This window comes from Diadema antillarum, unplaced genomic scaffold (genome assembly GCF_040938485.1).
Source record: "Diadema antillarum isolate AM-2024a unplaced genomic scaffold, OU_Dant_1.0 seq00001441_RagTag, whole genome shotgun sequence".
NCBI classification, from domain to species: Eukaryota; Metazoa; Echinodermata; class Echinoidea; order Diadematoida; family Diadematidae; genus Diadema; species Diadema antillarum.
In genome coordinates, this window is record NW_027272190.1 from 1 (window position 1) to 60,132 (window position 60,132).

The 60,132-nt window shown below is 41.3% G+C and overlaps 2 protein-coding genes and 1 long non-coding RNA gene across 3 annotated transcripts; 2 read left to right on the forward strand and 1 right to left on the reverse strand.

The window, feature by feature from the left end:
• Positions 1–1,993: 1,993 nt before the first annotated feature.
• On the forward strand, positions 1,994–5,987 carry LOC139709529 (uncharacterized). Its single transcript, XR_011709404.1, has 3 exons — positions 1,994–2,029; positions 3,160–3,319; positions 5,835–5,987. It is a non-coding gene; the product is annotated as an uncharacterized lncRNA (long non-coding RNA).
• Positions 5,988–6,816: 829 nt separating this feature from the next.
• On the forward strand, positions 6,817–29,086 carry LOC139709535 (uncharacterized). The gene is made up of 12 exons (XM_071621493.1): positions 6,817–6,901; positions 7,355–7,593; positions 14,831–14,971; positions 16,804–16,951; positions 17,670–17,833; positions 19,018–19,239; positions 19,620–19,852; positions 20,622–20,684; positions 21,798–21,943; positions 22,533–26,419; positions 27,156–27,284; positions 28,131–29,086. The coding sequence occupies exons 1-12, from the start codon at positions 6,817–6,819 to the stop codon at positions 28,389–28,391; spliced, it is 5,718 nt and encodes a 1,905-aa protein (XP_071477594.1). The 3' UTR covers positions 28,392–29,086.
• Positions 29,087–37,855: 8,769 nt separating this feature from the next.
• On the reverse strand, positions 37,856–59,550 carry LOC139709530 (cysteine and glycine-rich protein 1-like). Its single transcript, XM_071621488.1, has 6 exons — positions 59,313–59,550; positions 41,433–41,550; positions 40,676–40,853; positions 39,549–39,678; positions 38,696–38,789; positions 37,856–38,033 (listed from the first exon to the last, which is right to left on the reverse strand). Exons 2-6 carry the CDS (start codon positions 41,539–41,541, stop codon positions 37,960–37,962), a joined length of 585 nt encoding a protein of 194 aa, XP_071477589.1. The 5' UTR covers positions 41,542–41,550; positions 59,313–59,550; the 3' UTR covers positions 37,856–37,959.
• Between the last annotated feature and the right edge of the window lie 582 nt (positions 59,551–60,132).

A 60,132-nucleotide genomic window follows, 5' to 3' on the forward strand; every position in this document is an offset into this window, starting at 1 on the left:
TTGGGTTTTTTTTTTTTTTTTTTTTGGGGGGGGGGGGGGGGGGAGGGTGGGGGAGTGGCAAGACAAGTTTCCCACGGACTAAAAAGGCGCAAACTATACTTGGAGAGTTTTCAACAAGAGAGGGCGTTTACACTTTGCGAGAAACCCGCATTCAGTGCAGCAGCTGCATGTCTGCACCGATTTGCTTTACCGGTAATTTACGGGGTTTTATTTCAGTTACTTGGGCCGGCGGAAGGGGGGGGGGGGGGGGGGGGGGCGGAGGGGATGTTGCTCAGGCCCCACTTTTTTCACAATACATAAAAAAAGTGAAGGGGTTGCTAATGTAGGCCTATATTACTTTGGCATATCTATTGTGTTGAAAGTAATATTGATAGTAATGATAAGTTACAGGTCTGAGAAAATGATCATGTATATAAAAAGCACGAGAAAGCGATATACGAAACTGTGGCAACATCCCTATGCACTCTCTTCCATGTAATCCCTTTTCAGATTTTATTTCATTTATTTAAGCCCCGTATGGCATCATTTAACGTTTTTTTTTTTGAAATCAGTATAATTAAACATAGGCCTAATTTATGATACTCAATATAGCTAGTATACAATTTCAACAATTTTGATTACACAAACATCTGTGACTTAGTTATACCATACACGTGTTAGGAATTACCGTACAGAACGGTCGCCAATAATAAGCTACAAGCTTGACCCTTTGGCAACCGACAATAAGAGAGGGGGGTCCAACATGATGCTCGTGGATAAGGGGGATAATAGGAGAGACAGATTCATAACGTTATATGAATTCTATAGTAAGTAAAAAGCGGAACATGGTGAATATTTCATCAAAAGTGTATGGGGAAGTAAGTAAAACAAATGATACACAACTATACAGCCTAGAAACTATTGATAGGGCCTACCAATCTGGCCAATCTGGCGAATCATTTTTTCTCAGGACAATTTGATTTTCCCTCATTACTGCGAGCTCCGGGAAAATACATTCTTCGGTAAAACATCCCCGCGGGTGTTAAGTGTTACTGTATACACCTAGCAGTGTCTAGAAGGCAATCCATTTAGCCTATCTGTATAATAAACAATAATGTACAAGTATGCCGTGCAACTTTTTGCTGCCACTTCCGGGTCTCATCAGCTATCCAGAAAAAAAAAAAAAAAAAAAAAAAAGGGGGGAAAAAAATCTTTTGCCACATCCGGGGTAAAAAAAAGAGAAAAAAAAAATTGTGGTTAGTGTGAACTTACACCCTTTAAGTATTCCTATGGCTTTTTGTGCAAATAAGTGGGGGGGGGGGGGCGAGCCCCCGAGCCCCCCTCCCCCGGTTCTGCCGGCCCTTAACAATAATATATCACGTAAATATATTATAGGCCCTACAGAGGGAGAGAGAAGTGGATATGAGATGGGAAGAGAAGACGATAGAGATCATTGTGTATAGAGCCAACATGAATATCATGTCACATGTGATATATTTTTTTTCTATTTTCCTTATCTGAGGTACTTTATTTTTCCACATAACTTCGCATATTTCCAATCACTTTACCTGCAAGTATCCAAAAGGCGTTCAACATAATCATTATGACAGGGGAAAAAAATGTGATATATAAAAGTAAACATATCTCATCTACTTTTTTTTACAGACAGACGATTGACAGATCATGCAGATAAACGGGTCTGAGAGAGCTCAGTGCAAAATTGTCGAGTATGGTCACAAACTTTTCTAGGAAGGAGAGACGAAATCTAAGTGGAATACCATGATCATGAGTATCTTTATGATGACTGATAGTAACTGTTCGACGCGAGTGAGTCTTGCTTATCATGTATCATGTAAAATGAAGAAATGCAATTTGAATGGTGTACGTTTTATCTTTGGATTTCTTGTTTCATCACGCGCTGTGGGTGTGTTGAAGAATAACAGAGAGCGGACTTCAGTCTACTTTGCGCTGGCTTGCAATGCATGATGGGATATCTTCTGGCAATGGAAAATATGGCGACGCTTACGGTGCTGTGAGAAGTCAACCATCGGTATGATCGTTTTTTGATGATTCTATCACGATTACTTCATTTAAACTCTTTTAAGATGGTTCCATCTTGTCGATCCTTCCGTGTCCTACGGATAATGATATATTATGTAGGGAATGGGGGAATATGTGCGTTGTTCTGGGTTTGTTAAGATAATTTAGCTGATCAACTCAACTGACTGCACAGCCACAGACACGACAGTGCAGTGACAGTCGTCGCAGCGCAGTCGCAGCTCGTCCGTCTATCACTGAATGTAGTGTTGAGATATTTGCCGGTGAATTTCGCGAGTAGGGCCTAATACTAATTCAGACCAGTCGTGCACAGAAGAACAAACAACTGTGACATAGGCCTAAGTGCATGCAGCACACAGTCACATACTGTGTTAACACTACTAACAGTTATGCCTTGGCCTCAAATGAGGCTTTGAATATGAGATTTCTACGACTACATGACTGCTCTGGACATAGTTTCACAAACTTTAATTCCTCTTTCCTTCAAGCAAGCTCAAATTTAAATTGCAGAATCCCCTCCCATGTCTGACAGGAACGGTTAGACAGAAAGATCCGTCTGTCCGGACGAGTCTTTTATCTTTTTTGACGTTATCGCTCTCCTTCAGAGACATACAGGAGATCCGTGAAGCCAGACGCAGTCTCCGCGGAACATCCCCGATGGCCAGATATTTTACAGACCGATCTTTCTGTCAAACCTGGATTCTGGAGCTGTCAGACACCACACTTGGACACTTATTTGCACACTGCACTGACACAGAGTTCTAATATTACGCACAATTATATTTACCGGTACAAAAAAGTGGAAGATGAATAATTGAATGAGGTTGTGTCAATTCAATTAGGCAGCTGGGGATTGCATAGTATAGCGGGATAGCCATACAATAGATTCTAGAATCTATAGGACATCTATAGGAATGTGTAACGGTTAACCATGTTAGAATGTGATGGCTGATGTGAAACCATGGTTCAGTCTAACCGCAACAGCGAACCAACACGTACGTTCCCGCAACACGGTTACTTGTAGACTCTAGTCTAACGTCAGTCATGATCTTTATTTTCCCTCTTTTTTTTTTTGCCACTGGTCATTCTATTAATTCGTTGTAACCTCTATTGTGTCTGCAGGCCCATACTTCGTGTAGCTAGCTGCAAGGTATGGCTGACTGTGTGCGAAGTGGAGGACCTTTTGCCATTGATTTTTCGTTCTACACCCAAACCCCTGCAAACCAACATGGTGCTTTGTATGATGTAAATGTGAGGAAATATCTTGCCAATGAAATGGAGGGTAAGTTAAATGTATACCTATCTAGAACCCTACGCTATACACCCATTATTGTGAAACTGTTAATATGTTTGTGTGTCATGTTTCATTGCAGTAATTGATGCAAGGATAGTTTTAAGTTTTTTCTTTATGAATTAGCAATTTAATACAAGCAAAGAGATTACAAAATGTTTTCTGTTGTAGTTTGACCAGTACAGTATGGACCATGCAAGGAAGACTGTCTGATATAGTCTGAATTATGCACTTGTCAATGTAATGACTCACCCCACTACCCCCGGACATGGGTGCGTCATTTCCTCGTTTGGTCCGTCAAATTTGTGACCCAGGTGTTCGTCATTTTACCAGCTTTGTCCGTCAGATTTTTGACCGAGGGGTGCGTCAAAATCCCATCATTGTCGGTCAAAATTTTGACCGAGGGGTGCGTCATGGTACGTCACTTGGCTAAGGAAAATAACACGCATTATTTTGAACCGAGGGGTGCGTCATGGTACGTTACTTGGCTATGGAAAACTGCACGCATTTTTGCACGCTACCGGTCCCGCCGGATACACGTACCGCGAGTGAAATTACAGTGAGCGCTTTCCCGCGGCAAGTGAAAATCAAAGTCGGGAAGCGTTTTGGAATAAGAGGAAAAAATGCTTGCCAGAATCTGGCAAGCAAAGAATTTAAAAGCCACCCTTTCTCCTTACATTTTCCCTCCAACAAACCCATGAAATCATGCATACTCAATCTCAAACCAGGGACTGTTCAGCGATGTAACAACTTAGTTCAATCTTTCCTGTCGAAACGGCAGCAGAAGAACTGCCTGCCGCATGCTATTTTCTGCTCGCGGGATAGCCCGACCAGCTGGCCAGACGCGCGCGCGACGCTGTTAGCTGTGCGAATCTCTACGTACCGCGACTAGGCTGTAGTTACGCAGTACTCGAGCGGGAATATGAATGCCGTGGCGTGGTGTGTACCTACCTGCGCTGCAGCAGTATGCATCCACTGCACTAGCAATGGCCGCGCACACACAGCGCATTCTGCACACCCTGATTGTCATAATATGGATTGCATGCACAGAATACATACTACATGTACTGTTCGGAATATCGTAGCAGCAGCGTGATCAGGTGATGTACGGTGAATGACAATACGGTGCTTACATGGTAAGGGAAACTTGCCGAAACTTTTACAAATTATGTGTACGAACCAAAAGAAAATGAAATTGCTTGAATAAAACGATGCAAAAATCGTTTCGTCATTTACGGGGGTGCGTCAAATGTACCGAGGATGTCCGTCACAAAAGTGACCGAGGTGTGCGTCACTTTCAACGTGTTGTCCGTCAAAAAAGTGACTGTGGTGTTCGTCACTTGCAGCGTTATGTCCGTCAAAAAAGTGACTGTGGTGTCCGTCAAAAACCCCGTGTGGTCAGTCAAAAAATGACCATGACGCACCCATGTCCGGGGGTAGTGGGGTGCGTCATTACATTGACAAGTGCATTACAATGTACGTTATGAAAGAATTGTCATAATACACACCAACGGCATCTTAACCCTAAAAAGACTGGGGAGGGGGGGGGGCCTAAAAGGCCCCCCCCCTCAACATTTCGCGCGATTACTCAGCAACACGCAATGCTCTCGCCGCGATGCTCTATGACTTTTTTCTTTCGAGTTTCCCGCACATTTTGACACCAAATTTGTGACGCCCGGGGGTACGGTTCTGAAGTTACATAACTTTTTGTACATGCACGTGAGACCGAAAATGGCTCAAAAATGTGATTTTGTGTACAAAGTCAATACAAATTGAGTTTTATCACATGGTTCATATAAATATGCTTATTTTTACTCTCAATGGCTAAAATCAATTTGTTTTAGTAGTATTATGCTTCAAAAAGGGTCTGCCACAAATTTTGCTGAAAAAAACAACAAAAACAAAAGGTCAAAAAAACAAGGGAATACATAAGAAATTCATAAAACAATAAAATAAATAAGAAATTAATTTTGATACCGAATTTTTTTTCAAGTACATTTGCTAAGAATGCTACAAAGAATATCTAGACCAAAAATGAGCACTTCTGGAGCTTTATTTACTGATTTAGATAAAAAAGTCTGATTTTTCGCATAAATTAGCATAATCAATCAAAATAAAATAAAAGAAGACGATTTTGGAAAATTTAAATATACGATCTTGTAGATTACATCGCACACTACCATTGTGCAAATTTCCGCGGCAATCGCGCGATCCACGGCCGAGATCTTAAGGGGGGGGCCCTTTAGGCCCCCCCCCCCCCCCAGTCTTTCGAGCTACCAAAATAGCCCAGTCTTTTTAGGGTTAAGCACCTTACTGTGTACACATGACTCTTTAGTGTCCAGCATGATTTATTATTTTTTTAAAGTATTTGTGACATGTAAGGTGCATGTGTATAAATCATATTTGTAATTAGAATTTCTTTGAATTTGTTGTGCACATTTCTTTTATAATATGCGAAGGGATTTGATGCACTTTAGCTTATTAGATTTTATTTTTCTCCTCACAGCTCATGGGAGTGTTGACCCTTCTCCGAACAGCAAAGATGCTACAATGAATCAGAGTGCAGAGCCACACAATGAAGATATCCGAAAAGACGAGGAAGAGGACGATGAGGATGAGGAGGACGTAGTGTGGGAGACCTGCAGTGAACTTGGAAGTGACGAAGGTATGGAAGCTAGCATATTATTAGTATTACCCATATCAGGCATCTGAGCTGTGGTTCTACGAGATTTTATTTCCCCTTGCAGGGATCGCACCTTACTTTTTTTTTTAACTAGCCAGGCGGACTACTTAGAATCAATTTTGACACTGAAGCAATATTTTGGCTAGCCAGACGGACTAGTAACTTCAGAATTTTATGATTTTTAGCTAGTCCAACGTGATTTTGGGTGGCCAATGGCCAGCGGACCATCGCCAATTTCGAACCCTGCCTTGTCTTAGTGCGGGATTGCGCGCCAGCAGGGAGAAGAGGGGTGAATTTCTCATATTCCCCTCTTTGGCAAACGCCTAGATGGGATTTACGTGTAAAAAACGAGAGGAATATAGCATCTGGGCACTTTAGCTCCCAGTGAGGAAATTTTACTGTTGATGACAGTTTCTCGCGGAGTCGTTTCGCTATGAAGGGCAAAGTCCCATAGGTTAACACATAAAAATGAAGGACGATCCCTACACCTGTGTGAGTTGACTTTTATACGCGTTCAGCGTACTTGAGCTGTGTGTAGGGATATAGTGCGCAGTGTGGTGTAGAGCTTGAGCTGGTGCCAAGAGAAATACCGTGAATTGACTATCTGGTATGCTTATTTGGGGCAGAGTTTGTCCTGATCGTTCTTTTACAATCAACCATTAGAGGCTGCTTGCAATCATTTGAGCGTTGAACATATATTTACAGTTGAACAATTGCAAAGATATTGTACTATAATTGGGAAGACAAATATAGTCCGCAGAAAAGGGGACCTGCCATTGTGATTTAGACAGACCTTGAACAGTTTATGGCTTATCTCTTGTCTCTAAAAACAGAGTATATCACAGAAGATGACGATGAAGAAATGGAGGAAGGAGATGAAGACGATGAAGGTGAGTTTTCTTTTCTTCCCTCAATCAGTGTAAGATGTCTTATCTGTTGCCATTTTCAGGAGAATTTACCCCACATAGCTGGATGTGGTAAATGCAGAAGTAGTAATAGTGCACATCAGTGAAGTTCAAGGAAAATCGGCATGTCTTTTCAAAATTTATGAATTTGTAAAGTTTTTGATTAAATCCATGGTTTGCATGGGTTGTATTGCAGTTTTGTTTTGTTTTGTTTTGTTTTGTTTTTTTTTTGAGGGGGGAACCTTATTGAACAAGCTGTGCTTTTTCAAGGTTTCACATAACATCCCGTGTATGCATCAATCTGGTTCAGTTTTTGTAATATATAAAACAATATACATGTCCCCACGAGGGCTTTGTGTTACATGTGAATGATTTGTGAAAATGAATTGAAATTGAAATGGAAATGGAAAATTAATGCATTGTTTGATGGCATCACAGGAGAAGAAGAAGAGGAGGAGGAAGATGAGGAGGAGGAAGATGCTGCGGAAGTAGATGAAGAAGATGGAGAGGAGGTGGAGGAGGATGCGGGGGACGACGTGAGTGATGCAGGGGCATCTGGCGGAGAGGAGAGCGAGAAGTGTCCAATCTGCCTCTGCATGTTCGACGACCAGGAGGTGGGCACGCCAGAGAGCTGCGACCACACCTTTTGCCTGGAGTGCATCCAAGAATGGTCGAAGGTACGAGACGAGAGATGGACGCCACCACATGCCCTTAAACCAAGGCCATTTCCTTGATTGTGAATGGAGCAAAGTTATGTTTAGAGCCCCAGGATGATACTGTTCCCTCTCCATATAGCTCACAATGATTTGTAGGCTGTTAGCGATTGGATTAAAACAAAATTAATGTTCTTATTGTTAGTATCATAGTCATCGTTACATGTTCAACCAGTTGTCAAATGTGTACACAACATCTCCAAGTAAGGACATGATTTTTTCGTAAATTGTCCAGAAGTTGATAGGCTCTTTCCCCACATACAGCAGAAGTTCAAGAGCTCTGCTCGTGAAAAATTATTCACCAGTGAAACTTTGATTCAATTCAATTCAATTCAATCATAGTTTATTTCCAATCATCGAAAATCAAAAAACATAGTACAAAGTATACATGTGATGAAATATTGTTCAAACGTTTGCATAAGATACGAGACATATTATAGAACAACATATAACATGTACAATATTTAGGAAAACACTGTATAAATACTTCGTGGGCGAGCGGAAAATAAATTCGATTATGGAAAATAGTGATCCACTAAAAAGCATAGCTTGTCGGACGTGGATCGCTAGACAAATAATGAGTAAATTATATACTATTCTATAACAATATACATGTAATTATTTTGAGATACACCGGTTGGGAAAAAATATAGAATACCAATGCTAGTGCCCGGACACTGCTCACTGAACCACGTGTACCGGGAAAATATGACAAGGACAACACGTTCGTACACACATTCGATTACCCACACGTATGGACTGTAAGACGCGAGACAGTACCGAGAGAGGAGAAAAGACGGTAACAATACAAGTCTACGAAGAACAAGAGACAGGAAAGGAAGAGGAGAGAAGAAAGAAGAGAAGTCTGCACACAGCACACGCCAAGTGCTGCGACATCAGGACAAGTGAAGGCTCAAGCATGAATCAAAACAATTTAAATTATCTAAGATTATAAGTAGAAAGTAAATATTTTTTGAGTTTGTATTTAAATGTAACAAATTTGGGGGAATCTTTTAAACTATTATCTAAATTATTCCAAAGTCTGGGTCCGGTATAAAGAAATGTATTTTGGGCATGTGCGGTTCTCATTAATGGAAGATGAAATTCGTCGGATCGTCGCGTGGGATAGTTATGAACATGACTATTTCGATGAAATGAATCATGGAATATTTTAGGTAAAAAGTTACTGTTGTAATTAAACATAAACTGGCCAAGTTGAAACACATACAAATCATTTACTTTTAATATTTTATGGTCAGAAAACAAAGCATCTGTATGTTCTCGGGTATGTAAATTAAAAACAATTCTAAGCGCTTTCTTTTGCAGTAAAAGAAGTTTATCAAGTAACATCTGACATGTATTACCCCAAGCAAGAATCCCGTAGTTTAAATAAGGTAGTATCAAACTAAAATAAAGAGTTAATAATGCAGATGAAGGAAGATAATATTTTAATCTATTCATTACGCCAATGTTACGTGATATAATTTTACATATGTTATCAATATGATTCCTCCATGAAAGCTTGTTATCGACGCAAACACCAAGAAATTTAAAGGAAGATTGCAAAGATTATTAGGTGACCTGTAGTAACAAGTGAATGATTTGAATGTTATTGCAGCTGAAATGTAGCTGTCAAATCTATCCATGGCTTGATATGGATGTATTGATCAGTAATATGACAGATTTCACATTACCAACGAGGAAAGGTATCAAATACTGAAATATGGTGGATATTGGATTGATCCTGATGAACAAAGTCGTCAATATAGGACACATAGTCTACAAAATCTTGAGGCTAGAACTAGTACAGTGGACTCCCGTTATAACGAAGTCATTGGGACCAGCGGTTTTCTTTCGTTATATCGAAACTTTGTTATAACCGAACAAATAAACAATAAAAATACAGAGTGGATAATCTTGGGGCCTGAATTTTTATTTTGTTATAACCAGAATTTTGTTATAACCGTGTTCGTTATAACGGGAGTACACTGTAGAAGGAAACATTCTTCTTAAAATCAGCATGATATGTCAATGATATAACTTTAAATGCTTTATTTCATATCGTAATTTCGTGAGAGATTACGTCATATATGAGAGATCCCGCTAGTGCGCGCGCCACTCAATTCGTTAGTCGCCGCCATCTTGCTAACACGCGAATTTCTGTGCTCGGAAAATTCGCCGGAATTGCACTTGAATATTCAAGTTTTCGTTCGAGTTGGATCGACGTAATAGCGAAAGTTACCTCAACGGGAGGTTTTGCCAGGTTTTTTCTGGTTTTAACGATCATTCTTCAGCTGAACAGCAACGGAATTTATGTCTTCGACCAACGTTCCAAACGTGGGCGGCGCAGCCGCACCACCGCTGCTGACAGCAGTCGCGTCCCCGGCAGCCACCGGCGGGGGTCGCGGAGACCAGCACGCACAAGAGTGCAAGCAGAAAACTGCGACAGCCAAAGGTAAAACGCCTACTAGAGCCGGCAAGGCAGGTACTAGTAATAGTACTACTACAACAAGCAGTGCTAACCCTAGCGGTAGTACCGGTGCAAACAAAACAGTGAAACCACCTGCCAAACTGGCCTCTAAAGTTTCAACTTTGGAAGATAGACTCGGCAAGCTTGAAGGCCAATTAGCTGTGGTTGTTCAATTTGTGGAGGCACAGTCGGCAAAGCAGACACCAGCCCGTGAAGGCGGTGGCAATGGAAAGAGTATCAGGACTCGTTCTGAATACTCCCCTTCAGACTCGGCAGATACTGACTGCCATTATGAGGATGAATATGCGGCACCATTTCTGGGCCGAGATATGGATGAAAACTCTGTGATTATCCAACCAGGTCAAGGGGATAGTCGTGATGACAAATTTGATATTGAAGAAGGCGAAGTTCCCCCTTCTGTAGTGGAGAAAGTGCCAAACATTGCAGCCAAATTTGCTGTGGCTGAGGAAGTTGGTCCCCCCATTGACCCAGAAATTGCTAAGTCTACAGCCTACCTTCTGACCCACCAGCTCGAGCCCAAAGTGGTAGATGAAACGATCACTAAATACCCCATTCCCAGCAACTGTGAGCTGGTGGATGTGCCGAAAGTCAACCAAAGAATCTGGAATGGGCTACCTGCCTTTTCAAAGACACGAGACCTCAAATTTCAGAGACTCCAAAAGAATCTCACGAGAGGCATCAATGCCTACATACATACAGTGTCGGCACAGGATATCACTGAACAGCAACAAGATGCACTAGCACTTCTGTGCAGTGCGAATTTCGAGCTAAATTCCTTGCGTAAGGAATTCATGAAACCAGACATTGGTTATCAATTCCAGCATCTCTGCAAGCCCTCTACCCCGGTCTCCAAATTCCTTTTTGGTGACGACCTGGGAAGGCAAATGAAAGACATAAGAGATGAACAAAAAGCAACTGAGGGTGTCCTCAGGAGTGAGCATAGCAGACAATACAAAAAGCAGCGTTTCAGCCCATATGACTATGGCAGGAGTGCATAATATGGCAAGGGCAGGAGCAAGATTACATCAGGAAGCTCAAATTTGCCCCAACAGTACCGCGACGCGGGCTGGACTACTTCTCGTGCAAGTACAAGTGATGTCACTAGGCCTACAGGTGCAAAAGGACCGTGGACTGGAGCTACCAGCCATGCTTTTTTAGGCCAGCGCCCCAAGGGGAGGGGGAAGCCGTCGGCTCCCCACACCCTCACACATCCCAGCCAGCACCAACCGCACTGCGGCAGCAAGCAGGGCTCAGGGATGAAGAGAGCACGATAACCTCCAGTTCAACTGACGAGGTAAACATGACATCTGATTCTAGTGATTATGCAAAGCTATGTCATAATAATGTAGAACCTATGGTAGGAGGTCGACTGAAGCAATTCCTCCCAAAGTGGCGCAAAATTACTTCAGACCCACATGTGCTAAATGCTGTAAGTGGCTACAGGCTTGAATTCAGTAAAGAGATGGGTGCACCATCTAGAACTAAACCCCCTTACCTTTTTCGGTGTGATAAAGCCGAAGAGGCTGATATTGATCTTGAAATTTCTAAACTCCATGACAAGGGAGTAATCGAACCGTGCCAGATGGAAACTGGAGAATTCGTGTCTAATATTTTTACACGGCCTAAAAAAGACGGGGGTACACGCGTTATCCTAGACCTGTCTGATCTCAACAAATATCTCCAGTACCAGCATTTTAAGATGGAAAATATCCATACTGCTATTGAACTCATTTCAGAAAATAGCTTCTTAGCTTCAGTCGACCTTCGGGACGCGTACTATACAGTACCTGTGCACCCAACACACAGGAAGTTCTTAAAGTTCTCCTGGAAAAATCAACTTTGGCAATTCAAAGTACTGCCTAATGGCCTGAGCACGGCGCCAAGGTTATTCACTAAACTACTGAAACCTGTATTTACATTACTGAGAGAGCAAGGGCATGTAGTAATTGGATACCTTGACGATGTACTCATTATTGGAGAAAGTGAGAATCAAACATTGCAAACGGTTTTTGAAACCACTAGCATCCTTGCACAACTTGGGTTCTTGGTACACCCAGAAAAATCAGTACTATGCCCCACTCAAGAAATACAATTTCTTGGTTTCATTCTCAATACTCAGGCCATGACAATTCGACTGCCTGATAACAAATCAGAGGAAATACAGTCCTTGTGCAATGAACTTATGCAAATGGCAAACCCCAGTATCAGGCAGGTGGCTAGAATTATCGGGAAAATGGTAGCATCATTTCCCGCAGTCCAGTATGGACAGCTCTATTACAGGGCTTTAGAAAGGGACAAAATCAAAGCACTCAAAATGAATAAGGGGCATTTTGACAGAAAAATGAGCCTATCTTTGGAAGCAAAACAAGAGCTGCAATGGTGGACAGACAATGTGCAGTCTACTTTCTCACCCTTACGACACCCTAAACCTATGCTCGAATTGTGCACGGATGCCAGTGGCAAAGGCTGGGGGCATCTGATCATACCACCCATACAGGGGGTAGATGGAATGAAGACGAGCTGCAAAAAGCCAGGGAGAATAAGATTAATTATCTGGAGACCCTGGCTGCTGGCATGGGACTCAAGTCCTTCTGTTCTAATTCACAAAACATTCATGTTTTGTTACGGCTAGATAACAGTACTGCTGTTGCGTACATTAACAACATGGGAGGCATTAAATCCCTTGACTGTGATCGGGCAGCCCGAGAGATTTGGCAGTGGTGCGAAACTCGTAAAATTTGGGTCACTGCAGCACACTTGCCAGGAAAGCCGAATGTGGAGGCAGACCGCATGTCTAGAATTTTCAATGACCGCACAGAATGGATGCTTGACCGCACAGTTTTCCAAGAAATAACTTCACGTTTTGGGACACCAGAAATAGACCTATTTGCCTCCAGACTTAACAAGCAGGTAGAGAACTATGTCACATGGTTGCCCGACCCACATGCCAAGGCTGTTGATGCCTTTACTCTCGATTGGGGAAAGTGGTACTTTTACGCATTTCCTCCTTTCTGCTTAGTTGCTAAGTGCATTCAAAAAATCAAATCTGATAATGCAACTGGGATACTAGTAGTCCCAAAATGGCCAAGCCAGCCATGGTTTCCTCTCCTAAACAGGATGATGAATGAGGAACCACTTGTTATTCATAGGAGTGAATCCTTACTAACATTGCCAGTTTCTAACACTCCTCACCCACTAAACACTCAGATTGATCTTCTTGCTTGCAGGTTCTGTGCAAGCCCTTCAGAGATGCGGGATTGAATGCACGGATAACTGCTGTAATGGCCTCCTCTTGGAGAAAAGGGACTAAAAAACAGTATGCAGTGTACATAAACAAATGGAAAGCATTTTGTGACAAAAAATGCAGCAACTACTTGTACTCGGATGTTCAAGCTATCCTGGAATTCCTGAGTGACATTTTCTTCGATAAAGGGGCAGGTTACAGTGTCATAAACTTAGCACGGAGTGCTCTATCTTCATTTGTGATTCTTCGAGATACTATGTTTACAGTTGGAAACCATCCCTTTATCCAGAGGTTTATGAAGGGAGTCTTTCAGCTACGCCCACCCAAGCCTAGATACATGGAAATGTGGGACGTTAACCTTGTTTTCAATTTTCTTCGTTCTTGGTCCCCAGCGCACATTTGGACCTGAAAAAATTGACGCTTAAATTGTGTGTGATTATTGCATTAATCTCAGCACAAAGGATTCAATCATTACACTATCTAAGCTTGGATGGTATGGTGTTAAGAGATAATGCAGTCACCTTTCACCTTCATGATCTCCTAAAACAGAGCAAGCCTGGAAATTACTCACACAGTGTCAAGCTCCAGGCATACCCGCCAGACAGGAGACTTTGTGTAGTCAGGTACTTGCAGGAATACATCAGCAGGACCTGCAGAATCAGAGCTAGTGAACGGTACCTTTTTGTTAGCTACAAGAAACCGTATCACAGGGTATCATCTCAAACAATCGCTCGCTGGATTAAGGAGGTTTTGGAGGCTGCGGGTATTGATACAGAGATCTACAAGGCGCACTCTACTCGGGCAGCGTCTACCTCCGCAGCCAATAAGGGAAATTTCCCAGTATCTAAAATACTTGCGCAAGCCGGTTGGGCCAACGAAAGAACCTTTCGCAAGTACTACAACAAGCCCTGTCCTGCTGAGAAAACCTTTGTAGAAACAATTATCAAAAAATAGACTGTGAAGCCCTAAGATTTGGGCAGACATGTCTTGAACTGCCTGAACTTGTGAACTCTTGGAGACACAATATCTCTGCAGCATTCAACCTGAATGAGATTTGCAATGGAACCTCTTGTAAGGTATGCTTCCTACCCCTTTTCGGGGGGGTTGCCTCGAGAATGTAACCACTGGCTTTGAAATCTCATATATGACGTAATCTCTCACGAAATTACGATATGAAATGGAAGATTAAACGAGAACTTACCGTTTGAAGTTTAATATTAATTTTATGAGTAATTGGAGGGTGAGATTACGTCCCACCTCACCCTCCCCCAAATTTCAAACGGTAACTTAATCTCTCGTTATCTTCCTACATCAGTGGTCACATTCTTGCTTCTAATATTGAGTGGCGCGCGCACTAGCGGGATCTCTCATATATGACGTAATCTCACCCTCCAATTACTCATAAAATTAATATTAAACTTCAAACGGTAAGTTCTCGTTTAATCTTCCATTTTCTTTTTTTACAGAATGTGACCACCTGCCCAGTTGACCGGAGTGTCTTCTCACTCATTCTGGTCAGACACTCACTGCAGGGAGAGGTCATCCGGCAGGTCAAGGTCAAGGCACACGAGGTCGAGATCCTGGATGATGATCCCACTTACTGTGAGGTAAGAATAGGAGCAGTGGTATATTATATCATCGTGCATATGGCAGATTGTCGTTAACGCGCTTCCCTGAGCATGGCAGATTGTCGTTAGGGTGTGGGAGTGTGCATACGGTTAACAACATTCTGCCATGCACAGGGAAGCGTGTTAATGACAATCGGCCATGCGCAGGGAAGCACGTTAATGACCATCTGCCATGTGCATGACAATATTATTTATTTCACAGGGTCTTTGTTTTCATGATCCGGGTACTATTTGTGAATTGTACAAGATGCCAAAGTATTCAATTTGTTCCTGATATGAATGCGACGTGCATGCATATGGTTTTCCATCTACAGTTAAACTCGCCTAAGTCGACGTCGCATATGTCGAATAATCGCGCAAGTCGAAGATTTTAAAAAGTCCCGATTTTTCCCCATTGACTTACGTGTATTAATTCACTCACAAGTCGAATTTTTAAAGTCGAATACTCGCCTAAGTCGATGAAATTCCAAGAACACTTTCACGGAAAAACCATTGAATTCACTGTGCCTAAGTCGAATAAGATTTTATTCTGTAATAAATCACTGTCAAAATCAGGAGACGCCGGTTTTTGTTTACATACAGTATATACCAAAAGAAACTTTGCGTTAATAAACATTAACGTTTTATTAACGCAAGCGGTTTCACCTGAATCATTATTATAATGCAAACTAACGATCGGGAAAATTAACGTTTGTAGTAACGATGAGTAACGATCCCAAGCGCAAATTAACGATGTTTCGTTGACATTAACGATAGGTAACGCAAGAACTCACGCGAGATTTGGGTTTCCGTTACACAGACCTGGGGGGGGCGTTTCATCAACGAGTTCGTCGGAGGTTTTCACCGACAAATTTGCTATCAGCCAATCAGATGCAAGGATTTCAGTAGCTTTTAACAGTTGTCAGTGTAAATCACTGACAAAAAGTTTCATGAAACGGTCCCCTGGTGAAAGGACGACGTATCGCCCCTGCCGAGTGTAGCGATCTATGCCTTCTTAGCGGAGTCTTTTCGCGAATCGAATTACGATTTCGAGAATGCTTAATAACATTATGTGACCGGGGTCACCAAAAACGCACGCCGGGCCACCAAAAAAAAAAAAAAAAAGCCGGATGTTTGCCTTCAGTTTTGGAAATGAACAGCGGTAACAATCGGCTCCATAAGATGCTAGAATAAATGTCAGATTTTTGCTCTTAATTTTGGAAATGAATAACGGTAATATTCAATGTGTATAAAGTGTCTAGCTGAAGGGCCAATATCGGGCACACCGCTCCAGCTCTCGGCTCCAGAGAAGACAACATTCATGTACATTATACATGTATACGCGTGGTGTAACTGTAAGTCGATTTTTTTTCGACTAACGCACAAGTCGAAACTCGCCTAAGTCGATGTGTTTTGCTCAGTCCCGAGAAGATCGACTTATGCGAGTTTAACTGTATTTACCATCCTCCATGATCATGGATTCAACCACTCGCGAAATTGTGCGGCAGTCCCAATGTGCAAAATAGTAGACTCGCCAAACATATATTTTACTTCTCTAAGCATGGCTATTGTACATTTTCCTTCTGTGCGTGTGTATTAACATGGTGGTGGTTGTAGTAGTAGTAGGAGTAATAGTTGTAGGAGAAGAGTAAAAGTAGTTTGTATCTAAAGTAGCTGTAAGAGGAGGAGTAGCAACAGTAACAGCTGATGTATGTAAATTTCAACATTCGTTTTCTTGCATTTGATTTGTTGTTTTGTTTTTATCATTTGTTTGTGCATTCATTTCGCTGACAAAAGACACTTAAGTCTATCTGTTCACTGGACTTTTCTAGGTTTGTGGTGAGTGCAACCGGGAAGACCGGCTCCTGCTGTGCGACGGGTGTGACGCTGGCTACCACTGTGAGTGCCTGACCCCTCCATTGGATGAGATCCCCATTGAAGAATGGTTCTGCCCAAACTGCATCACCAGGGAACAGGATGGTGAGACAGCTGCTGGGATGCACACAGCCCAGAAAAAAAAGAAAAAAAAATCATGAAGGGTCATAACATTTCTATTTGGGGAGATGGGAAAGGAGTGTAGAAGGGAGGGGAGGGTTGTAGTGGCATAAATCTTGAAAGCAGGGTATAGGAGATGGGGAAAAGGAGAGGCTTCTAAGTTGTCTCTAGTTGATTTACACTTCTTTAGTTTGGGTTAAAATGTGCCTTTCTTGTATTTAGATTGAATGTGAATGCAGCCTCGTAGTCTTTATTTGCTAACTCTTTGTAGAGGACACCATATCCTGCAAATTGGTACTGTCTCATGAATATGCAAATTACCACTCTGTGAAGGCTGGTCTTTTATCATGAATGTTTTCGGCTATACATGATGGACATTAGTTTTTCATGTGTCTCGCCACCTATCCTTTTGAAAGCATTTGAATTCAACAGACAATTGCTTAAAAATGCTGTATATATTTGATGTTCCCCATTTGCCTTTTTTATCCCATTATACACGAACAATTTGGAATAAGATCTGTGACCATAAAAACTAATGAAAATCAACAACAAAATAACAATGAAGCAATAATCAAATAGTGTGTCTTGATTAAATCATGATATTTTGTAGCAATATTTAAATCTACTTTCTTGTTGCCCTAAAGTGTTAGCACAAGTGTATTCACAGGCGGTAATATCAGGGTTAAACTCTTTCAACATACAGATGAGAGTAGTGAGGACGAGTACGTCGCGACTGTACGCCGCCGCCACTCCAGGAGGATGCGAGAGTACGCCACGAGGGCCATTGCGCGCACGCAGATTGCCGAACGGGTGCTGGCCCGGGTCATCCGAGCGAGGGCGGAGAGAGAAGTTGAGGAGCAGGAGAGGGTGAGTGAATATGGTCTGGATATCCCAATGGCTTTGAAGCCACTGCACCGCCATCTTACCATGCACATCTCCCATACGTGTATGTACAGAGTTCATGACATCATTTGACCTTTGTGACAGTCTCAGCTGGAAAATGTGTGCATTGCCCCATAGAGTGTGCCTGGTAAAATGGCGGCACGGCACGGTGGCTTCACTTGTTTGCACAGCGTGAATAGGCCTAAGAGATATCTAGATACCTCCCACAGAGATCGGAGGTTGGCCCAGAGCAGGCCCCGAACGGGATCAACCCTGGGACACACACTTCCTCTCACTTATGTTCTGTGTGTACGGATCTCGATGATTTCGGATCGGTACAGGGGAACCTTTTATAATGAAGACACAAAAACCATGACAATTATCTTGTTATATCAGGTTACAAAAATAAAGAAAGATAAAGGGCTGGAACTTGTGAAAACACCTTGTTATAAAAGGGTTTTGTTATATCTGACTGCTTGACAGCTAGGTTCCATTGTATGGGTTTTCTGTTTTTGAACAAGTAGCTGCCTTACCTTGTCAACCAACTGGGCACACATTTCCACCTCCTGTTTGTTCTGTGTCAGCTATTTTAATTATGATATCTGATGAATGCAGCTTGTATTGCTCTCTGTAAACATGCACCCTTCTTGATATTTTAACTGATCAATGCTGAAAGATGTATATGAACACAGGACTTCAAAACCTTGTGCATTATGCCCTGTTATGTATATTTTATGCCAAGTCCACGCATTAATGGGGCCCCAAGCTGAGAATGAAAACTATATTTTGACGACAACTTTTGTCTGATCTTGTAATATCAACTAACAATAAACTGTGTTGATTGATTTTTTGTATTATAGACAACTTTGGAATTTATCATGTCCATATGAATGACACATCTGTAACTTAGGACATCATTCTGACATTTGATATTTAACACAATAAGAATATTGTTGGTGCATATGTTTACCAAATGTTTTATAAATTCACAAAGTCCATGACAGTAATGTTTGTGAGTGACATAATGCCACTTTTTATAGGGAGGTGATGTTTTATATGCTATCTGTGTTTTTGAATCAGCTCTACTTCAGCATTTCGATTCAAGATGAAAGCTGCAGAAGAGTGAATAGACTGATTTTTTTCCTTCCTAAAAATGTCACCACTTTCAGGCTGGTACTTCCAGTGCAACAACCGTGCGACGTCCACGGACAACCAAGCCACGCAAAAAGACGACCCGCAAGCGTAAGACCACCACGCGAAGGCGCAAGACCACGAAGCGCCGCAAGACTGGAACAAAACGCAAGACCACTGCCAAGAGCAAGAGCAAGAGCACTAAGAGGAAAACGGGTACCAAGCGGAAGGGTCGCCGAAAGGTCAGGCGCAAGCGTAAAGTGAGTAGCGAAATTGTGTCTTATCGAAGCATGATAGAATAAGCCGAATGAGGCGGCTGTTGGAAATAAGTACCTGGATATAAGAAAAATGCAAGGCCATAAAAGAGAATTTTTGAGAGATTTATAATCAAAACAAAGAGCATCATAATGTTTTTAATTTTTCACTTATGGGAATGTTATTTATGCAAAGTTAAATGTAAAACGGTCATTTTGATTATTACATTTGAGATTACATTGCAAGGGTTCTCCAAAGGTGTTAGCCAAACTAGGACTTTTGAGTTATTTTGCAAACACACCAGACAAACCAATGTCGGCAAAATCATGACCTCTTTGGCACAGGTAGAAATGGTCTTGTGTTTATGTTTTGTTTTGTGATGCAGGTTCGGAGGACGACTGGAGGTTCAGGCACAGCCGGGGCTCGAACGGCTCGGCCGCAGGGTGCAACCACGATTCGCCGCCGCATCGCCGGCAAGCTACACCTGGTGAAGCCCAAGGTTGGGTCCATCATGCCCGACATGAAGGTCAAAGGTGAACAGAGCCTGCTCTTCAAGCGGTACGAGATCGGCGCCGCCTCCCTGTCCCTCACTGGCGACGATCACCTCTTCGATCCGAGGTACGTTGACACCATGCAACTTTCATCTTTTTTTGTGTGTGTGGCACAGTATTATGCGTGGTAGATTCCACCTACTGACTGTTGCACCTCATCCCGAGCAAACCACAAGGGGGCAGTATTTGTCTTGTGCCTCATTAGGAGGGTCCCAACTCTCTGCATTTGCGGACTCAGAAAAGTGCCCAAGCTCTTGCTTTGCAGAATGCACCGTTTGTGGTCTTTATCCTTGAGTAGGCCGATCGTGCTTCACTTGATTGGTTAATTAAGATGTACACTTGTGCTTCAAATTACAAATAAGGCAAAATATGTTTATTCTGAGTTTGGGTCCAGAAGACACCTTTAGGCTCACCAGATTCTGATGTTATTTTGAGTTATTGAATTTTTGCTCCTTTTGATGTCTATTACTAATGTTCATTTGCATTTTATTTTATTTTTTTCTGAAATATTTTTGACAACGCTAATTTATTACCGCAAAGGATACTACCTGTAATTTGCTACAAATATGAGAAATATAAATGGGAAAAAAAACCCATTATTTGTGTTTTTCCGATGCTTACCAATTGTAGAGGAGAATAAATGCATGATATCAATTAGATGCATGTGATGGTATCAGAGAATGATGTATTTAAATATCCAAGTATCATAAGAATGCAAGCTCCAGAATGTTTTATGAATGATATGTGTGATATATTCCTGTGCAATGTGTGTTGTTCATTCTGTCTTCATCTGTTGAATTCTGTCTATGTTTTGTCTTCTCCTCTTTTTTTTTCAGTGGCTACGATGACACAGTTGTCACAAGAGGACCGGGTGCCCAAAGTGCCCCAACAGAGGCAAGGTGAGGCAGTACAAATATTTATATTGTATTGGATGGCAATGAATGGGAAACCAGGGAATATTGCATGAGTAAGGGCATTGAAGATGAGTGCAATATATCATCCAATATAATTATTATGGTCTATATTCAGTGTAAACTTCACAAAAGTGCTGTACCTCTACTAGTCTTAGAGGATGACTTGCGCTTGTTCGTTGCTAGCTACAGTCTTTCACGTACGCAGTTGCGTATGTAGCAAATAACAAGACATTTGCATGCTTGAGAATTGTAACAAGAGTTTGTGCAATTACTGTATTAGTTCTGTAGAAAATGCAGCAAGCTCTTGCGCAACAGACAAGACAAAATACAGTGTATTATTGCATGACCATTATCAACGGTAGCCAGAAGGGAATTAATGCATTGGCCAATGCGTCTTGTTTAATACGATTGCACGTTGAAAATCGGGTGGACAAGAATATGCCCTTTTCCTTTGCTGCTAAAACGTTCCATAAAGATGATTATCACAGATATAAATAATATCCTAGTTTGAGACCTGCTGTTCAAACAATGTTGACGTTTATTTGTTTCAATGAAATCAATTTTTTAATTACTTTATTGTATTCTCTGCTTGAAGTAGTTTATGCAGTTGCAGACTGGTGAACCCTTGTCTTTTTTGTATATATAGATGAAGAATTTCAAATTAATGAACCTTATTTCTTGTTTGATAAATGAAGCTTGCTTGATTTTAGGATTTTCAAAACTTGTTTCATCTTATGATTGAAAAAGCTTAGCGTATTTTTGGTATAACAAACATTTGGAATAATGAATCTAAGCAATTACAGTTGGTAACCTTTAATTTTTTCTAACTAAAGAACCTTATTTAATTTTCATATCAACAAAATTTACTTTGTTAATGGAATTACATAGTGGTTTGCTTATTTAAACATCAATTTTTCATTGTATTTTTTTATAGTTTCATGTAGCAAAGCAGGCAGTTGGCTCCAATTCGCGCAAGTTTCATGCCACAAATATTTCTGGTTTTACAATATGTATTGAAAATTGAATTGAACCCCTTTCCATTTCCGTATTAATGAACCTCTTTTCATTTTCGGATTAATGAACTCGTCATTTCTCCAGGAGGCCGAGTGCCCCCTCCACCTCTACAAGCGGTGGTCCCCTTGACCTCCTGAGCAGCATTCTGGCCGACCAAGACATGCTACACATGAGGAGCAAGGACATCACCATCCATCAAGATGGCACCCTCTCAACCAAGAAGAAAGGAGGTTGGTAGAAATTGTTGCTCTCCCTCCCCCCCCCCCCCCCCCCCTACCATAGGACAATTGCCCCTGACTAAATACTTGTTAGTGATAAGGTTAGAGTAAAGATTAGGGTTAGGTTTAGGTTAAGGGTTAGAGTTTGGGTTAGGGCTAGGATTAGGTTCAGTCTTAGGGTTAGGGTCAGGGGAAGGGTCTGGGGTAATTGCCCAGGGGGTAATTGCTCTAGACCTATGTAACAGAGCTATTGATGATTTGAAAAACTTTGTTCGTTGCGTAGCTTTCTACATACATATTATATGTAGATGGGCATGTTTGTGTAGTAATGTTAAACTCAATTGATTTGATTTGTCTGTAGGCTCATTCAAGTTTACTGCATTATCCATTATCATATAACAATGTTACACTTTTGACAGATCATATACCATAACTTCTAGATGCTGTTGATAATTTATTCTTTCCTCGCATTTTTGGTGCAGTTTTGTTTGTTTGATGATTGTGCGAGATGTACATTATATAGTTGTGTGGTAATGATACTCTTTGACTGCACATTAGATCACTATTGTGTTTTGGTCCGTGTTCTTGTATTTTTTTTTAGATGAGACGTCAACATCAAAACCAGTTCGTCGCGACTCCCAGAGCCGGCAGCGCAGCATGGACAGGACTTCGCCTCGCAAGTCTGCCAGTGGTGACTCAAGAAAGGAACATACTGACCGACTCTCACACATTCCATCCAGCAGAGCTGTCGCCACTGCTGTGCCAGGATGCAAAGAGGGAATAAGGAGGTGTGATGGGGATGATAGAAGCGACGGCAATTACCAGGAGAGTGGTGGTGATGATGGTTACCATGGAGATGAGGACGACCTGGAAGGAGATGCAGGGGAGGAGGAGAACGAGCAGGACAATGGGAGCCAGGATGATGCTGGCAACATGAACAACAACAATAATGGAGATGATAATGGTGATGAGGAAGAGGGGGACGAAGGTGGTAATGATGGTGGTGGAGATGATGGTGATGGAGATGAAGATGATGATCATCAGGCAGAAGAGGAAGAGGAGGAAGATGTTGAGGAGGAGGAGGAGGAAGTGGAGGAAGAACAGGAGGAAGAAGGTGCTGCAGTAGAGGATCACGATCTGCAAATTGTAGAGGAGGAGGAAACACCAGCGAATCACGAACAAGATGAGGAGGTTTATGAAGTGGAGGAAAGTGAAGATAGAGATGTTAATGAGGAGAACGAGCAGGAAGAGCAGGAAGAGGAAGAAGAGATCGTAGAAGTGATTGAGGAAGATGACTCAAGACATCATTTTGAGGTGGAGGAAGAAGAAGAAGAGCAAGAAGGTGGAGAACAGGAAAATTATGTTGAGGGGCAGGAAGTGGAAGATGTGGCAGAGGACTCCCATGAGCGTGAGCCTTCAGAGGCCCAGGAAGCAGAAGTTGAAGAGGAGGAAGAGGTGGAAGAGGTAGAAGAGGAGGAGGAGGTGGTAGAGGTAGAGGAGGAGGAGGAGGAGGAGGAGGAGGAGGAGAAAGAGCAGGAGGAGGTTGGTGAGAGTTTGCAGCAGGAGGTAGCGCACAAAGAAGGAGAGGAGGCAGCAGAAGAGGAGGTTGAAGTGGAGGAAGGAGAGGAGGATGAGGAGGAGGCTTCAAATCGCGAAGAAAGTGAAGAGCAAGCAGTGGAAGCCCTGGAAGGTGATAAGAGAGGAGGTGGCAAGGTGGTCAAACCAAAGATCGGTATCAGTGACTTGGAGTGTGAGGACATTTCAGATGAGGATATTGTCCCTGAGGAAGAGGATCCTAATAGCCACACCCTCCCCAAAGAAGAGGGCGGGCATAAGAACGACACTTTTTCAGATGCTGAGGAGGGCATGATTATAGAAGGTGTTGATGGACGTAGCGTTGTTGTGAGAATGGAACCACCAGACAGGAACAAGATAAAATCTGAGGGTGATGTAGCGGAACACCCTGTGAAAGAAGGGAATAGAACCAAAGACTCTGAGACCAAGCACGGTGCGTCATCTGCAGAGGAAGGGGAAGTAAAAACTGACGATGAATCGAAAAAGGGAAAGAAAGGGCGGGGAAAGCGTAAAAGGAAACCTAAGTCAAAGCGAAACCGTGACAAGCGGAATGTCGTTGTAGATCCAAGGAAGTCTATATCACTGCATCCACAACTGCCAGCTGACCTCTCACGATTGCCAAAGAGAGCGGATGAAGGGGTCGGGCGACGGGAAGGGAGCAGGGAAGGTTACGGTGACTTGAGGCAGGTGATACAGGTGAAGAGGGACACACCGTACACCGCGGAGGAGCTACGCCGCTACCATGAGGAGTACTGGGATGAGTACAACCGCAGGAGGGATGAGCGGAGGGTGGAACGAGTGGGGGCGTGGGATCAGTACGCGTATGATCAGTTTGCTTATTACGAGGCTTGGAGGACGATGGGCGGAGAGTATAGTAGGCAGTGGGAGCTCCATATGCGCGACCGCTCCCCGATCTACGACCGCAGGAAAAACGGCAGTGAACAGCACGTCTTGGGCGCCAGATTCGAGGTGCAGCGGCAAGCCAGAAAGGAGCTCGAGAGGAGTCGGGAGAAAGAGACTGCGAGGAAGTCTAGCGAGAAGAAGATTGCTGTGGAAACAGAGGTTGTGCGGAAAGAGCATTCAAAGAGGAAAGATGCTGACAAACCACAGAAGGAACGTGATAGTAGGTCTAGCAAGGACAAAAGTCACAATAAAGGGCATGTGCACGAAAATTCCGCCCGTGATAAAAATGGGAGGGAGCATGAAGCGGCTGCCGAGAAAGACAAAAAGCATCGCGAGAAAGAGAAGGAAAGGCACAGTCATGACAAGGACAAGGAACGAAGCAGGCATCGGGACAGAGAGAGGAGTCGCGACAAGGACCGCAGCAGTCGCAGGGACAAAGATCACAAGAGCAGAGAGAGGGAACGCAGTCGTGAGCGGGAGCGGAGTCGCGACAGGGCCAGGGAGCGCAGCAGAGACAAGAGTCACAAGCGGAATCGCGATAGAGAGGGAGATCGCAGTCGCAGCAGGGACACCGACCACCATCGCAGCCGGCATCGGTCTGCGAGCCACGACCGTGATCGCAGCAGAAGAATGGAACGCAGTGATGACAGCGAGCGCTTGCCAGCAAAGGACCGAAGAAAGGAAAAGCGAGATAAATCCCATCACAAGAATAGCGACCGGGAGGAGGATAGGGTGGTACATCAAATCGAGAAACCGAAAGAAAAGTTCAAAGCCAAGGACAAGGTGAAAATGAAAAAGAAGCCTGAGGAGCCCAAGCCAGCTGTCGTTGAAGATGTTGTTGTAAAAGCAGATAAAGGAAAGGTGACAGTCAATGCATCGGGATTGAGGAAGGTAGAATTGCCCGTTCCCGTTAAGGTCAAGGAGGTCAAGAAGGCCACTGAGAAGCCAGTGATCACCAAAGCAGAGAAGGTCAAGACCAAGAAAGAGAAGGTCAAGAAAGACAAAGCTGCAGTCGAAGGGAAGGCAGAGAAGAAGACCAAGAAAACCAAAGCAGGAAAAGAAAAGAAATTGACAAAAGGCAAGAAAAAGAAAGTTGCAGCCAAGCGGCCGCTGTCCTTTGACGTGGAAGAAATCACTGTGACAACGAAAAAAGTGAAAGTGGCTCCCACGGCTGAGCCCCCAACTCAAGCCGCTGAAGCTCTGTCGATTCTCAAACCTCCCAGTCCGCTCAAGTTTAATGACGAGGAAGACATGCTTCCAGCTCCCTCGACAACTCACAGCCTGGTGTCTCACAGTCCAGATCTCTACAAGGACATGATCGTCAGCGATGGCGATCTGTCCAGGACAGTGAGTGAGTCTCCGCAACAAGCCCCAAAGGCGGCAAAGTCGCCAGCCGATGTGGTGGTCGCAGACAGCAGTCACCTTGAAGCAGAGACCGACATGTACGACCCATTCAACCCAACAGCATCCCCTCCACCTGTCATCAAGTCCCCATCCCCTATCCAGTCTGAGGCTTTCCACGACCACGACAATGCCGCCTCCTCTTCCTCGGGAGACGTCGCCCCCAAGCGGGTGCCAAGCCCACCGCCAGAGATCCCCCCGAACCCGACCTCCACCACGGACGTCTCCAGCTCAGACATGTCCACCATCCCGTCGGGGTCGTCGGCGATGACCAACGAGGACCGCCTGATGCTCGCCTCGCAGGCCAGCCAGCAGATCACGAAGATCCTCAACCAGCTGGCCTCGGTGCCCGTCGCCAAGCCCAAGATAGCCACGCCCACCGAGCCGCCAGATGCCCCCCTCTCACCAACCCTCTCCCCTGCCATGTCGACAGGCTCGCTGGGCATCCCCACCAAGCACATTGATTCCAGCATGTCGGTGAGCTCCATGGGTTCCGACAAGAACTATGGAGTGGAGCCGATGATGGCGGACGACAACATCGGAGACGTGAAGGAGGAAGACATTGAGATGTCAGCCGTTGATCTTTACAACAAGAACAGCAGAGATAGGGTAAGGGACTAATGAGATGCTTCCACCTTAAAACCTGGAGGACATGAACTCTATGCATATTATACATAGAGATAATATCGTCCTGTTTGTCCAGTTTCACTTAAGTCACTTATCTACTAGAAGTATTACTGTCGTGACAGGACTTAAATGCATTGAATGTTATTTTGATTTAAAAAAAAAAAATTTGTGGTACATTGAAGTCCAATTTGCGTGGAAACTGCATTCATTTGCAATGTCCTCTGCTAAAAGAAGTTTTAACAGAATAGACTACAAGTATTGGCAGTTTAGTGTACTCACTTTACTGGGGGGGGGGGGGGGGGGGGGGGGGTGGGGGTTGGCATTCCAGCCAGTCTGCCACTTAACACAAGAATACACTCAACCTCATGTGTGCCAGGGACTTTGTAAAGTGAAGTTAAAGACTGGTCTCGAGTAATGTAAAACCAGAAACATTCGTAGCATGAAAATTTTGCGAATTGGAGCCGATGGCCTTTTTTACAGCATGAAACTCGTTCCCATTGCCACTGGCATTTAATGCATCGTCTAGACAAACAGTTTCATGTGCATTTTACTTTCACAAATCTTGGCCCCTTGCGACATTCATAAAAGATCTGTGCATGCGAGAATGGCTGGTTTTACAGTATGCTTGGGCAGATGTCTTTTGGAAATGCATGGTATAGCCTGTCCTCGTTGTGTTAATAATTCCTGCTGAATTGTGTTTTTCTTCTTGCCTTTGCAGTATCTGAAGAAGCTGTACCACCAGGAGAGGGTTGTGGAGGAGGTCAAGCTTGCCATCAAACCTCATTACCAGCGACGGGAGATCAACAAGGAAGACTACAAGGAGATCCTCAGAAAGTCTGTTAATCAGGTATGCCAGAAACCTTCTCTCTTATCTCCTCCCCCCCCCCACCCCTCATACCCCCAAGGTCAGAACCAACATCTTCCTCCAGCAGTAGCAGTGGTAGAAATGAGAACTCACAGTAAGTGGTATGATGTAGACTAGAAAACACTCGGGAGAGTGCAGACCTCCACCAAGCAGCTCATTTCCACCCATATACACACACAATATGCTGAAAATGACCTCGTTTCCCAGTGATAAAATCCTTTCTAGTGTCTCTACCTTATCTTCGTGCTTTGCCTAGAGTGCACACTCAGTGCATGTGTGTGCACTTGAAATACTCACAGCTTGAATTCCCTCGTTTCTTAGCACTTCATAAATTAAAAAAAAAAAAAAAAATCCCAGATCCAGACGGTGATCTGTATTAGTTCCTTATGCCATTATCAACTTTTCCTGTAAAGTTAATCCAAATCTGTTCCCAACTTTTTTAGTTATTTTGCAGACAGACAAACAAACCAATGCCTGCAAAAACATATTAACCTCCTTTACTGAGGTGATAATGCTAACTCCCACTAAGTCCTGGGGTCCTTTTGCTGCATAAGTAATCTTTGTGGCTTGCAAAAAATGAAAGGCGATATTTTACTCTATCGTGTAAGATGACGCTAACAGTTTGTGCTGCAAAGGATAATCAACTTGCAGCTTAAAACTACAAAAATGTGGCTTCTCATAACTGGAGTTCTGTAAATGTCTTGATATATGATATCTGCTGTCTAGCACCCAAATTGTCTCAGTAGGCTTTTCGAACACAAACGTCTAGTTCATGTTCTAGAGTCTTTCATCAGCATTTTTTTTGTATTAATGTTGCATGGATGATAGATTTGCCACAGCAAGACGGGAGAGATCAACCCGGTCAAGATCCGACGTCTGATCGACGGCTACGTCAAAAAGTGCCAGTATAGGAACAAGAAGCCCGGTGGGCAGGACGGGCACAAGTCATCGTCGGGGAAACCCGGCGGGGGCTCGTCTGGAAAGTCCATCTTCAAGTCGTCGAGCAAAGGGGCGACCAAGGGGAGCAAGGAGCCGGCGAGCGCCTCCAAGCTGATCGAAAAGAGCCGGAGCCTTGGGCTGAAGTCGTAGCGAAACAAGGACCAGAAGAATACCCAGCTGTTTTTGTGCATCCACGCCAAATTTCTGCTGCCTCGCTGATCGGAGAACGCCACAGGAATCCCGAAGTATGTCATTTGCTGCATCTGTGGACGAGGCTTGAGGTCTTAGGACTGTGACTTCCCTGGACAACTGACCCCCTTCCCCAAAGTTATGCAGGAAATGAGAATGGGAATAACTAATGAAAGCTCCCAAATATCCATCACATATTTTTAGCGTCCCAACCCTTTGTAGAACGTGTACAACAAGGCTACTGAGCATAGACTTTTAGATAAAGGGCCACAAAAAAAATGCAAGCAGCAAAGTGGGAGGGCCGTCCGCTACTACTGTAGATTGTTGCTGCTATTAATCCACATGGCACTAGATACTATGCCATGTCATTGCTGAGGAATAAGAAGATATGGTACACTTCTAGACATAATGAAGTGCTGCTTCTGATGCAGCCTGAAACCCCCCAAAAAACAATAACAAAAGAAGCATGTGTCCGTCCTCCTTGATTTGTCAAGTTACTGCTTGCCATGGGTGTAATGAACTCATGTAGCACTAAAGAAACATTTTGCGATATATGGAGGAATGAAGTCATGTGCTCTGTTTCTTGATTCCACAGATTGCTTCCATTCAAGCATCCTGAAAAAAAGGCATGTGTGTAGCCTTTAGCCAGTTGATATTCTGTACAGTTCATGTGTAGTGACTGCCCGTTTCAAAACTCAGCATGAATTTGACCTCATTCATCCAAAAGAAAAGCTTATGTACATGTATATGATCCTTCACAGATGCGCGGGTGGTCCATCTTCATCTAATACAGCAGTACATAGCATATGGTTTGAACATGTGGGCTTTCCTTCTTTTGAGCTCTTTGCCATTATACGACTCTGTCGTTCGATAATTTAGGTTAGGTTAGTGGAGTTTTGATGTAGGCCTTGCAAATGAAAAAGCGGTGTACAGAAAGTAAATGGCATTCTATGCCATTTTTTAAAAGTTGCGTGTGTTTCACACAAAGTGTAGTACATGCTGATCACTTGATTGGATCTATTCAAACAAAATTTGGTAGCTTTTAGAGGAGAGGTGTCTGGTGCACATTGGCTCAGAAGTGTCCATGCACCTACGTGTGCTGAAGTCTTGTAGATATCAGGAGTGCAGTGGAACGGAGATGGAAAAAAATGATATCTACTTAGCGGCTCGATGCTGATTGATGTTAGTATGCTGAAGTATTTATTAGGTTGTTACGATATTGTCCCTGCAGCATTGTGGGAGCATGGCGTCATCATGGCTGGCACACGTTGCCTCGTGACTCAAAGCGATAGTCGGGCGTCCGTGAGACCTCTCGATGTAAATATTCCCGCGTGGAAACTTTATATGATGGAACTTCAAAAAAAGTGAAATTCCCAGAATTGGAGTATTTATTGGACGTGTAGGACGTTGTTGTGCTGAGTTGTGAAGCTGTTACGATGGCATGCCAAAAGAGGGAGGAGTCGAGGTTCCTCATGTGTAGTTAGTTGTGCGACGAAGGAAAATCGGGGTTGGAGTTTGGAAGATCGCTGTTGCGAAATGTGCTCTATTTGCCATTATGTAGTAGGTACTGTAGATTACTTCTCATAGATTGTTAATTTTGATTTTGATTAAAGAAGTGGTGATTATATGATTTTAATTAAAGAAGTGGTGATTATATTATATATGTGCAAGCAGTGCTGAGGTCACATGAAAAGTCGGAACATGTTATAAGAGTATTGCTATTGGCTAGGTTTATCACAGTTCTCTCTGTCTGTGACAAAAGTAATTTAGATTAAATTTTCTTCCCAGGCAGAATGTGCAGAGAAGAAATGATTGTGTCTGAGTGAATATTTAGGAAGTGTGTATTTATTTGAGGGAGATGGAATTCAAGATACATTTATGCTGAGCACTTGGCAACTCGTCTTGGTTTTACGCCACACAAGTGCATTTACTGGAATAATGGGAAAATATCTCTGTCAGTTTTAGTTGCCTGAATTGGCAGAGATTCTTGTACAATGCAGATTTATTAATTAGATGAGACGTGTCGGAGTGTATGTCGGAGTGTATGAAAGCAGTTTCTGTTTGTTTTTTATTTCAGTTTGTATATGCAGCAATATTATGTATGCCAAAATGTGATACTATTTAATGTCATTGCCTCAAGGATGTTAATGAAAAAAAGAAGAAAGAAACAACAAACAAAAAACAGTAAAAATAACAATGTGCTCCTGGCAGAGTTTTCAAAGACTTGAGACTGTAAATAAATCTGGTGCGTATTATCACGGCTAAAAGTAGTGAACTGGAAGCAAAACAGCTCTCAACTAGGTGTGAAGTAGCTGTATCGCGATATTTGTAGTCATGAGTTATATCTTGAATGAGGGACTCTAAACATTAAAAAAAAATTAAGTATCTCATCTTGTAAAGTTCCCTTCTATTGAATGCGAATTGGAGAAAAGGATAATGCAAGATTTCTTGATATTGTATCATTCATGTCCATTAGACAGTATCCAACTCCCCCTGTAGAGGTAATGTACATGGTATATGTGTATCAGTAAGTTTTCTGTGGAACATGTGAAAACTCTGTCCTGTACCTCCAATTTTCACTACACCCTTTTAACTGTTTTTTTTTTCTTTAATTCAGAAAAGCACCTCTTTTTTTTTTTTTGCTCATACAACTCCTTATACCTTGGAAACTTTTTATAATGCGGTCAGCTATACATGTACCAAGGTACCAGATATACTGAGGTTATTTTATATTCTTAAGTTTTTATCCCTGATATAACAAGTTTCCAAATATAAATAGGAAATTCGAGTGGTCCCGCGCAGCTCATTATAACAAGATTCCCCTTTAATGTAGTCTTTGCAGAAGAGGTGCCTTTTTAGGGGTGCACTCCAGTTCTCGTAAAGGATGTAATTAACCTCTTCTTGGAAAGTCATAATTTTTCACTTCGTATTTGGGAACTGTGGTTGATTAGGTGAACTATGATTTCAGAGCTGCCAGATGTCTCTGAATATGAATCTGCAGGAGGCTCGCTGAAAAATGAAATATATTCTTTTTAATGACCTGACTGGAGAATATTAGAATCTCTGTGATTGGGGAATAATTTTTCCCTATTGGCATATGCACATGTAAGGCACATCAAGTAACTCCTGAATAACTATGAAATCTCTCATATGAAATCTCTCTGAGTTTGATATGCAAAAGACTGCATCCCTGTGATTGGACAGTAACTAGGAACTGTCAAACTAATTTTTCGTCTTAATGAAAGGATGTATCTTGTGTATGCATGTGTTTGTGTTGTTGGGAAGGGGGGGGGGGGGGGGGTGGTGGCAAGGAGGTGGGCCAAGGGTGCAATTATAAATGAAATTACTAATCACAGCCAGGATCTATTGAGCTAGCCTTCCACTGCTGGTAGGATTGTGTGCACGATACTGCAATAATCACTGTCCAGTAATCTAAACGGGAGTTCAAACATGAGTTTTTCATATTTTCCCTTTTTATTTATTTTTTTGTAATAATAATGGAGATCAAACTGTGGTGTGAGACAAGAAAATTTGAGGCCGGTTGGTTTCTCGATCTTCAGTGACTTGCCACCGTTTGTTCTGTTTTGTTGAGAACGTTTTGAAGTTTCTATTAACTCTCTCACTATGACCATGTTAAATTGTCATTCACATTGTGTTCAAGGAGGTTGATCATGGTGTCAATAGTGTTAGTTACCTGAGCATTTTTTGAGCTGTTTGATTCTTTGACTTCCGTTCAGTTGACTTTCAAGATTGTGTGAAAGAAATAGATTAATCACATCTAACCTTTTGAATCATCGACTTCGCATTGATTACCAGTACTCGCAATATTTTGGCAGCTAAATGCCTCATATCACAAAGGTATCCGAAGGCAGTATACAATAGCAGGTGGTATGCTGTATTTTATTGGAAGATTTCTCTTTCTTGGAGTTTGGAAATTACTGAGCAAGTGAAACACTCATTATTTCATGCAACTTGCCTGCTTTCTTTCTGGGCTAGGTGTTTGCTTGATGCAGGAAAAGGTAAATTTTCATCATTAAAAAAAGGCATATTCCGTTCCAATGAGGGTAGTCTTAATCTTAACTCTGTGCTCTTTCAGTGTTTTCCAATTTGTGATTGTCCTAATCCGATGCACTCATTTTGGTGCTGTGTGTAAGTCCAGCTTGTTCGCAACTTGAACCTATTTCCAACTCCATTTCATAGGTTTGTGTCTCGTTATGAAGAATCATATTTTTCATTTGCATTAGAGTCTTGATGAAAGGTTCAGTATTCTTAGTGTGTGACTTTCTAAAATGATTGTTCAAAGTTCATGTTACGAGGAAAGTTAAATTTAATGAACATTTGACTTTCTACAATGATTGTTCAAAGCTCTAGATACATGTACTAGGTAAGTTAAATCCTGTTAATGCACATTTGCGAATGGGATACCGAAATGAAGACCACTTGGTACATGGATTTTGTGATGTAATCTGTCTCGGCCTGATACTGTAACTCCTTGTAGCAAGAATGGTGAAATGGCAATTTCTTCCCACCTGAAGTTATGTCTATACCCAGCTCTTTGTTGTCTAGAGTATGTTTAGATGTTGTGGTTTAATGCAGCCGGAAAATTTCCCCTTATTGAAGATTTGTTACTAAATGTCATAGCTTTAGAGCCCCAGGGTAGATGTTCAGGCCCTGTCAGCAGATTTCATACTTGCATTTTAGCAAAATTTTCCCTTCCTCAGTAGGTCAATTAATACAGTAATATGATTTTTTTTTCAATGGGTGTGTGCTTGTTAAGCTGTATTCTCCTAAAGAAATACATTAAGAATGCACATAGAAAACTGAATGTTATGAAATATATTAGCTTTGCTAAGCATAGTAGGTCAGTATAGTGGCATTGCATTGAGAACCGAAAGGACGTTAATGCTGAGAAGAAAAGAAGATTAGACTTCTGTTAATGCTCTTCTGTTGTTAAACAGAGGCTTCACATCTGCCAAGTGTGAATGTAATTATCAATTGAGAAAATGTTTATATTATATCTTGCAACTTGATGGTGATCACTGTAAAATCATAAGCCAGATTGTCCTTTCCTTCTTCTTCGTTCATTATATGATTTTTAAAAGTAACATGATAGCTTCAGTAACGATGCAACAATTTTTGACAGTTGCCTGTTGGAGTGCTTGAACAGTAATGGGATGTATAGAGTGCAACATAATGGGATATATGCCTTGCCTGTGCTATACACTCTTGTGTGTGTGTGTGTATGACACAGTGAAGAAAAACTAGATATCTCATGAATATACATCAACATCCTTAGTTGGGATTTGTGCACCGCCAACTCAAAAGGGGTGTGTTTTGGGTCCCCCCTCCCCCTCCCATTAGTAACATATTTATTGTTTTTGATAAAGGTTGCTACAGATCTATCATGATATGGTGTTATTGGTGGATGGGGATGGGGGCTGGGGGCTGGGTGGGTGGGATGAGAGATTGGGGTGGGGAGGAAGGGGGAGGGGTACATGGGTGGAAGCTTGCATGGAATTTTATAGCATGTAGAGTTCATGTCTGCATATATATGTGATCGTTAATTGTACATTTCGTGTCTTTTTTCTTTCTTTTTTTTGAAGACAGATACATGATACTACATAATTGTCTCTGCAAGATCTGATGTTCTTTTTCTTTGTCCTGTTGTTCAGTAACGTACCATGTGCAAGCTGGTTATGATTGAAAGATTGAAGCCCTCTATTGTATGGTGTTGAAGTGTGTGTTGATGTGTATTTGTGTGTTTATGTGTCAGTTTGTCTGTGTTCAGGGCTAGTGATGATTGCGGAAGGGAGGGAAAGTGTTGAAAAGAAATATGGATTGAAGCTTATCGAGGATGGCACGTCTGTTGTGCACATCACAGCACAATTTATCATGATGTCACGCTTGAGAGAAAGTTTGATGTGTCTGTATACAGTGTGTCTGTGTTTTGTCTGTGTGCGTGCGTGTATGACATAGAATATGTAATATAGCGTTCTTGACATCCCCGCGGGAGTGATATTTACTCCAAGAGAATACAGTGGACTCCCATTATAACGAAGTCCTTGGGACCGGCAGTTTTCTTTCGTGTATCAAAATTTTGTTTCAACCGAACAAATGAACAAGAAAAATACAAAGTGGATAATGTTGCGGTCTTAATTTTTACTTCGTTGTAACCGGGATTTCGTTATAACCATTTTCGTTAAATGGGAGTGCACTGTAGGCCCTACATATTCTTACAGAGCTCAGTGCTGAGGGGAAATACTGTCTTTGAGGAGAAAGTATAACTCCCAAATGACTGTAGTTTGGAACTGTTACATTGCAATGATAAACTTCTCCGTGTTTTATGAAGAGTGATAATTGATTATATAGTTGATTTCTATCATAAGTCTATGGCAGCCTCTGTAGTAAGGGAATTTACAATCGATTTTATCTTTTGATAAAAACGGGGCCATGGCAATATTAACAGTGTATATGGTCTACATTAATACTCGTCTTTTCATTCTATAGTCCCGTCAGCAGCCAATCAAATTCCAGATTTATGTTACCAGTTGTGACGTCGCTGCAGTCAATATACATATAGTAATTTTGATCCTTATTTTAGTCACGCGATTACATTGTGATTAATCACAATTAGTATTTATGTAGAGCCTATATATCATATACATGTTTTATATTTATATCATATATAATATATATATATATCACATAGATATATATATCATGTTTTATATATCATATATATATATATATCATACATATATACGTCATATATATTATATATACATATATATATATATATATATATATATATATATATCTCCTATGTATACACGTATATTATGATGATGTAAATATAGTGAGAGAAAGACATATAGACAAAAAGGGGGAGAAAATAGGAAGAATTAAGTGAAGAAAACCATGGTACGACAACCATAGGAGAACCAATGAAAAATCGAAATTAAGAATTGTATTAATCTTGTCATTACTAAGTTTATTCAAGAACAGGAATCCATGATGATGCCAGCTTGCGATTCAAGGTTAGAAAGATTAAGAAATAGTAGCCCCGTGAACCCGCATTATAAAAAGTGTGCAACTCGTACTCCACACTGCCAAGCTGTGAATATGTTCGGGAGGCGAAATGCAATGAAATATATTCATAATATGCTAAATAGTACATCTAATACAAACTATTGCCCCCATTTACTGCACATAACTACTCTGAATTTGTACTGAAAAAAAAGCTTAAAAATAGTAATTGTATACCAAGGCACACACGTAATATAATTATATCCTTTTATGAACCGCTCCATGCAAAAACCGATTAAGAAAGCTCATAATAAGAGAAAAAAATGCACACCATACACCAATGAATTGATAGGACAAATTCTGTCACAGTGATTATCAAAACTTTCAATAACATTAATCTTAACAAAGTTCCTCAAAAATGCGTTAAGGCACGTATACTCATGGCTTAGATAAGAGAGATTCGCACACCATTTTTTTCTGTCTAACGTCTGCGCACAAGAAATTGCAATTGGAATCATCAAAATCCTGCCACTACTTTCGTGTTACTTCATACATTACTCCCATGAAATCCTCTCGATATTTAAAGGATGACTACATATTCTTGTTACAGTTTCAAAGCATCGGCTCTTGTCAACGATAGTGTTTAAGAGATATTGCCCTCAAAACGTCATTACGACGAATTGGACTGGAAGCAATTCAAACACGTCCATCACAAATCGCGTCACGCAATAAAATGTTATATTGCGCACACTGTGAGCCAATCCACGGGTAGTATGACTTAGTCTTTGTACAGTCTCTTGTTTGTAGTTAGCGATTTAGTCCTCAGCAATAGTGCTTAGCAGGAACCTCGTCAGATTTCATTCTCGGTCACGAACCTTGGGCAAAGCCAGAGTTCACTGGATAGTCTGATTTTGCTGGTATAGTTGCATTGAATCCAGGCTACTTTGAAGTTCCTATCTGTCCTGTAATACTTCTTTTCGAAACATGCACCAAACTATATACATATAACTCAAGAAGATTATCATTTTTTTTTTTTTTGCTCTTTGTGAGTCCTTGTTATCTGGATTACATTGTCTTATCCACAAATTTCATCATTAACCAAAACACCGTATGTGATGTTGCTACTTGTAATGTATGGTTATCACGGGCGACAGAGTTTGCGGTGAGAGATAATGAACATATAGGTGTGCAAATAATATGTGAGGCAACGCTGAACAAAACATGCAGCAAATAGCAGTCTTTAAGTGAGGCTAGCCCTAAGCTTATGCATTGTGCGCAGAATGTACGAACATGGGATGGCTACGTACGGTGAAACCTATAACTATCCGAGCTGTAAATGATACATCATGTACATGAAGTAGATTTTGAGTGGTGAAAGTATACAATTCATAATATTTACAAAGTCACTTGTAGTAAATCACTTCATTGACTAAGAGACCATTATCACTTCTCATTCATATGCTTTGGTACGCATGCGTCAACATGGTACCAAATGGACCGATCTGTCCCTAACGCATTACTATACGGCCATAACAAAATGGACCTTACAGTACTAGTACTTGTATACTTGCCGACCATATTCTTTTCGTCGGGAGAGCGATATATGCATGAGTTGTTTTCTTATAACGCACGGCGTCTAGCAATACATAGCACCAATCCAAATAAACCTTAAGAAGGTTGATCACAGAATAAATCAAAAAGTTTCAAGCTTCAAATTTAAGTTATTTTTTCTCCATCTCAATATGATCAATAACTTATTGCATAAATCATACGCACAGAAAGTAACGACATATCAACATAAGTAATCAATAAAAAGGAGTAATTGGCAAAAATTATACTTTTGAGGGGGTTGCAGAAATAGGCATTTTGTTGATCAATGAATGGGAAGATGGAGATGGGACGACCATTTAAAACTAACAGAATAGACCTACTCCAAAAGTACACAAGTTATGAATTATATCCTTATTTTTTCCCCTAAAAGATCAACTGAGAGATCACATGAATAAAAAAAAAAATCGGCTGTTTGTTCTAAAAGTGACTTCAAATAATGGATTAGTTAAAATAATTCAAAGTATGAAATAAGTTTCGAGAACTGAGGAGTCAAGCATGACATCATGGAAAATATCCAAAAGGGGCCAAAATAATTGCGTAATCCGAAAAACATCATGCGTAAACAAGATTTACATGACTACCGCGGCATGGCACAATAATTCCTTTCTAGACATCATGATAGGGAGGACTCAGTCGTTTTTTATCCCTCCAAAATGGAGCTCCAAAATGGAGACAAAATACGTATATTTTTTTACGTATACTATTTATTTTGTTATTGTAAACACGACTTCAAGACAGAACACACACACACAAAGAACATGAATAATTGCATTAGTCTTATATCTTCTCACAAATAAGTGAGCTTCCGTTGAGAAATCAGAGAGATAGAAAAGAGAAAGAAAAAGACAAAGATATAATCAGGTAGGCCTAGGTAAGGTCGCTCCCTCAGAGTCTATTCGGTTGATAGCGAGCCAGCTCCGCCTCCGAAGCCAACGCCCTTGGGTCCGAAGCCCTTGCCGTAGCAACCTGCAGTTGTGAGCAAATTAAAAAGAAAAATATCGCTTGCAGAACGCCTTTACCTCGGAACAAAATCCATCTACCTCTCCCTCCCCGATTATAGATTATATGCCTATCTTTTTATCTATATATCTATCTATCTATCTATCTATCTATCTATCTATCTATCTACTTATCTATCTATTTAATTATCATCCACCTATCTACCTATCTATCCATTTATCTATCTTTCTATTTCCGTCTCTTATATCTTTCTATTTACCATCATCTCCTTCTATCATTCATTGAATACTACGTACATCACTGAAAAAGCAAAGTGTTAGTCTGTATTTTCGTAATATTATTTTAAACTTTCGTCATCTCACTCACCATCCTCACCGCCATAATGCATGTTACCATGGTTACCGATATCTGACCGTTTCGACATGACAAAGTCACGTTATCATCTCTATTAAAGTTACGCCATCGTCGTTGATTTCATGTAGGCCATGATCATCACAAGCATTGTAAACATCACCATCATCATCCTTAGCGCCACCACCATCACCATCACCATCTAATTATCATTGTTTTCGATCAGAAGTCCCTTCTCTTTTGGCTACCATGGCAACCACAATATTGTCATCCTCACACAACTTTAAACTTGTGCTCGTCCTCCTTTGCTGACTCACCTTTACAGAAGATCTCGCCATCCTTGTCCGCCAGAGTTGTCGAGTCCAATCGCTTATTGCACATGAAGCAGGTGAAACATTTGTTGTGCCAGATCTGCAATGAGGAGAGACCACACGTGACACCATCATAGATCGATGTTTCCATGGTAACGATGTGAGTAAGGTGCGCAGGGTTTGATCACATTTCACAGCATCAGTATCGACTTTGAGTTTAAGTTCGAGTTTGAGTTTGAGTTTGAGTTTGAGCTGGAGTTTGAGTTTGTGTTTGTTTTCATGTTTGAGTTCGATGTTGAGTATGATTTTTGTACACGCCACAATGTGGCATACTATATACGCCATAATAGTAATCATAATCGAAATTCAAAATTCAAATCAACCCTCTTGAAATTTTAATTGCGTTCACCTCTTCTTTCGGCTATGAGGAAATAGAAGTGCTCTTGGCTGATCATTCATTTGTCCGGGGTATCAGAATTAATTACAACCTTGTGTTATGTATTCAAAATAATGCATTATTTTTAAATGACAACCATGACAACTAACAACCGCTGATATGAGGGAGCAATAGCCACAAACATATCAAATATTCAAAAGGGCTCCGTCACCTCAGCGTTATATCCGAAACAGAATTTGCTGAGTACCATATGTGTAGACCAGAGTATAGAGGGAGAACAGGGAGAGGTATAAAAAGTAGTAGTAGTAAAGGAGGAAGAATATTTAGGAGGAGGTGCAGAAAAGAAAGAGGAGGAAGAGGAGGAGGAGGAAGAGGAGGAGGAGGAGGAGGAGGAGGAGGTGGAGGAGGAGGAGGAGGAGGAGGAGGAGGAGGGGGGGGGTGTAGTTAAGAGCACTTTCTTACGGCGTTAGCACCGACTTTCTTCTCAGCTGCGTAGACGGATCCACCGCACCTTGAACAGCGGTCACCGCCCATATTCGAGACTCCCATCAGGTCGGAATGAGCGTAGGCAGCGGCCATGGCGGGAGCACTCCTGCATGGTTCCAAGGGTGAATGATATAAGAGGGAGTTGTATTGATAAAAAGAGATGCGATAGAAGGGGAGTGGGTGGTGGGTGGGGATTGGGAGTAATAGCGGGAAATGGAGAAATTGATACTTTGGTACAACAAATCGTTATGACGTTTCGTATTCAGACTGGGGGATGACTTTTATCAATTGCAGTATATTCTACCGCAGCATCGTCAACAACACCACGATCACTTGTCTTCACCAATATAAACCATATACCTACATGTAGTTTATGAATCGCCTACACTGGCTTACCAATCTTGTAGTAACGAGAATTGTGTAGAAAAACTGTTCTTTGTTATCATGGATTTATAATCAAGAATTCCCATACCCATTTTGATAACTCCATACATGCTAACAAGAAATATCTGTTCTTCTGATAATCGGTTTACTCATCCACTGTACCAGTCCTATCCACATCGTCATAAGATGATTTCTTTTGCTATTATAGACCAACTTTGTAGAATTGCAAGATAAAACTAGGACTGAGACAGACAGACAGAGACAGACAAGAATGATTTGAAAAATATATTCTTAAAACGTGTCCTTTTCTGATGTTCATGAAGTTTAGGAACTTATGACGCTATTCACATAATTTCAGCTATCTTATATCGCGACAACTTCTGCTGCTTAACTCTATTTACTACTGTCACTAGCACTACCATGCACAGTTTCACAAAGTTGATTCTTTACGAAAAAAAGTACAAAGTACACATTTCTTCGATTTGTTACTGACATAATCTTAAGGGTATAGTATCATTCCTCCTGCTTTCCTCAAACTTTCACGGTTGTGTTCTGCTAATGGTGCTGAATTCATTCAATCCACATGCATATTTGAGTTTCCTTCGTTTAACTGGCATCTGAACATGGGGATGAGGACAGAGAGAATCGTGGTACCACGTTCTCGCACTTGTTCCACAACCCTTGGTCTCATTCGCGGACGAACTCGTGCTCGAACGCACCTGAGACTCTCGTCGGGAAGGTTGCCGAGCTGTTCCCCTTCGTCCATGCCGAGGGCGCCCCCACCGATGCCGAAGCCAATACCTTTAATGCCGAATTTGCGGGCGTGACACTTTTTGCAGTAGAGCTCATCCTCGTGTGGGGCTACCGTCTTTGAGTCCAGTCCGGTGCCGCAAAGAACTAAGATGATTGTTGAAATTGGGAATCGGGGAACATGATACAGAGTGTAGATTAAAACAACAACAACAAACAAACAAACAAACAAACAAACAAACAAACAAACAAACAAAATAAAAGTAAGAATAACGACAACCACAACAAAGACACACACACAAATCAAATAAACAGATGTAGAAATTATACCAGTAGAAACACGTGGCAATAATAACTCCTAACCATTTTGCTAACAGCATGAAATTCGTTATATTGCTACATCTGCATTGGGCTTGATTCAGAAGGTCGAGAGGACCATTCTGAATGTAAATTATATGTTTCTGCACCAGACCGGTGAAAATGAAATTGAACGAGCATGGTATCAATATTTTGTAACAGTGATCACTGAAAACCGTTAACTGATCGATTTTAAAGTGATGAAAAAAAGTTTTCATACTTATTTCTATTGCAGGTGTGATGCGACTTTGAAAGCTTTGTATTTCATCTTTTTTCCCCCTTGATTGACGTGGATGTATATGGGATGAGATTGGTTGGGAGGAGAGGGGGGGGGGGGGAAGGAGGGGGGGGGGAGGGGGGACTACTTACAGCATCTGTGGCAAAGCTTGTGGTAGGAGAACGAGTTGGTTTTAATCTCCTCCGCGGCATATACTGACTTTCCGCAGCGGGAACACTTCTTTCCTCCTCCGAAAGGCATTCTTCAGATCTGGTAGAGCAAGACAAGAAGAAACAGAGAGACAGAGAGATGAAAGATAAAGACGGAGTGGAAAATGCAATTTCGTTTTTTACAGCCCGTAGTAAACATTAAAGACTTTCCTCTAACCAAACCCCTCCCATTTGAACCACATGGCAGTTTCCTCTTCGGTCACTCTTCGGAAGCAAAGTCTTTTCTTCTTCTTCTTCTTCTTCTTTTTCTTCTTCTTCTTTTTCTTCTTTTTCTTCTTCTTCTTTTTCTTCTTTTTCTTCTTCTTCTTTTTCTTCTTCTTCTTCTTCTTCTTCTCCTTTTTCTTCTTCTTCTTCTTCTTCTTCTTCTTTTTCTTCTTCCGAGCACCTACTGAAGTGTATATCATATGACCGTCTGATGTATCCGATTAGTGCTGGTCGGCTATCAGGTCAGTGACAGACATGTTGCGCGTGAGATCATCGGACGATCTCGCTCATCGGATGACGCCCGACATCGTATTGTCTGACACTAAAACCTGATACTAATAGTCGACCCTTGCGAGTCGCATTCATCAGACTGCTATCCGATACACTTCGATAGGTGGCCGGAAGCAAAAAACCTTTGCTTCCGACGAGTGCCGATGGGAGAAAAAAAATCTCTGTCAAACGGGGATATTAGTCCGGACGCCATGTTGTCGCAAGTCGAGCAAGCATCGGATATAAGTGTCGAGTCAGTCAGATATGTGTCAGATAATGCTGTAGGACTATCATGACTACTTGTGGTGTCTGGCCGATATCCGATGACGGTCTGTTGAGTGTCCGAAGATTAACAGTCATTGGACAAGTTAACTTGAGTCCAGGTTCTAAGGCTCTCCTGGCTGTGGAATCACCCTTGGTTAGCCTTGGTGGCATATCTTAAGCTTGTCGGCTCATCCATATCATTGTCGTCGTCATCTTCGTCATTTTCATCATTATTTGAGTGTATGGTCTCAGAGTCTCTCCTGAACTCTCCTTTGTTTTCGTCTCTTTCAATTTAAACTATGTACGGCGATGTAATTGTACAGTAGACCTATGTTTGATTGATTGTGTTTGTTGCTGTCTAGATGTGTGCCGTAGTTTCATCACCAAGTCTGTCTGTTTTCTATGTGTTGTTTTGTTTTTACGTATGAGTTTTGTTTTTAATTTCTGATATATTCATGTTGTATTTCATCCGCACGGATCTGTGGATGAACAGTCTCCGGACTGATCAAGTACGTGTCGTGCTTAAATGAATGCAATGAAATGAAATGAACGTCATCCGTCATCATGATCACATCAGTATGGCATCTCCATTACCATTCACCGCCGTCGTCGCCGTCGCTGCCACCGCAGAAATCGACATCATCGTTCTCGACATTGTGTGGCGTACCAACCGGGCCTCTTCATCGCTGGTAGGTTGGTTGGCAGTGCAATCCCGGAGGACAATGTTTGATGTGTCAGGTGCGGGTTTTCTCTAAGGGTTGTGAACAGCGCCTGGTGTGACTGTGCAACCCAATTCTATGGTGACAGTTCCTGTTGTGATTGGTGCAGACGCAGCAGGGAAGAAGCAGAGGTTGTTCGCTGCTTGCGGTCGCATGGTGGTGGGCTCGTTTCTCTGCTGCCTGCTGGGTTCTCTCCTCCTCCGCTTGCCTGCGCCATCTCTTCACCCTTTTTACGCCAGCAGTCACTGTCACGGTCGTTGGCGGCTACTTTTCCCAGTCATCAGGGTCAATGTTGCAGACTTTCATGTCCCGTTTGCAGACATTTTCAGGATGGGACGTCCTGTGCCTTTGATGGGCCCTAATTACCAGTAGCAAGCTGGCCGTAAAGAAGATCCTTGGAATACGCTCACCTTCCATGCACCCTACATGCCTAAGCCAGCGTAGACGTCTCTGACTTGTTACTTGTTTCAGTAATCCCAATTGCAACTCCTTGGAATCTGTCTACCCGTACTCTACCGGGATGCAATTCACGTCGTGTGCCAATGGAGGTGCAGAAGCGACAAGATATTCAGCATGTATCTCATAATAATGTACAATAAATGTCAAAAGAGTGTCTGCCAAAGTAAAAAACATAGGTCCCTTTCTACAGCATGTGGAGCCCAGCAGGAGTTTGCATCTCATTGATGAAGGGGATGTGCAACCTCTCTGAATCTGGCAGGGGTTGGAGTGAGTACCACAGATCCAGGTAAATTACTCCTGACTCAGCATGGCAAACAAACTTGGGATTTTAGCCCTGGCCAGGATGTCGCTGTGCGGTAGGCCTACTTGGTCCTGCCAGCTATAGGAGATGCCCAGAATGCGATTAAACAGGCAGCGCATGTAAAAGATGTTCAGACAACGTTCCTGTCTCGAGTAGTTAGGTCTCATTGTCATACAGGAAAGTGCCGAGAACACACCATGCTTGGTAGGTCTCCGCATCTTGGTATGCTCTGTAAGCTTTCTGCTGTCCCACGCCATACCCTTTTGGAAAGCTTGTCCAAGGTTGCTGCGGCTCTTCCTATCCACCAGCTGATCTCTATGTCGAGTAATAGAGATGGTCGATCCGAGGTACGTGAGAACATCAGTCACTTCTTATTAGGAACATACCGGTAACAGTATCAGTAATCAAGAAGAACTTCTGGCGTTCTCAGCACAATGCACTTATAAATGGCCACGAATACTGATTTACACGCAAAGCTATGTATCCCATACGTTGCCAACCGGACGTGCACGACATACCATTATTACTTATAATTTACAGAGTTTTCAGAAATCTCTTAATTTTAAAAAGCACATCTGATTCTGAAATACACAACACAATTTAGAAGTCCAAAGTTTTTGTTTCTCCCTAAAAGTGTCAACAAAAGCAGATTTAATGGATAAAATCAATTTCTTATCATCTTTCATAACATGTGCAGTGAAATTCAGAGGTGTTTATGACCGTGTCCAATGATAACAAGATAATATTTTCGGCAGTAGACTTCTGTCAGGCTTTCATGAGTCGAGCGATAATAAAAACCAAGGGGGTATAGTAAGCGAGCTTGCCTAGTTCCTCCTTGATACAAATTTGTGAATTCATGGGAACAATTAAAATTATCAAAGAATATACAGTAAGAGTAAATATAAACTGAGAATATATTTGCTTCCAACATAATCAACTGATAACCATGATAGATGATAATGATATTGTTCATGACTTCGTAATGATTTTCGTAATTTCTCCTGTCCCGACGATGGAATGGCTTGTTCACAGACCTCTTCCTTTTCTGCCCCTCCTTCGCGGCTCCTTCTCCTTTCTCTTTGTGCTTGTTGTGTTGTAAATATGTTGTTTTCTTTATTCTTGCTATAACATCGCACAAGTTGTTTACAAACATGTGCATTTTTTTTTAATACTTTAGGTCTTCGTTTTCCGTTAACAGCTTTGTGTGTATGTGTATATGTATGTATGTATGTATTCATTCTTGTCACCATGTTTTTCTGGTTCACACGGCTCAATGGATTTTGTCTCTGCCCCCAATATTGATATCTTATTTTGCGCTTCTAGGTACTCTCTTAGTATTTTGGCGGTATTTCTTTTTATCATAACAGCTAAAAATTCTTTTATTCAACATAGATAGGCCATACATTTTGGATAGATATGTTACCTGCATATTGTTTACGGTTTGATCCATGTCTAAAACCTCTGCTTTTTAGTTGAACACTCATTATTTTTTTCGCTTTATTTAGTTCCTAACAAAATAATACAATTCCTGCAAAGTACTTATACATTTTTGGCCTCATCATAATACAATAATTCTTACATGCATGTTGTGCTACACTTTAGAGCTTGTGTTTTTTTACTTCTTTGCTTCTATCGGCTTCTGTTCGATGGAAACGAAGAACTTGAATAAAAAAAAAACCAACAACAAAACATGACTCGGATATCCCGAAAATCGAGCGCGCGATGAGCCGTGTCACCAACGACATGAACTTTTCCTCATCACTCAGGACATCATGCCACTGTAAAAAATATATGGAGCCTGGCAACTGAATGTGGGGCGCATTATCATTCTTTCCTTGCTTTATCATGAGACATAGCTGAGATGCCATCAAGTTATCTCTTTATCTGCAGTCTTCTTGCTTCATATAAGTTATAGCAGCATCTGCTAGGAGCAGATAGCTGATACCACCAACCTCCCCCTGCAAAAACAAAATAAAACATCACAATATAAAACAAAACACATTTCTTATTTTGAACTTTATAGTTCGGAACCAAAAAAAAAAGAAAAGGTAAAGGATCAGACTGGTTGCAGACCTTATTTAAGAGAAGTATTTGTGAACACGAGCACCTCATTCTGATTCGTACTTGACGAGGAGGAATCCATTAATGAGCCTGGTGTAACCTGATGAATTAGGGCAACCGCTGTTTGAACGCGGCAGTCGGTTGGCTCCTTGTGTCGCAAGGACTTAACTATACGTTAAAAGGTGCCCTGGATCAAATGGCCGTATTATGTATAATGACTGCTCTCAAAGCATGCTGGGAAAATTACATATACCTATCGAGGTTTGTTAATCCGAAAATGAAATAACAGCTGAATAAGGTTCGTTAAACCAAACATTTGTGGTGTTTATCCAAATGTTTATTATTTCGAATGTTCGTTAGTTCGAAAATGACATGAGGTTCGTTATTCCGAAGGTTTATCCGAAAATGAAATAAAAAGGTGCGTACTTATACGTACCTTTGGAAAAGCTTCGTTGTCGGGTTAACAAACCCCCAGAATAAAGAATCGCAATTTTATCTTCGGACTAACGAACGGTAACCCAAGTGTTTCACCAGTTAACTTATGTAGTACAACACAAAAGATCGAGAATCCAAATTCAATCGAGAACCAATTAAGGACCCATTGTATACCAAAATAAATGCTTTCGTGAGTTCTCTGTTTAGGTACATGTATATTAAATTGAAACAGTGTGGAATTTTTGCAGCGGAGCAGTGATGAAGAAATTACAGTGTTGCAATCCCTACCATTTTCAACAACATTTCTTTTATACAGTAAAATCACATGATTGTAGATTTTCTTTACACTATATTTTCCTTTCAATAAGACATGAGGCTCACTGATTTCATATAGTATGACATTCAGAATGATGCAATTAATTATAGTTGAAAGATTTAGTAAAAGAAATTAGTGAAATATAAATTGTTAGTCATGTCTCATCAGTGTAATGTGATAACTCACTCTGACCACCAATGAATTGGTGTGATAGTGGGCCTATGCAACTTAAAAACCCACATATACAAAACACCTTCACTCTGTGGTAGGCTTAATAAGTACAGTGTTTCAAAGTGCGTCAACAGCATGATACACTGCATGAATTCCAGGAACAAGGTTACACTGGTCTGGAGTACAGACGTAACTCCTGGGATTTTCATACAAATCTCGTTGCACTACCGCAGCTGCTATCGCCCTGGCCAGTCCACTACCGTCAGCACCTCAGAGAGATTCCGTAATATGACAGGAACAGTTGTTCCTAAAGTCGCAGTCTGCATTAAGAGCAGATGAGTCTCAAGGATTTGCCACGAAAATACGTCTTCCATCGCCTTGTTGTAACGGTCGAAATAGCGACGCAGCATTTGTCTCTAATTTTGTTTCTGCCTTTTTTTTCCGAGAAATGTTTTTCGTTCCATGCTGTGTCCCTTCGTCATAAATTCCTACAGTAGGATTGAAGTCTCATGTATAATTGGGTATGATAGTTTCTCCTTGATACATTCATGAACAAGGAAAGATAAAAGAACCTTGACCGAAATCAGTACTTTCTGTTGAATGTCTCTTCTGAATGGTTTTCTACAAGGTAATAATGTCGATTTATTCATCTCTATATACCTGATCTGTACCGGTCATAGGGAAAGACAAGAAGTAGTGTCATTTGGGCACAACTGATGCCGAGTGTTTTCGTCAATAAGACAGTGTGTGTATGTCTTTATGGGTTTTATTATTGTAAAAAGTGGAGGAGTGCTGCCCCTGCTGGTACAATTACTGCTCTTCAGGATTGTCTATTGGTCGATAGTGTAATTGATTTATGAACTTAACCCCATGTCACTAAATATTATATACGAATATAATTCTAATATCTGTACATTTGGCTTTAACTTAACTCAGTTTCAATTTGATTACAAAATTAGTGCTGATTTATCAATGCTCCTCAATCAATAAACTGATTTTTGTTTGACCTGATTTACATTTTTTTCCATTGATGGCTGAAATCTATGCATAATATTGCTATACATACACATATAAAATAATGATTTATTATACTAGACAGTGTATAGGCTATAGTACGCACACGTAATAATAATGGAATGCATTCTGTGTGAGTTGGGGACAACGAAGATATTCAACATTGTGGTGGAGTACACAAGCGATGGATCGCAGCGACCGAGCGTGGGGAGGATGGGGGGGGGGGGGGAGGGCCTCCCATATGAGGGAGCTTTTGTATTCTTAGAATTGGAATTCAACGATCTTGTGTAAGATGTTATAAATGGGGAGTAATATCCATTTTTTAAAAAGATTTTCAGTCACAAAGAGGAAAAGTTGGTTAATCATTTAAGTTCGAGGAAAAAAACCCGAACAACTAAATTTTTTTCAATGATTTCGAAAATCTAATATCTAATTGCAGCAACCAAGATGTGGGGTGGGGGGGGGGGGCACTCTAAAGAGTCAGGTGTGCTGCAGGTGCCGCCCCAGCTTCTCCCAGGGCCTGTTTATCTCAATGCGTATTATTTTATCGGGATCCGTTCATAATTTTTCGACTTTACTAACCAACGTTATGTACAAGCAAGCAACCAGCCAACCAACAAACAAACACTGGGGGAAAATAATATAATAGAATCCCCTTGACGAAGGCTATTATGACATTAGAACAGAGCGACATTGGGGAGAGTATACTTTCCCAACTCTGGACATAGCTTACATGTTGCACAATGTGTATGTGACGGGGTCGTGACCCACGAATAAAGATGCACGCACGCACGTACCCTCGGGAAATTGTTGTAAATGATAGGCCTATTACAGCATGTATTCACGACCTATGCTAGCCATGACTGACAGCATGTGATTTTCTTGTGTCATAACATTGTGGTAAGAGTTACATTGACAGCTTGGCAGCAGTGCAGCCCAGATTCATCCATTGACGATCTACTGACAGAACCCCCCCCCCCCCCGATCAATCTGGCCATGCATTTTGCCATCTACACATCAAAAGCAGTGTCGTATTGAGGGCGCGGTTTAAGGTTGTTTCATGGTATAGCATCTGAATTTGGATGTGAAAAGGCTTGAAGATCAAAAAGGGGTTTAAAAGAGTATCGTTCTCTGACTATTCAATCGGAACGTTTAACCCTTTTCCCCCTTAATGGTTTTCATGGCGTACATCCAGGTATCATGTAGACACATAGACTACTAACATGTTCACATCTCAGGAAGATCATTAAGACTTGCTCTTTAGAAGTTGACCATCTTGTTTCAGATACACGCGTGTTCAACAAGATCGTAATATCATGATGGCTGTAATTATAATGATTGATAATGATTATAGTAATTATAATTCATCGGTTTTTAATGACATTGTATGCATTAATAGTTTATTATACTTCATGATACCTTTATCAGGGGCGGATCCAGGGATTCCGTAAATTTTTTCTTTTTATTTCTTTTGTTTCAACAAAAAATAAAGGGGGGGGGCGTGCGCCGGTTGCGGTCCTCCCTGGATCCGCCCCTGTTTATTGTGTATTTTCTACAAAATGATGAAATAATGATTGTGTAATGTAGACCTTATACTATACTTTGTATTTTGCTACGGTTTTTGTGGACGAATGGAAATAAATGTCAATTGAAAAATTGAACTGCCATTATCAAAATGTCTTTCCTATTATTTCAGGCCTGGTATCCTGAGGGCTACAACTTCGTTTACTATTCTGCGTAACTGTAAATCATCTTCGACGCAATTTCTCCTATATGCTTTTTAAAATTCTTTTCCTCTTTTTCGCTTACCCCATAAAATCCACTGCCCTCCGTCTGGTCGATCTCCCCCAAATTCTGGAAGAGTGTTCGTTCGTTTGTTTGTTTGTTTGTTTGTTTGTTTTATCGGAGCGTGTTCCATAACCACACTGAGCACGAAATCGACCACATACTTACGGCTCGTAAGGCCAATAGCGCAGTGTTAAGGGAAACACCATTTCTTGTTCAAGTAGACTTCGAGAAACAGAGTGAAATCAGAGAAAACGAACGATATACTTTAATGTTCCCTTCAGACTAGTTTATAGACTACAAGAAAGGTGATTCTCGACTCCATAAAAAAGGCATTTGTATAATTTTGAAGCAACGCAATTACAAATCGTGAGGCAATGACGCTTCAAATTGTATCTAAGATTTTCCGGTCTGTTCATCTTAGTTTACTTTACCATTAGATTAAATAGAAAGGCCTACACGGAATTGTAATCTCTGAGACCTCGAAATCATTTCAAAATCATGCATTTGCTCGAAATCGGATGGGGAGAATAACTGTGGAGATGACGCCCTGAACACTCGCAGTGCTTGGGCCAACGGTACATTGCCGGGATGGAATTAAAGTAATTCTGAAAACAGGAGCCAAGGCTGTAGACAGTAGCTGTGTACTACAATCCGTCCGGCACTCATGTTGTAATCCCAACGTGTCGCTCCTAAACAAGCACGGAGGGTCAGGCAGCAAGGCGGGGGGAGCGCGGACGTGTTGCGAATTGCTCGCACACCCAAAGAAGTCATCCGGTCACATACCACGCTCGCCGCCGCGCCCGCCCAATATGGGCATGGAATGAAGCGAGTTTTTCCCCCTTTCTACGATTGGCATTGATTGGGAGGTTGGAAGTGGTGGTATAGTGGTGGTGGTGGTGTGTGGGCGAGGGGGTGGGGGTGGGGTGAAGATAGCAGGTCCGTCCGGGTGTTGATAACAAGAGAGAAGCTACTGCCATGACCCATAATGCTTTGTGCTAATCACTTACAACATGAAGGCAACTCATGTCAAGACTAAATATAAAATACCTATTATCCCGGATATGGTCATTTCTGTATTACATCGTAAAGGAGAGAGCTGTCTCGGTTGTTCTGTAATTCTTGCGGGCGAAATCTACATGTTTTTTTCCTTAAAATGGTCTTCAGTATTCAAGTCTGTATACTGAAGATTGCAGAAGACAGAAGGAAGTAAAGAAAAATAGAGAAAGAAAATGATTTAATCTTTTAGTATTCTAGAATATAATACTTGCAGATTTGAGTTCTTGGGTGATTCTACATTTCTTTTCTTTATGTTATCATTCATCATAAAAGTCACAGGACTTCGACCTCAGTTGAAGAGAGATCATTATCACAGTCTCAATGAGATTACATTAGTGGGCATTCCTAACTGAACAGATGAAGATGAAAAGGAATACAATGAACATTTATGAATGTCGTTTAAAAGAGAATTCAACACATCAGGGGGCGTTTCATCAACGAGTTCGTCGGAGATTTCACCGACAAATTTGCTATCAGCCAATCAGACCAAGGATTTCATTAGCTTTTAACAGTTGTCAGTATAAATCCTTGCGTCTGATTGGCTGATAGCAAATTTGTCGGTGAAATCTCCGACGAACTCGTTGATGAAACGCCCCCCAGGTGCATTATGATAATTCTTGGGGATACATGAACAAGTATCCGGTGCGTAGATTAAATAGATGCCATTTACTTGCTTGTTTAGTCGAGTGTATAAAGTTCTATTAGACTGAAACATGATATAAATCAAAGAAGGAATCACATCATGTTTAAAGGTATCAGGTTTTAATGCAAAGCCCATTGTTTCAAAGTTTGTCCCGGCCATGTGGAATCTCGACAGAAATCGGCGCACTAATGAACATGATGAATGCCAATCGCCGTGTAGAGTCAGTTGATGACCAATCATGGTAATGTCGTGTCACACTCTCCAAGAAAGAAACTAATTAACTCGTTCCTTTCAAAAAACCTGGTGGCCTGTAAATCAAATCTATGGGGATTTCAGAATTCAGTATGGAACGGGTTAACACAACAATCCTTGCTATGAGGGAGCGGCTGGAAACTCGTTCAGCGATACCATATCATTAACCATCGACCGTTTATCACCCTCAAACTTAAATGCCACTATAGAACAGCGCCCTCATTTAACCAATGCTGACATTTGAAACATTATTTCGTCACTTTATGTAGCCTTTATAATGATGATACACGATTGATGCGCTACAAGTCTCCCATATCATTAACCTCCCTTCTGAATTACTGCCGACACATTATACTGTTGGCTCGGAGCTTGAAAAGATCTGTTTATAAGGTTGAAAATCTGATGGGATCATTGTGCAGCAACCAAATTAATGTACCCCTGCTATGTTTTGTTTCATTTAATTTGTTCATCTATCAGTCTTTTAAAAACAATACAGAGGGTATACTAAAATATGTCAGAGTCCAAACCACTACACCGTCTTGACACAGTGTCACCGTGTCACATCGACTAGCTAGTGGCAATTGAAGGTGTTTTCCGACACAACGGAATGCACCCTTCCTTTTTATCAAACGATTTGTAGCTGTCGTTCATGAACTTATAGAGTATAATGATGGAGACAGTATTGAATATCATAAACGAATTTCTGTAGACTACATCAGTTGTCATTGTCTCCACTTGTCAATATATTTCAAGTTGTTATCCTCGGGAAATTATAAAAAAAAATATTTCCTTGTAAGATTATTGTATCTTTGTTCTGTTCTCATATTATCATATTTTTTTTTTGGGGGGGGGGGGGTGAAAGAGTTTATACGCGTGTGTCTGTGCATGTACATGACCTCATGATTACGGATAATGGTACACTGTACATTCCATTTCCAAAACTTACCAGCTAAACTCTGTCAAAACACGCTTCGCCATTTGAGAACGTATTCTTTACTTCGGCTAGACCTCTGAAGCAGATTGTGTCTGATATACCTTCTGTCTCTCGCAACGCCCGTTTGGCACGCATGTTTGTTTTTACTTGGTCTGCTAGCAAACAATGAGAGACCAGTCAATCAATTCGACATTCCATTGCGCGCGTCTAAACAGTTTCATGCGGCACCGTCCAAAGTAATTACCACATCACTAAGCTGATTCGCTCAGCCTGTCTACGACCTTTGCCCTTTGACACCGGTACTAACGATAGACCACTTAATACGCGTGCTCGGCACAGCGTGAAGCCTGGCAGCCCAGGATAGGATTTCCCTTTCGGTTTTGACCCGTTAAAGCTACCGTAACAAGCTTCTTGAGCGCTTAGTCACGAATTGTTTTCATGGGAAGTAAGAGCAAATCACGGATTCCAGCTTTCCCTGTGACATATCACAACTACAAATCTGACATTTTGCCTACGATGGAGAAAAAACGTGTTTACCGACAAAAAAAACTTCCATCAGATTTTCTGATCTAAATATATATATCGCCTATAGTTTCGTGCAACCCTTACGAAGAACAATGATATGCCACAGCGATGTAACAAATTTGATCTATTGTCTTTGTCACAATTTCAAGCCCTTAATACCTCTCAAGTCTTCCTTATAAAGTGATACATCTTACAGGGGATGGTAATTCACATTTTCTCAAAGTTCAAATCTGTACACATTTTCTCTCTTCAGATATAGGCATAAATATCAATAGTAAATATCAAGAATCTCTTATCAGCTATCTGGGAATCTACACCCTACAAGCAATGCTTCTATGTAGATTCCTCATATTTCATATGTTAATTTGTCTTAAATGCTGAACTTGACAATTATTCATCCATACTTTTGTATCATTACGTTTATGGTTTAGTTATTTGTTGAAATGTGAAATATGGAACAATAAAAACAAAAAAACAAATATATTTCTTTCGATTTCATCCAGGAAGACATGGTTAATCGGATTCAAACCTTGGAAAATGCCCTAACTAATATAAAATAAAATTCACTTGGTTTAGTGCGATATGTAGGTCTACATGAAATTCAGGCCAGTGACCGAATGACTCCTCCCTGGACATGCTTGAACGTCATCTTTCAAAAGTGAGGAGGTCCAGAGCGCGTTAGAGGGTACTGGTCAATTTCCCCTTCCCGCGCAATCACCAGTCCTGTCAGCACCCCTGTCGTCTGCTCGAGTCTAGAAGCAGCAGGCAAAGGGATGACGAGTAATCGCGTCGTCACAGGGTAACCTCAATTACCCATTTCTAGACAGTCTTGATAATGCTCCTCATAATTTCATAATCAGTAACTTCTTTTCCCCATGAATTGTCCTTCATCTCGGTATCGCCAATACCTAGATGTCGCGCGTAGAGCAGCGTTTTAGATGCACTATGGGATACTTTACGGGACAAACTCGTCCCGGTTTTGGTTGCACATGCACTCAGATCACGCCCTGTCTTTATCCAGAGGTATTTTTTGTTGAAGATTTCTTCGCTCTCCATCATGTGACCAGCACATTGAAGCCTTGCAGAAGTGAACCATGACTCTAGTTTCAACTCTTTTAAGCTGAATTATAGCCAAGAAAAAAGGGGTAACAACCATGACAATGGAAAAGCAGACAAATAACTCCATTTAATCATATGAGGACAGCTATACTGCGACTCGCGTGAGACAACCGGAAGCGAACAAGGGCTTCGAGGAATCTTACAGTGCATCTGTGACAGAGCTCTTCAGCGTGCACAGACATTTTCTGCGCATTGGCGATACCGAGAATTATTGAAGTACATGTAATGCAATACGATCTAATGTAAAAACATTTCTTTTAATACATACAGAGTCGACCATGTATACTTCGATCAGAACAGAGACCATAATAACCATTGGAAATGACCAGGAAAGAAATTTGTTTGATGTCAAGAAGTCTATGTGAAGTCGAATGTGACACTTTGGTTGAGGAGGAAACTTTCTTTGCGTATTCTGAGTCATGATTCTTCCTTCATGTAGGCCTAATTTGAGTAATTCGCACTTTCATAAGCTGATACTATATATACATTATATATATATGTATATATATATATATATATATATATATACATATATGTGTGTGTGTGCGTGTGTGTGTGTGTGTGTGTGTGTGAGTAAATTTTATATAAATGTGCTTTCATTAATTTCTGGTAATTGAGTCTATGGGTGAAGAACTTTTTTTGGTAGCGAAAAAGGCTCAAATTTTGCTCTCATGATAATCAGCACTCTTCCTAAATCTAACATCTACACAGTCTTTCAACATTTCACTGTTTTGCCTTAGGGATATTATTCTCTTAGTCGATTTTGTCCAAAAAACATTAATAGGTGAAACAAAACGTAAGTGTGTCCTTTAGTACTAGTATAACAATGGGATCGATCATCCCAATTGTTGATTTTCAGTCCAAAGAGAAACAAGAATGATTGAGGCATTATATCGTATAAGAGTATGAACAGATAAGTCATGATAATCTTTTACATGTGATTAATTAAAATTTGATTAATGAATATAATATATCTTGGTTTAGGAATTATTTGGTTTGCATTTTTTTTTCTGGATTTTACAAAACTCCGACACCGCACCGCCGAACCCCCCCCCCCCCACAATTCCCAAAGGAGGGGGGGGGGGTGGGGATCGGTCATATCTGTTGCTATTGGGGTTGGGTCAATACGATGTCTTTGAATCTTGCTTTAAACATATGGACACAAAGAAGGTCATTTATAATTATTTACCACGCTTATAAAGTTTTTAAAGAATTCGTGCAGATACAAAAAAGTGATCTGTGATCTTTCATGGATCACCTAGTTATATGGTATCCATGTAATTTATTCACTTTTTTTTTTCTTTTTACACTTCTTGACATAATGCCGGCATCCCACTCGCAACAGAGAATCTCAAAGCAAGAATTGATGTGGTCCGATCTGTATCTATAGCTTACGCACACGAAAGGCTCAATGATTGTGTCAGAGCAGAAACCTGGCCCGGAAATGATGGAATGATGGGATACATCAAACCTCAAACTGCCTCTCATTTTCACCCATCACCCACACAAAGGAGAACAAAATATTTGCGCTATCACTAATATTCGCGGCATTTCTGGTAGGGCTCATCAGGAGAAGGAAATCTTTACTGATCCATTTGCACATTCTCTTCTTGCTTCCGTATATTGTTCTTGTGTCCGGGCCGGATTGCTGTCCAAGGTCAGCCCTTAAAAAAGTTGCGCGCACTTTACGGACACGTCTGGAATGCTTTACTACCACGTTGTGACTGATACCCCAAGTACTGGTAAATATACACGCTTCCTTTGTATCCGGTCACCCGGTCACACGATACATAGCAAAAGCATGGTAGGCACGCGCGATCCATCGCAGTTGACCTGTCAGTTCCATCTGCAATGTTTATCCCGGAACACTCACGGGCTATATAGGTCACGTATACCTTGAAAGATAGTAAACATCCTCCTTCTGGTGTATAGAACTGTACCTGAGTGACATCTGAGTGTCTTCCAAATATTATTTCATTTTCTTAGAAGGAAATTCTTAAACAATAATCTTAGAGGGTTATCTTCTACTTCGCCCTGACATCTTAGGTAGATGTTAAATCAGCGAATCTGTCTGTGTCTTCTGATCTGCTAAAGTTAAGGCCTACATCACGGGCGAAATACGAGTGATGTTTATCTCAAGACGTCCTGAAGGTAGTTTGAAAAGAAAATAATCAGCTTCCCCTGTTCATACAACAAAACTCATGGATAAAGTGAAATTATTATTGTTGTACTCGAGGTAAACATATATATTATTCTGTTTTCACGTGGAACATAACCTCCTTTTCAACGAGGTAAATATTTTATTAGTTGTAGGCCTATAATGAAACAAAAATCAGTAAATCAATACAATCCATATAGTTTATCACAGTTTATACATTTTAGATTTAGTGTTTACATAAAGTTTACATAAACACAAACACACGTGCCCACACACACATACACACACACACACATACACACAAAGATATCTCAAAACTCCTTTAGATTTGCCAATTGATTAGTTTACTAAAATATGCTTAAATTGTCATACCGCTATGATAAAGATTTTTCCTGATAACCAAGAGAGCTTGCTAGTGGTTTGCTCGACAGAGAAACAACTGGCTCATCCAAACATGCATTCCAAGAGTTGAGATGTACCTACAAGCGAATGGAATAGACTGTTATTATGGGCCTTGTATATCCAAAGAAGAAATATTATTTGAATACAGTGTAGGCCCCTTATAGATATCAGACTAGCATATCACATCAGTTACGGAGGGCGCCTCATTGATGGACCGTCAGTGTGACACGAAAGTACAGCTGTCGTTCGACATGAGCATGGCCTCACGAGGACTTAACTCTTTTTCTCCCAGGGGGCATCAAAATCATAGTCTAAGTTTCCAGACATTATCATTCACACCTTGCTTTGATTCTATCGCTATCCAATCAGCCAGCGTGGATGTGCAGTACACTGTAGCATGCGATATCATATTGCCAGTCGACACGCACAGGAAAAGCAACTATAAAAGCGGGAAGCGCCTTGTCGAATGGGTGCACCGACAAGGGACACACAGATCTAAAATATAACCGTGCCCTTGGAACTAGGTTACGAAGATTCACTGCTTGAGCGCGAGTTGCATTCCCCGAATTCCCGGGAGCATGACTCAAAGACCTCTGAATGGAGGCTATACAGGACGCTCCAAGCATCGGTATCGGTTGTAAGTGAGGAGCACGAGAAGCGATTGAAGTGACTTATGGCCACAGTATGTCGTAAGGCCGCCATCGTCGGAGGACTAGGACGTGATAATCCTTGCGAGGACTATTTATGACAACACGCACTGTACGACCTGGCACAGCAGCTGGACCAGATAGATAGCTGCACCTTACCGTCAATCATCCAATTACATTACGGGCACTCAGAAGGGCGCCGAACAGTCCATGCTAATTATGCATGTGGTTTTGGCACCTTGAATGTATACTACAAAGCTGTACTGCAGGATAAGCAGGAAAGAGAGTTGCTAGTAGGATTGTGACAAAGTTTTATAGTTATAATTATACAGGAGTACATAAGATAGGCAGACACAAACACGTGTCGTATCGATAGGCAGGGCTCCACACTGACTTTTATTTTTGGTGGCCCAAAGGCAAACATCCGACCTTTTTTTGGTGGCCCGATCAGGCCACCACATTATTCATTTCTGAAATTTTGGTGGCCCGACGTGCGTTTTTGGTGGCCCCGGGCCACCGGGCCACCGTTAGTGTCGAGCCCTGCGATAGGTATATGGCCGGTGGATATATTTATGGATAGGTGCGTTTATAAGTGATGTGTATGCAAACATATCAGTGTAACACAAAGTTCAACATTGACCATTATAATGAGCAGATTGTCATATGGTTACGGATGAAAATACATCAGATTAAAAGCTGAATATATATCTATGTGTCTCTCTCATTCAATATAACATACTAAAAAACAAACAAACATAATATTACAGATTGCAACATAATGTAACACGTGACATAATGTTTGTGTTGTTTTCGTCTCTTGACGAATATAGATAAACTGAGTTTTTCACAGGTCCATAGGTAGGTGAATACCAAGGTAAATGCAAATTTCATAGAACGTTGGAAGAATAATCATCTGACAACTTTGGGTGGGTAATTTTACAAAATCCGAGTTAAAAACCATTCATTATTTGTTTTATGAAATAATGATGAAATTCAAATTTCGCGGCAGCTATATTCGCAAGATTGCAAATGTCAGATTTGAAATCGTGGTGTTTTACTCTCCCTACTCACCTATCTGTTAAGTTTCAACACAAACATATTTTTTATGCAATTATTAATTGCACATATCAATATTCCATGAAGAGTCATAACGTATTCATATCTAGTTCAATCTGTTGTTACGGCATGTTTTGATATTGGGGTGCAAAATGTCAAATACAAGAAGAAAATTCAATGGCTGCACGTTTTCCCAATGACACTTCTCGTTTTATTTCGTATGCATCAATTTTGATGACAAAAATGGACTGACATTATCTTGTCACCGAAGAAACAGTTCCTTATGTTATTGGACAGTCGGAACCAGTTGTTAAGTGATATGATTGGAGGGAAATTTTGAAGTCATTATAATTATAAAACTATTCTTCATGATTGATAGTTCATATTCCCAAGAAGGTTACTTTTCTGAACTGAAGTGCAAAGACGTCGATTTTTCTTTTATCGAAGGTGAGTTATCATTTATTACTAATAAATGATAACTCACCTTCGATAAAAGAAAAATAATAATAGTAATAATAATAATATTAGATCGATCAATATATCTCAAAAGTGCCTGCAAGGCTATAATATGTCTTATCTGAACATTTCGATCCACTGCTCGATCTTGGCTGATTTTTCAAAGGAAAGAATATTGAAAGAAAGTAACATAATATTTAATATCATTATTCGGAAATTGAAACGTATTCGGAATGACGTTAAAAAGAGAGATACAAAGATAGCTAGATATAGAGAGAGTAAAAAAAAAAGAGAGAGAGAGAGAGAGAGAGAGAGAGAAGGAAGGAGATGGGTTGGAGAGAGGGAGGTATAGAGGAAGAGTCAGACAGCGAGATGAAGATATAATACAACTCATGACCGTCTCATATTCCGATAACCCGATACCATCGCACCACACATCAGTTCGCATGAAAAATTTCAATGTCAGAGGTCACGAAGCGTTTGTTATGAACTCCCCGTGATCAAATGAGCGCATTGACTGGTGTAATTATGATATGAAATAGTGTTACTTACTACGCTATACGACGTCTCACACAAGAATCCTAAGACGATGAGCTGTAGTTATATCGAGATGTAGAGAGGGAAAGCAGCTTGCGCGCTAATAGAAATTTCCCGCCTCTGGCTGATCGTCTGCTGAACGGGCCTTTTTGGCAAAACGTCAAAAAGATGGATCAGAAATAGAACCTTGACCAAGACGCGGGAAACTGGTTCGTCGGCGAAACTCTTCCTGCTCGGCCAACTTTAGCTCCAAGTTGATGTACTAACCTTCGTCTAGAGCAAACTGCGGACAAGAGATTACATCCATCGTATTCATCCTTGGTAATTTTCTTTGCTCTGTTTGCACACGGCACTTCGAAATTGAACCGGGTGTTTTAAAGCCCATCACTTTGGATCTTACTTCTGTTTTTTGCGCACAGCACCCTGTTGGCAGTGACCCGTCGGGTATGTCGTCCATTTTTGGACGCACGGCAAAATGGGGGTAGTGACAACGTCGAACTGTCCGCAGAGCTCCCAAGTCGAATAGTCTAAGTTAAATGCGTTTTTGCGTAGGAGCGTGTGCAACATTGCTGAGAGACCACGCACTTTGTACTTGAGAACTAGATCACTCATGGTCACCTATAATGCCGGGGGACAGAAAAAGCTACTGACATCACGATTATTCTGTTGTCTTCGCTTGGTATAAAGATATCTTGCATTCCCTCGATGCAATGACAAAGAAGTGCCAGAGATGTGGCATGGCTGAGATAATAATCATTATTGGTATCAAGACATCATCTGTTCTGCACCGCTTGCCGAAAAGTACATACACACACACACACACACACACACACAC

Bases quoted from the DNA above. Each gene is read 5' to 3' on its own strand.
- LOC139709535 (XM_071621493.1), top strand. From the start codon at position 6,817: ATGGCTTATCTCTTGTCTCTAAAAACAGAGTATATCACAGAAGATGAC. The intron at 7,594-14,830 runs GTACGAGACGAG...CTTTTTTTACAG, and splicing joins GCATCCAAGAATGGTCGAAG to AATGTGACCACCTGCCCAGT. The intron at 20,685-21,797 runs GTGAGGCAGTAC...TCATTTCTCCAG, and splicing joins AGTGCCCCAACAGAGGCAAG to GAGGCCGAGTGCCCCCTCCA.
- LOC139709530 (XM_071621488.1), bottom strand. From the start codon at position 41,541: ATGCCTTTCGGAGGAGGAAAGAAGTGTTCCCGCTGCGGAAAGTCAGTA. The intron at 40,854-41,432 runs GTAAGTAGTCCC...CAATCATCTTAG, and splicing joins CAAGCTTTGCCACAGATGCT to TTCTTTGCGGCACCGGACTG. The intron at 39,679-40,675 runs GTGCGTTCGAGC...GGAACCATGCAG, and splicing joins CTTCCCGACGAGAGTCTCAG to GAGTGCTCCCGCCATGGCCG.